The following is a 72,089-nucleotide window of genomic DNA, read 5'->3' as shown; positions in this document are numbered from 1 at the left end:
ACAAGACCGCAAAAAGGGCATGTGTCCCGGGAGTCCGTGAACCTAAACATCCTCCTATTGTAGGGGACTGCTGCATGCAACACCCTCCAACCCAGGTCCCCGATAGAAAGGGGGAGAACTCCTCCGTAGAGGCCCTCCCATCGGGGGCCTCCGCCGCCGGACGGCAACAAGGCACGCCAGGGCATGTCCGGGCGGCGGACCAGGGCGAGAAAATGGAAGGTGTGCAGCAGCAGTCCGTACAGAAAACCCCTCCGCACCGTGCCAAATGGCACGGAGGGCATGTCCCCGAGGCGGCTCATATTATTGCGGGGCACCGGCACCCGAGGGAGGGTTCGGGGCTTGGGGCCAATGTGGAATTCCGTCCGAACAGGGGAACGTTCAGCCGGAAGATCACCGCGCACCTGGGCCACCTCGAGACCTAAAATGACTTCGGGTCCGAGCACGACCGTTTTTAGGGAACTGAACTCCAGAAGTGAAACTCTTTCCAGTTATCAACAGTCACAGATTGCAACTCTTTCGAGTACAATCACAGTTCTTGGTTTCCAGGAGCGGGACATGAACACACAACCCTCTGATTCAAAGGCGAGGGTGCTATGAACTGAGCCACAGCTGACACCATGTAGTTACACAATGTGGGCATGGGTGTTAATCACTTGTACTTAATGTTGACCATTGTAACTATACTCCCAAGAATGGCTCCTTGTTATGTTGAGCAGTGTTCATGTCAATCAAATGTGAAACCTTTCTTGCTGCACAAAATGACGGCTAGTGTTGCAGTCCAAGGCCTCTACCCTTCGCAGCATGTAACCTTTTGATCACACTGAATGGCCGGCTTCAAAGTCACTCTCCAGATTAGTGATGTGTGCACCGCGATGTGGCTTTTATTTGATGCAAGAATCCCGTACGCATGATGTTCTCTGTGTGCTCTCAGCACCTTAGAGGCGGGGCTGCCCCCATCTCACCAACATCCCTGACAGGTGAAGGTGTGGTGCTGAAGGGAACAGGCTGACAAAGGATTAAGTGCTGTTAAAGTCCATGTGCCTACTGTATCTCAGCAGTGTCCTCATGATATGAGTCTCTTCACAGAGCGTATGTGTGCTGCCCTCAGCCAGACAGGCGTCAGACGTTCCCAGATGCAATGTGAAGATCTCAGGAGTGTCCTCACTGCATTCCATCATCATCCTCCCGGATCTTGTGGCAATGAGGGCCTCACGACTATGCCTGTCTGTTTGGCCAGTGCAATGGCCTCATTGCCAGAATCCTCCCCCTCCAGGACCTCATCACCCTCAGTTCCTTCGACTTCCTCCTCATTGGAGGAAACGTGCAGCTCTTGCATTTCCTTACCATCCAGGTCCTCCCCACTTTGCATCGCCAGGTTGTGTAGCACGCGGCAAGTCACCATGATGAGTGACACTCTCTGGGGAATGTACTGGAGTGCACCACCAGATTTGTCCAGGGACCAGAACCTCATTTTCAGGATGCCAATGGTGTGCTCCACCAAACTCTGGGTAGTGGCATGAGCCTCATTGTACCTTCTCTCAGCAGCAGCCTGAGGCTGCCGCATGGGCATCATCAGCCACTTCCTTTGCGGGTAGCCCTTATCCCTGACGAGCCAACACTGCAGCCTGTGTTATCCCTGGAAGATGTCAGGGATTTGAGACCTGCTGATGATGTACGAGTCATTGACGCTTCCAGGGTATCTTGCACAAACCTGCATGATCCATTTGTTATGGTTGCAGACCAGCTGAACATTGAGAATGGAAGCCTTTGCGGTTCACATACTGTTGCCACGGAGATTTAAAAGCCATGTGGGCACAGTTGATGGCACCCTGCACCTGTAGGAATCCAGAAATCTGAGCAAATCCTGGCTTGCCAGATCTCTGTCGAAGTTGGCAAAGTTGTGTAAAAAAGGGCATCCGTGACCTCCTGGACACATTTGTGGGTGGGAGTTTGGGAGATCCCGTAAAGGCCCCCAGTGGAGCCCTGGGAGGAGCCACTGCCATAGAAATTGAGCACACCGGCAACTTTAACTGCCACTGGCAGTGGATGCCCTCCAAGTCCCTGTGGTGCCAAATCTTGTAGAAGGTATCACATGCGTTGACTTGACATGCGCAGTTGTCGGCGACACTGGTTCTCACTCATCTGCAGGTGGCACATGCGCCGTCTATAGACCCTGGGTCTAGTGATGCGCCTACGAATGACGGCTCTGTGGGGTTCCTCTGTGTATGGTGGAGGCTGTACTGCCCCTTGGTCTTCAGGGTTCTGCTGTTCCCTTTGGTGATCCAGGCGCCTCTGTCACATTCTTCTCCTTCTTCTCTCCTGCCTGTAAGCAATGAGACAGACAGCGAGATCACCAGGTTCCATGTTCCTGATGGTCTCCAGGTACTGATGGTAAGAAGGAACAACAGTCATAGGAGGAAGTGGGATGTGGTAGGGTGGGAGGATAAAGATGTGTGTTTGGTGGGTGCAGGTGTCATTGGGATGGTCACGGAGGAGACAAGAAAGGTGGCACGGATAATGGGAGTGGGCAAGGTCAGGATGGACATGGACTTGGTAATGGTTCTGGGCTCCGACGGGAGGAAAGGCATGTGGAGGTGGATGGTGATAGAGTCCAGGGTAAGGGGGAGAGGTTCAAGGGTGACAGAGGGAGTAGTAAAGGTCACATTGGGTGGGCCTAGGATGATGGGAGGAAGTTGATGGGTGACAGGGGGAGGGGATTAGCTGGTGGAGCAGGTTTGGTAGGAGATGTGCACCATCACTGCAGCAGCAAGGCGGCTCACCAGCAAGGCAACACCTTCGATATCCAACTGTGATGCATCGAGGTGGGAGGGGGGTCTTCTCAGGTGGGTGGAGCTCAAGGCCAACACAATTGGCCGACTAAAGAGACACCCTTATAATCATGGGGAAACTTTATGAGAGCTATGGTCAACTGACATCCTCACTCTATGGTGAAGCCCACATGGTGGCAGGTCCAGCCCAGAGGTTTCTCATAACATCAAGATCCCTGCAACGTGTAGAGCTGCCGTTCATTCTGAGCCATTTGCCACTGGCTGCAGTCAAAGGTAGGGGTGAAGGGAGGGAGGGAAGTGGATGCCTGAAAGGGGCATGGCTGGTGAACGGCGGCCAAGTCGCAACTCCAAACCTCCATCCTCCTGGGTGAATGGTCATGCCTGACAAGGGATTATGTGGTTAGTCTTTCTATTTTGACAAGGCAAACATCTCTCTATAGAGTCTCGAGGGCAGTGGAGGCAAGCAGAATAGTGTGAGAGGAAGGCTTCTCACACATGGCTCTTATCACCCTTGTCAAAGAGCAATGTCTTCATGCGCAGGCATGTATGAGTGAGAGGAACACCCATTCCTGGACCTCCAGGATCGCCTTCACCTGCAGGGGGTGGAGTGTGCGCAATCATTAAAGCAATTGGTAGCAAGAAGGAATCCAGGAGACTTCCAAACAGTGCAAATGAACAAGTTTTTACAAGTGCCAAAGCTGTACACAACGACTGTACACCCATGCCACTAGTGTGCATTCAAAACTTTTAAATTTTTCTTATTCTACCATTACATCTGAGTGCGACCCCGACATCTGAAGCAGAGGCGCAAGCATCCTGCTGACTGCTATGCCCTGTCGTCCCAGATGACTTTGGCGAGTGTCCTCTGGAGGCCCAAGGTCTGGAGGGCCCTAGCCTGCAAAGGGTCTCCTCCTCTGGGGTAGATGTGCCCTCCTCGGCCTGATTTGGTGGAGGCAGTGGGGTCACTGGCAGAGGGGAGGTGGAGCAGCAGAGTACTCTTGGAGTGTCATGGGTGGATGGCCCCAGGGTGTCTGGCTAGCGCTCCTCCTCCCTGTAGGTGTTCAAGGGCCCCTCTCTGACTCCTTGAGAGGAAGGGGCACCTGGACGAAGGTTGACTACTGCTGAAACACACCCATGACTAAAGCAATGGAGTACAGGTCTGAGCGCAAATCTGGCAGAAACTGTGCATTCTGCTAGGCCTGGGTCTCCAAGATGGACACCACTCTTCCTTTGGAGATTCTGATGCATTCGCATGCTGGAGCAACAACATTAGACAGACGTGGACTGCCTGCTCCAACTCTTGTCCCAGTCTGTTGACCGCCTTTGACAGCTCTGCCTGATATTGCCCCGCATCTCTTTGCATCTCCAGCATGTTCCCTAGGGCTGCTTGCAGAGGGTCATCATCTGACTTGGATTTAGAACATAAGCACATAAGAATTAGGAGCAAGAGCAGGCCATTCGGCCCCTCTAGCCTGCCCTACTATTCAGTAAAATCATGGCTGATCTTCCTAGTCCTCAACTCCTCTTTTGTGCCAGCTCCTCATAGCCCTCAACTCCCGATATTTCAAAGATCCATCTACCTCCTCTTTAAACACTTTCAGTGAGCTAACCTCCACAACTCTCTGAAGTAGAAAATTCCAGACATTCACTACCCTCTGAGAGAAGAAATTTCTTTGCACCTCAGTTCTAAATGAGTGTCCCCTTATTCTGTAACTATGTCCCCTAGTTTGAGATTCCCCCATTAGTGGAAACCTCTTCTCAACATGTACCCTGTCAAGCTCCCTCAGAATCTTGTATGTTTCAATAAGATCACTTCTCATTCTTCTAAACTCTAATGAATAAAGGCCTAACCTGTTTAGCCATTCTTGATAAGTCAATCCCTTCATCCCAGGAATCAGCCTAGTGAATTTCTTTTGAACTGCCTCCAATGCCAGTATATCCTTTCTTAAATACGGGGACCAAAACTGTACACAGTACTCCAGGTGCAGCCTCACTAACGTCCTGTACAGTTGTATTCAGACTTTCCTATTTTTAAACTCCAACCCATTACCAATACAGGCCAAAATTCCATTTGCCTTCTTAATTACTTGCTGCAGCTGCATGCTAACTTTTTGTGTTTCATGCACAAGAACACCCAGATCCCTCCGTGCTGCACTTTTTTGGAGTCTCTCTCCATTTAAATAATAGTCTGCCTTTTGATTTTTCCGACCAAAGTGCATGACTTCACACTTTCCTACATTAAACTCCATCTGCAAGTTTTTGCCCACTTGCTCAACTGTCTATATCCCCTTGCAGATTCCTTATGTCCTCATCACAACATGCCCTCCCACCTACTTTTGTATCGTCGGCAAATTTGGATACATTACACTCTGCCCCCCTCCGCCAACTCATTAATACGGATAGTAAATAATTGAGGCCCTAAGACTGATCCTTGTGGCACTCCACTTGTTATGTCTTTCCAACCTGAAAAAAACCCATTAATCCCGACTCTCTGTTTTCTGTGTGTTAACCAATCCTCAATCCATGCTAATACATTACCCCAATACTGTGAGCTCTTATCTTGTGCAATAACCTTTTATGTGGCATCTTATCGAATGCCTTCTGGAGATCCAAATACACTACATCTACCGGTTCCCCTTTATCAACTCTGCTTGTTATATCCTCAAAGAGCTCTAGCAAATTTGTCAAACATGATTTCTCTTTCACAAAACCATGTTGACTCTGATTGCGTTGAGCTTTTCTAAATGTTCTGCTATTTCTTCCTTAATAATGGACTCTAGCATTTTTCCAACAACAGATGTTAGGCTGACTGGCCTATAGTTTCCTGCTTTTTGTCCCCCTCCTTTCTTGAACAGGGGCGTCACATTAGCAGTTTTCCAATCCACTGGGATCCTCCTGGACCCTCCTGGAATCCAGTGCCTCCACTATCTCTGCAGCCACTTCCTTTAAAACCCTTGGATGCAGGCCATCAAGTCCTGGCAACTTGTCTGCTTTTAGTCCCATTAGTCTTTCAAATACTTTGTCCCTAATGACAGAGACTGTTACAAGATCTTTCCTCCCATTAGTTCCTTGCTTATCTGAAATCTTTGGAATGTTTATAGCGTCCTCCACCATGAAGACTGATGCAAAATATTGGTTTAAATTATCTGCCATTTTCCTGTTCCCCATTATCAATTCTCCAGTCACATCCTCCAAGGGTCCCACACTCACTTTAGCTACTCTCTTTCTTTTTATATACCGGTAGAAGCTTTGCTGTTTATTTTTATCTTTATTGACAATTTACTTTCATAATCAATTTTCCCCCTCTTTATTAGTTTTTTAGTCATCTGCTGGTTCCTAAAAAATCCCAATCCACTGGCCTACCACTTGTTTTTGCCGCTTTGTATGCCTTAGTTTTTGATTGGATACTCTCCTTGACAACCTTTGTTAACCATGGGTGCTTCATCCTTCTCATCGAGTCCTTCTTTTTGACCGGGATAAATTTTTGCTGAGCGTTATGAAATATCTGATAAATGTCTGCCACTGCTCATTCACTGACCTTCCCATTAATCTATTTTCCCAGCCCGCTTTAGACAACTCTTTCTTCATACCTCTGTAATTGCCCTTATTTAAATTGAGGACACTGGTTTGAGATCCGAGTTTCTCGCCCTCAAACTGAATTTGAAATTCTACCATGTTGTGATGGCATCCTCCTAGAGGATCCTTAACTATGAGATCTCTTCTTAATCCCACCTCATTACACATTACTAGATCTAAAATAGCTTGTTCCCGGGTAGGTTCTGCAATGCATTGCTCTAAGAAACAATCCCAGATGCACTCTACAAATTTGTTTTCCATGTTACCCCTGCTAATCTGGTTTGTCCAGTCAATATGCAGATTAAAATCGCCCATGACAATCGTAGCCCCCTCTTGCATGCCTCCATTATTTCACGATTTATACTTGTCCTACAGTGAGGCAACTCTTCGGGGGCCTGTAGGCGGCTCTCACCCGTGACTTCTTCCCCTTGCTATTTCTTATTTCCACCCAAACTGATTCCACATCACGATCTATTGCACCTTTATAACTACTCACCACCGCACTGATACCTTCCTTTATTAACGAAGCTACCCCACCTCCTTTTCCTTTTTGCCTATTTTTCCGGAACGTCGAATACCCTTGAATATTGAGTTCCCAGTCTTGGTCACCCTGCAACCACGTCTCTGTAATAGCTATCAAGTCATATTCATTTATTTCTATTTGTGCTGCCGACTCATCTATCTTGTTACAAATGCTGAGTGCATTCACATAAAGAGCCTTAAGCTTTGACTTTTTACCATTATTCCTCACTCTGGTTCTAATTTCTGCTGCACTCTTCTGCTTATATTTTCTGCCCCTTCCTGTCACACTTTGATTATTCACCTCTTCACTACCCTGCACCTCTGCTCTCTCGTTTATTTTTGATTTTCTAAACTTCCCTTCAATTGAACCTTCCCCCCCCTCAACTACTAATTAGTTTAAAGCCCTATCTACAACCCTAGTTACATGATTTGCCAGGACACTGGTCCCAGCATGGTTCAAATGAAGCCCGCCCCAACGGAACAGCTCTCTCCTTCCCCAGTACAGGTGCCAGTGCCCCATAAATCGGAACCCATTTCTCCCACACCAATCTTTGAGCCATGCATTTACCTCTCTAATTTTATTTACCCTACGCCAATTTGCACGTGGCTCAGGTAGTAATCCAGAGATTATTACCTTTGTGGTTCTGCTTTTTAATTGAGCCCTGAGCTGCTCGTAGTCTCTCAGCAGAACCTCTTTCCTAATCCTACCAATGCCATTGGTACCTATGTGGATCATGACAACTGGATCCTACCCCTCCCACTCCAAGTTCCTCTCCAGCCTAGAAGTGATGTCCTTAACCTTGGCACCAGGTAGGCAACACAGCCTTTGGAACTCTCTGTCTTTGCTGCAGAGAACAGTAACTATCCCCCTAACTATGCTGTCCCCGTTACTACTACATTTCTCTTTTCTCCCCCCACTTGAATGGTACTCTGTTACACAGTGCAGTGGTCAGTTTGCTCATCCTCCCTGCAGCCTGTGCCCTCGTCCACTCTGGGAGCAAGAACCTTGTACCTATTGGACAAGGGCACTGGTTGAGGCTCTTCCAAAGCTAAATTCTGGATCCCCATACCTGCCTCAATCACAGTCACACCCTCCTGTCCCTGACCACGAACCAAATTTGATGTAATTAATTTAAGGGGTGTGACACTGCCTCCTGAAACACGCTGTCCAGGTAACTCTCCCTCTCCCTGATGTGTTGCAGTGTCTACAATTTGGACTCCAGCTCATCAACTCTGAGCCGAAGTTCCTCAAGCAGCCAACACTTGCTGCAGATGTCACCGCGGATCGCACCGGTGTCCTTCAGGTCCCACATACTACAGCTGCAACACATCGCCTGCCCAGCCATCTCTATTCTATTTAATTAATTAATTTGGATGTTAAATATTTTAAAAGTGAATTTCTTAACTGGATGCTACAGCTGTAATAACATCTCCTGATTTAAACCACTTGGTCAATCAAAAGAGACAGGGAAGATATACCCACCAACCTGTTTTCCTGTGACGTCACACTTTGGCGCTGACAGTTAGAAACAAGTTGAAGGGGCTCTCTGTTGCCGGTTTTTATCTCCTGCTGCTGTCCTTCTCATGCAGGTCCGCTCCCCGTGTGCTTCCGGCTTTCCTCTCACTGTTTTAAACTGAAAATCCTGGCTCTCCTCTCACTGTTTTAAACTCTGAAAATCCCGGCTCTCCTCTCGCTGTTTTAAACTGAAAATCCCGGCTCTCCTCTCACTGTTTTAAACTGAAAATCCCGGCTCTCCTCTCGCTGTTTTAAACTGAAAATCCTGGCTCTCCTCTCGCTGTTTTAAACTGAAAATCCTGGCTCTCCTCTCGCTGTTTTAAACTGAAAATCCCGGCTCTCCTCTCACTGTTTTAAACTGAAAATCCCGGCTCTCCTCTCGCTGTTTTAAACTGAAAATCCCAGCTCTCCTCTTGCTGTTTTAAACTGTTTTAAAACTGTTTTAAACTTTGCAGGCGCCTGGTCTCCAGCAGTCCTCCTAGTGCCAGAGACCTCGGCTCTCACCGCCTCCGCCTGCTGTGGATACGTGTCCGTGAAGTGACCACCAGAGAGTGACCCCGAGCCTACTCGAAATCTGTGACCCACCGATGTGGGTGTCTCTGTGCTGGTGGAGGGTGCAGGTGAATGCAGTGACGGCTCTACAGGTGAGAAAGTGTCTGCTTCCTCCTCCAAGGTGGCCTGGGGGCTGGGACTTTCTTCTGTGGAGGACACTGGCCTCCCTGCTGGTACTTGGGATGGAGAAAAGGGAGAATGAGTGACTGCCTAAGCTGCCTCAAACATTACACACGCCATTCACAGTCATTGTCTGAATGTTGTCTCTGTATAATGGATGCTTCCTCACTGGGTTGTTGGGGAAGGTCGATCTCATCCTGCCAGCTCTGCAGCCTGCTGCTCAAATTGGGTGAGGTTCCTCATCTTTCGGGTTCCACCTCCTGTCTTCTCTCTCTCCCACATGTTGTGGGCTATCTTCTGCATAAAGACAGATGGATCGAGTGTGAGCACTGTGGATGAAAGAGTAGGTCAGAGGCTGGTAATTCTGCAACTAGTAACTCACCTGCTGACTCCCGAAAGCCTGACCACCATCTACAAGTCAGGAGTGTGATGGAATACTCTCCACTTGCCTAGATGAGTGCAGATCCAACAACAATGAAGCAGCCTGACACCATCCAGGACCAAGCAGCCCGCTTGATTGGCACCCCATCCACCACCTTAAACATCAACTCCCTCCACCACCAACACACTGAGGCAGCAATGTGTACCATCCATAAGATGCACTGCAGCAACTCACCAAGGCGCCTTTGATAGCACCTTTTACACCTGCGACCTCTACCACCTAGAAGGACAAGGGTAGCAGATGCAGGGGAACACCACCACCTGCAAGTTCCCCTCCATGCCACACACCATCCTGACTTGGAACTGCTTCATCCTATCTTCACTGTTGCTGGTTCACAATCCTGGAAGTCGCTTCCTAACTGTTAGTGTACCCACACCACATGGACTGCAGCGGTTCAAGAAGGCAGCTCACCACCATCTTCTCAAGGGCAATTAAGGAGGGGCAATAAATGCTGGCCTAGCCAGCGACGACCATGTCCCATAAATGAATACAAAAAAAAATCAGTACTAAAGTCCCATCTGCTGAGAGTGTGTGACACCCCTGTGAACTCTAACCCTTAGACTTATGAGAGTGTGAGTTTGCAGTGTATAGAAGTTTGACTTACCCTAGCAGAGGGAATGAGATCATTCATCTGCTTCCTGCACTGCAGGGCAGTCCTCCTTTGAACCCCAAGGGCGCTGACCACCCTGGTGACCTCCTCCCAGGCCGCCATGGCCAGGCGGGAGGGCCTCCTTCTCCCATCTCTTGGAAAAAGGATCTCCCACCTTTCCTCGACCACCTGGAGGAGAATCTCCAGGGAGACATCGCTGAATCATGAGGCTGAAGGTTGCTGCCTTCTCCTTGACGCTCTTTCCCGGAATCCGTGGACCTGGCCTGCAGCAAGTGAATGGCTGTCTAGGTGCTGTTTAAATTTGGTGCCTGGACATGACGTCGGGATGGGCCACTTCCTGCCCATCCTGCCACAGGATTCAACGTGATCCTCGCGGCTGCATAATTAATGAGCTGAACATTGCAAGATTGTGCGTGCTCACACGGCCCCACTCTCCAGAGGAAGTCATTCCGACTTCTGCTTCCGCCACCGGACTTAATTTTCAGAGTGGAAAATTCCACCTTGATTACTCTGGTTTTATAGCAAATAACCATTTGTTCAATCTGCATCCAATGATTTTAGAGGCTTAAAATCAGGCAGAGTGAATATATCTGCAATGCAATTCACATTTCAGTTAGATAAACAATATAAATCATAAATCATTTGCAGCTCCAGCTGTAAAGTGCAGAAATCTAAGTGAACAAATAGCATGCTTTAAGAATTACAACATCCAGGTCCTCATCGACAACATTCTTATAGCATGAACTGAATTCTGGTTCAGGGTGTTTGCCCAGGAACATGCTCCTGACTCCATTTCAAGGGCAGCCTTTTTCAGAACCTGGGAGGGATTGATATTAGTTTGGTCTGGATTGTGCAAAGGAAGTGTTATGACTTGTAAAAGAGGACTATAAGGTAAAAAGAAATGCTTGTAAATGATTTTTGACACTACTATTAATTAGCAGTTGCTAATCTAATTGTTTCTGTTTTACAAAATTAAACTTTACCTTTCGAGGTAACCCATAGTGACTTATTGCAAGAAAACTGGGATTGGATAGTTTCCAAGACAATAGAAAGTGCCTATAACCCTTCTTACAAGTATAAACCTCATTGAATCTTTTCACATATGATTTGAGCTTGTTTTAAAAAGCAAATGATGGTACTCACGAGAAAGAAAATCTGTTCAGCTCTTACATGTTAAAAAAGCTTTGGCACCAAAAGCTTATTTTTCATTCCTTTGTGTATAAAAGTACTGGCTGTTCAGTTTAGGGAAAGAATCTGAACTATGGTGTTAGTTTTTTGTACCTTTAGTGAAATTCCTTGTGGTTGTAAACATCTGGGGAGGCTTTCATTTCCTGCCAGAATCTCATTTGTTCAAGGTTTCCCAGCACATAACAATGTTCATTCACTCTTTTATCAACAATGTCAGAGCAGTCCTTGTATTCGAAGCTATTACATTCCTTGTAATCTGTATCTGGATTAGTTACAAATCACTTGGGAATGCATTTTTATTCTTATATAATCCTGTTGAGTTTTTCTGGCCACCACCTTCTACATAAGTATGAGGCTCCACATTCATTTGTAGCTATTTTGATTATTTAACTCCTAAAATCTCTGAACCATGCTTGGTCCCAGTGATGGGAGCCCATATACTTTCAAAAAATGATATATTAGACTCTATGGAAAAGTTTCATGGAAAAGGGTTATTATGGATCATAGGATCCATGCTGTAGAGCACATCAAAGTAAAGTATCTTAAAGTGAAAGTGCAATGAATAAGAATTGGAAATTACAAGCCATGTCAATCCACACACCTCTAAAGTGAATAATTTGAATGTATTATAGATTTCACTATTCTAATATTGCTGCTGCAGAACTGCTGACATTTCATAAATCCTTCTATTATAATTGAAACAGTTCTTCAAGCAGGTTTATCTCTCTATGATTTATTTGGTACATTAACTGCATGGTAAAAGTGAACAAAATAGAGCAAGTATGTCTGAGGTTAGGGCCCAATCAAGAATGCAAAAGGGCACTTTTGCTACATCATGCTTGAGCTAGGGGATGTAAAGAGAAACTAGGATTCCTCTCTCGTGATTCTGCTGGAAACTGCTTATGAATGGACACTGGGTGCAAGCAATTAGCTTTGGCTGTAATCCTCTCATGCTCAAATAGTCCACCAACACTAACTGTCTAGACATGCAAAAAAGGATGATTAGAGCCTGTAGAATTATAATCCGATATGATCCAGTTCCTTCATACAGGAGAATTAATGATAGTGATAGAATCGTTATATCAAGTGAAAATCCAAATGTGATTACTGGAAATATAACGCAGATTGCACACATTAAACAGCATACATTTAACAAATACACTACTTACGTGAAGTAAATGGTGGAAGGTTATCGCTTTTGAGTGGTAATATCTAAATACATTTTCATACCTCCCTCTTAATATTGCAGTATATATCTAAACAATCATTCCTCATTGCTAGTGATATTGAAACACATAGACCCACCCATAAAAGTAATCATCCTCCTGTTAGTATAATCGAATTTACAAAATTCCACTTTAATTTCAAACTATGTATATTCTGAAAATAATAACAGATGTATTGAATTCTACAAAGCTTTGGCAACCATTATCATTTTTTCATTTTTTGAATCAATAATTGAAAAATACTGGCCAGTAGACATTTGAAGTAAATGTGTTCAAAACACCTCATGCAGTGCATTTTAGTGGTTAAACCTCAAATGCCTTCAGTAAATTTTAAAGGCCTGTGGATCTGTATTCAATGAATATCTATTACATTCCCCTGTTTCTTCCCTCTCTTCTATGAGGCAACTTATTCTGGGAGTTGATTCTGTTGGTTCAGTTATTTTCATTTACTCTGCCCAATCACTGTTCTTCACTCCTGAATCTGGGAAATAGGTATGGCTGGCGACCATTGACAGATTATCTAACCGTCAGCTCCAGGTGACAAATGCACACCTATACTTACACCATGGGTTGCAGGATAGCAGTCAAATGTGGCAACTGCGGACAACTTCTCCCCTCCAGAGACTGAAAACAGTGAATCCAATTCTGGTACCACTACTGCTGCCCTAACTGAGATGGGCTAACTTTGCACAGGGATTAAATAGAAGTAAATATGGAATAAGAAAAGGCTATTCAACTCAGCAGGCCGCTCATTCCATGAAGTACGTACCCTATCACTGACTCTACCCATGCAATCTGAAGACTAGGAAGAGGTAACAGTTTCAAATAGCTAGGGGCTACTTCTGCTGTTACCCATTAATCTTCCAACTAACATTGTGCTTTCTGAACTATTGCTGAGCAATAATATGCCACGAGGGGCACTGACAGGACCATCCCTTCTGCTGCACCTAAATTTGTAAATTTAATTCAGACCCCAAAAGCTGATAAATTAGTTAGCCAAAGGCAATTTAACTTTTAAATAGCAGCTCCTGACTTGCCAACAAACATAGCACTGAATGTTTGAATCTTAGTCTGAAAGTGTAGACAAGCTTCTCTTATACACTTACTAGAAGTGGCTGCTATGAGTAAGTGCATCCTCAGACTCTGTGTATAGCACATGGGTTCTTTACTATACCTACTGTTCCAACGGTGTTTATAATCCTAACTGGGTCACATTTTCTGAAAACGACATAAAATTACATTATGTTTATGATTCAGGCCTACATTAGTAACATAAAAAACTAAGGGTATTTTAACTCCACTACTTGTTGGAGGAATTTCCCATTGATTTGCCTGGCGTGACTCAGACATGGATGGCTGATTTTATATTTGGCTGCATAACTGGCAGATGGATAGGGTGATAGGATGGAGTAACAAGCCCAGAGAACCATGGATGACCAGAGATATTCAGGTTACGATGAGAAGGAAAAGAGAGGCTTTTAGCAGGTACAAGGGAAGCAAATCAGCAGAGGCGTTAGTGGAGTACAGACAGTGCAGGGTGGTGCTTAAGAAAGCAATTAGGAGAGCAAAGAGGGGACATGAGAAAGCTCTGGCTTGTAAAAGTAGGGAAAATCCCAAGATATTCTATCAGTATATCAATGGGAAGAGGATAACCAGGGAAAGAGTAGGGCCCATAAGGAACCAAGGGGGCAATCTGTGGGTGGAGCCAGAGGACATCGCTAGAGTGTTGAATGAATACTTCACGTCTGTCTTCACCCAAGAGAATGAGGATGAAGGTATCAAACTCGGGGAGAGAGACTGCAAGGTTCTTAAGCAAATTGATGTAGGGAGTGACAAGGTATTAGAGCTGTTGGCAGGCTTAAAGTGGACAAATCTCCAGTTCTGGATGATTTGTGTCCCAGACTGCTGAGGGAGGCAAGGGAGGAGATCGCAGGGGCTCTGACCCAAATTTTTAATTCCTCTCTGGCCAAGGGGGAAGTGCCAGAAGACTGGAGAACAGGTAATGTGGTTTCGCTATTTAAGAAGGGTTGTAGAGGTAAGCCAGGGAACTACAGGCCAGTGAGTCTCACGTCAGTGGTAGGGAAACTATTGGAGAAAGTTCTGAAGGAGAGTATCTATCTCCATTTGGAGAGGCAAGGTTTGATCAGGGATAGTCAGCATGGCTTTGTCAGAGGGAGGTCATGCCTAACAAATTTGATTGAATCTTTTGAGGTGGTGACCAGGTGTGTAGATAAGGGTAGTGTAGTTGATGTAGTTTATATGGATTTCAGCAAAGCCTTTGACAAGGTCCCACATGGGAGACTTATAAAGAAGGCAAATGCACATGGGATACAGGGTAATTTGATAAGGTGGATTCAAAATTGGCTTAGTTGTATGAGGCAGAGGGTGATGACAGAAGGATGCTTTAGTGATTGGAAGCCAGTGTCCAGTGGTGTACCACAGGGATCTGTGCTTGGTCCCCTATTATTTGTCATTTATATAAATGACATAGCTGGTAGGATTAGTAAGTTTGCGGATGACACAAAGATTGGCCGGGTGGTTAACAGTGAGGTTGAGTGTCTTGGGCTACAGGAAGATATAGACGGGTTGGTCAAATGGGCAGGTAAGTGGCAGATGGAATTTAACCCTGAAAAGTGTGAGGTGATACACTTGGAAGGAGTAATTTGATAAGGAAGTATTCAATGAACGGCATGGCAATAGGAAGTTCTGAGGAACAAAGGGACCTTGGCGTGTGTATCCATAGATCTCTGAAGGCAGAAAGGCACGTTAGTGGGGTGGTGAAAAAGGCATATGGTACACTTGTCTTTATCAATCAAGGCATAGATTACAAAAGTAGGGCGGTCATGTTAGAGTTGTATAGAACCTTAGTGAGGCCACAGCTGGAGTACTGTGAGCAGTTCTGGTCACCACATTATAGGAAGGATGTGATTGCACTGGAGGGGGTGCAGAGGAGATTCATCAGGATGTTGCCTGGAATGAAACATTTAAGTTATGAAGAGAGGTTTGATAGACTTGGGTTGTTTTCGTTGGAGCAGCGAAGACTGAGGGGCGACCTGATCGAGGTGTACAAGATTATGAGGGGCATGGACAGGGTGGATAGGGAGCAGCTGTTCCCTTTAGTTGAAGGGTCATTCACAAGGGGGCATAAGTTCAAGGTGAGGGGCAGGAGGTTTAGGGGGGATGTGAGGTAAAACGTTATTACCCATAGGGTGATGACGGTCTGGAATGCACTGCCTGGGAGGGTGGTGGAGGCAGGTTGCCTCACATCCTTTAAAAAGTACCTGGATGAGCACTTGGCACATCATAACATTCAAGGCTATGGGCCAAGTGCTGGTAAATGGGATTAGGTAGGTATGTCAGGTGTTTCTCACATGTAGGTGCAGACTCGATGGGCCGAAGGGCCTCTTCTGCACTGTGATTCTGTGATTCTGGATGGTACAGGATAACTGGATGGCTGCCTCAACCCGAGGTGAACCCAATTGAGCTTTGGGTTCATTCTCGTTTGGATTTCACGAAGCTACACGTGTAAAAAGTGATTTAGATGGACAGTTCGCTGATCTGGTAGTGGGAAATTGGGTGCTGCTGCATGTATTAAAGGCCTGCAGCAGCTTAAAGGGGCACTACACTTTTCCTAGACAAAGGGTCAGCAGGTTTGCTGACCTGATTCCCAGCAGTCAAGGCAGTGACAGAGTGCTTAGGTTTTTGGATGGGGTCCATAGATACTTTGGTGGAGTACTTTAGGGCTGGAGGAAAGCATGTCTCAATGATCTGGAGCAGAGAATTGGCCGAAGGTTTCCAACTTTGCCAATGCTATTTAGACCTGACACAATGCAGATAAAAATTTCATGACCACGTTTGATGTCTAAGAGAGAAAATACCACTCGTCTCTTTCATTCTTTCCATTTGGCATTAACCTGATACTCTGCTGCCCCCAGTTAACTTATTCCTTGGAAGCTTCCTATGGTAATCCATTAGGGAAGATGTCATTTCATCTTCTTTCTACTTTTTGGGAAATTCTGAAAAGCTATTTCAAGCTATTCTATCAACTTGATGCTTGGCATTATCCACACTTATAATCAACTTGCTAATACATTGTGGCAGGAGGAATTCATGTAGATTATAAAGACCGCCATAGGTCTATTGGGCCAAAAAGTGCACGTCTATGTCATAAAATTCTATTTCTATGTAAAATGGCACATACTGAAAACCCATTTCTAATTCTAATTGTATTCGTCTACTCTTGTAGTCCCCCCCCCACCACCTCTAACCCTGATCCAATTACCCAGGGAAACCATGCCCCCTCCCTCCAATTCCAGGCCTCCCAATTCAACTCACAAGCTGTCCCTGCCCCTCCTGAAGACCCGTGTACTTACCTGTGGAGCAAGCTTGAGCACCCATCTCATGCTGCCTCCTCTCCCAGCGCAGGTCCTCATTGTAATGAGGTCCAAGTTCCCATATCTGGGGCTCCTTGGAATTCTACACTTGTGCACTGGGTAATAATCCTGGAAGGGGGTGCCCAAACTGGAGGAAAACTACCCTTTCTTTTCCATCATTTACCTCACTCATGGATTAAATTTTTAAATTTAGCAACGCTGTGTAACTCATCCTCCAGCAGCTTATGGCTTTTTTTGCTCACTTTCTGTTATGTACATTATGAAACTAAATATTTCTTGTAATAATAGTGTTTTCCATAGAGAGTTCAAGAATGAAGTAGAATGCCTGTGAACGCACTGTAAAAATCTTTCTGCCAATCAACTTGGAACTTAATACCAGTATAAAAGAAAACTCAGTTTTATTTTCAGTATATCACCATATGTCACACCTTTCTCTCCATCACAACTTTTCCTGTCTTTTTCTACTTTGTCAGTGATCAGTACTTCTCTTTGGTTAGGGTTCCTCCTAAGCTTCGAATACATTATCCTACATGTTGAATTTCGTCCTACACCCCAACCGTGTTAAAAACAAAGGGCTGATTTCATTTTTGAGTCTCCCTGGCAAGAAGTGACACTTAGTCACTAAAATGCAGGCCCTGGACAAATATATTCTATCCATATAAAATATATGTGGTTGTCGGCCCTGATTCCCTAACCACCAAGCCCTCTAAGTGCCATTCTTTACCAGCAATGCCTGCTCAAGGAATCAGTCCTCAAGCCTCATCATACTGACCTCAACTGAAACTTTTAGCTTTTATTGTGACATCAATAGTTTGGAACTCCTAACTTTTTCCAGCCTTTCTTTTCTCTTAACGTTATGCTTTTTAAACCCAAGTGACCAGGTCACTTTCTGATTTATCTTATATTTTTTACTCTTTTCAACTTCAGTAGCGTTCTGCATTTGTATTCCTTGCTTTATCAATTTAAAATAAGTTATAAATTTGAAATATCCAAGGCATTTCACAGGACCGTTATCAAACAAAATTTGACACCAAGCTACAGTACATATAGAGATATTAGGGCAGACCAGTAAAAGGGTGGTCATAGAGGAAGGTTTTAAAGAGCTCTTTAAGGGTAATAGAGAAGCAGAGATGTTTAGGGAGGAACTTCCAGAGATTGGAGCCTGTGCACCTGAAGGCACGATGATTAATGGTGGTTAAGCAGGAGCCAATGTAGCTCACATCACTTATTGCACTTGTCACTGGCTTACTGACTAATGCTCCTTGGATGAATGTATTTGGACCATTGTTTGGCAGTGAGAGGATGAATGAAAGCATGTGCAATTTAGTGCTAGACGCCCTGAAGTGGAAGGGCCTGGCAGATACTACACTCCCTCAGTTGCTTCTTACTGTTTGTCATCAGGAGGAAGGAAGATACAGAGAACTCAGCAGGTTTCAGAGCAGTTCATGAGTTAGATGAAATGATGTGTAGTCCTAAAATAATAAAGGGAAGAGAAGCAGAATGCTGTGAAAAATTTACAACTTGCACGGGCTCTCCAACTTCCACTTTTCTGATTCCCTCCTGTTTGCTTCCCTCATTGTCTCAGGGCTGCTTCCTCATCAAAAATTAAGTGTAAGAGGATTGAGATTGGGAAGGGAGAGACCAGTCTTTCTCTGGCAATGGGAGTCATAGTCCCCTTTAATCCAAGGGCTGGATTTTTTGCCCCTGCCTGGTTTGTGATCGGAGGTGGTTGGAGCTGAAATTGAGTACTGCTGGCCAACATGCTGGTTCTCCTCCTCCATCCCACTCCTGAGTCATTTTTGTGGATGTGGGATCAGGAGCCAGCAGGGCTACCCGCCCACATAAAGTGGGAAGTCGATCAGCTTCATTAAGAGCCTAACTGAGTCTAAATAAAAGAGGCTGACCCCACTGTTGAGGCCAGGCTGCTGAATCTAGTTGTTAATATGATTATTAAAAGTTGGACAGAGGGTCCATTGAAGCACCATCTCTCTTACAATCTGCCTCAGATTGACCCTCCAGTTTTGAGAGCCTGTCTGCCATCTTTAATTTGATGACAAACCTGCCTCCAGGTCATTAATTGGTCAACCTGGGGATCACGAGTGAGTGGCAGTCCTGACGTCTGTTACTTGTCCCTCAAGGGAAAATCCAGGAACAAATGTCAGCAGGCAGCATGTCAGGCTGTGAGTAAAGGGACATTTCTAGGTGAAAGGTTGGGCGTTGTAAGTGACTCATGGAACCAATGGTAAACACTTGAAGCTCTTTGACGCAATGAACAGAAGTATATGGCAATCATGCTTATGTCAGTGCACTCTTGGAAGGTGTGCCCACTTTCTCTTGCCTAGTCTGACCTGATCCACTTAGTAAAATGTGCCTGGTACTGATCAGCCACCCAGGTAATAATGGTGGTGGTACTTACTGCCAAAGCCACCACCCCCTGCACTTTGTTATCCTTGTCTCAACCTTGCCTAACATATGCAATGCTGCCCCCAGAAAGTTCACTTGGGTCCGTACTGATCCAGTCATGTGGGTCCACTCAGGATCTCCAACCTGCCACACTTCTGCTGGCAATCACGCTGGACAAAAAGAGCTCAGTCTGATTTCTGTAGATCACCTAACTGCTAAAAGTGTACGTAAAAGTCTTGTGAACGAAGTATCGGGTGAAAAATGTTTGGTACTGAAAATAGCACTGCTGTGTCAATCTACACCGCTTCAGCGTGTTAGCAGTATTCATCTACAAGAAACTATAACAGCCTCAATCCAGGCGGTCCTTTTTTTGGTGTGACTGGGCGCTTTGCCCTCCAGTTACCTCAGCATGCGCACATAGAATTGAGCACATCAGGAAAATCATTTCCTTGGACACTTTTCAACTATTATGCGAAAATACTTTATTTTGATGGAGACAATGTTTTGCTCATCAGCAATACAACTCACTGCTCCAATATTTCAGTTCTGGAAAAGAACATTTAAATACTTAACCACAAAGTAGGAATTCTGGAGTCGCAACTCAAAGTGAACCAGCAATGTATCTCCAATGTTTTCACAATTTGGTTAAACTGTGTGCATCACTACTGGCTGTGAAACCACCGTGTGCATTTTACAAGTATATGCTCCTTTGATAAAAAAAAATTGTAGGACTGCAGGTATCATTTCCTTATTTTTCTTCAAAACATTTAGCTGGTTATTGGTTTTCTGCCTTTCGGATAAATGCCAGTGCAAATTCCTAGCATCTGGTGGCCAGCTGTTTGAATACATTTGTTTTACAAAAAGAAGAAAATGAAAAGGAAGATTAAAAGATGTTAACAACTTGAAATATTCGATGTGGAAAGCACTTGGATACATCAACAAATCCACATTTTGCAGCTTCCTTTTTGCAAGCTAACAACATTTTGCAATTGTAGACATCACAAGAGAGTAGCAGTCACACCAGATAATTCACTTTTCTACATTTTAGTGCAACAAAGTTTCACCTAATTAAACCTACGGCACCCTGAGCTGTAATTTTGTTCATATTCTAAAATGGAATAGTCTTGGGGTTGGCTTTCAGGCCAAATCTTGTCAGAAAAATCCAAGGGAGCATGAGAACGTAGAAGTCAATTTCAAATGACAGCAATCTTTTAAGTTTCTTTCAAAAATTATTTGAAGTAGCTGTTTGCATTCATAGAAAGGCATTCCTTTCATCTTTGTCCAGACCCCCAGATAAAACTGACTCAAATAAGAAAGCAAGCCTATATTTTCCAAACAGGCATGAACTGGACTTGAAATGGGACACTCCAAGAATAGCACCTTCGCAGTCATGGTGTGCAGACATTTGCATAATGGAGTAGAGCCTCTGACATGAAGCAGCGTGTGATTAGGATTAGCATGTTAGACAATGATAACAAAGCATATATTGGAAGGAATATACCATATCAGTCTTTTTATTGCAAGCTGTATGTAAAGAGTTCTCATAAGGACACTACTGTTACTTCAGTTCCTTTTATGTCTCTCTAGGAGTTCTATAGAAAACTATACCAATATGACTGAATATATTCAGTCTAGCCAACTCTCTTCTGGACAATGACACATTCTCTTTCAAAAACATTTAGCTCAGGCACATTCAAAACCAGGGGCCCAAAATCTACAGAGAGGTGGGGGTAATTCAGGGAGGGCAAAAATGGCCAGGACAGGAGACCACAGCCAGAGCCCCTTGGGGATGGTTCCCAGTGAATGGGAGAGGGAAAAGCCGAAGATCAGGGACTGAAGCGATTGTAAAATGGAGTGAACATCAGTGCTTTGTGGGTAGGTCTGTGACCATAACAGGGACAGGATAGAGAAGCTGTGACTGTCAGAGGGTAGGCTGAATGCTTCCTTGAGAAGCCAGAGGGAAGGTTCCTGTTCCTCATAGCCCACAAGGAGTCCTAGAAAAGACATTTGCTTTCTTTAGCTGGCACCATCTACCTATCCTTTACTGATGAATTTCTCAAGCTCTGGACAACCTGTGTGACAACTGTTGAATTTTACATAGGTTCCCAACTGCACTGTGCAAGCCCAATTTAAATATATTAATGGAGTATCCTGTCTCCATGGTGAGTCAATCCTACCACTGTAAAAACAGAAACAGTCATGTACACATGGGTTGGTACTGAGTCCCCCATTTTTAAATTTGGGTAAAACACAGAAGTAAACACAAACTGGTAGTGGTGGCAGCAGAGCGAGGGCTGGGCAGCTAGCTTGTGCCCCTACCTCAACAGAAAATCCTGGGGGCTTTTGAGTTCACTGGGCCTGAATCTGAAATTTTATTTCCTAAGCTTCGAAGTATTGGTGACCATGCCAAGTGACAATCTGCAGATAACATCTCAGGTGGAGGAGTAAAGCCACATTCTGCGTAGCCTTGTGTGACAGTTCTTGCAACGCTGCAGTGCACCATGGAGCACCTGGCAACTCCGGGGATGTCTGAAGCAGAATCACACCTTAAAGCCCCCTATTGCAGAAGCTGCAAGGGTAATGAAAAAAAACAAAAACAGAATTACCTGGAAAAACGCAGCAGGTCTGGCAGCATCGGTGGAGAAGAAATCAGTTAACGTTTCGAGTCTTCATGACCCTTCGGCAGAACTGAGTATAGTTAGGAGAAAGGTGAAATATAATCTGGTCTAAGGTGGGGGGGCGGGGGGAGAGAGAAGTTGAGGGTGGAATGATTGTGGAGATAAGCAAGCAGTGATAGGAGCAGATAATCAAAAGATGTCACAGACAAAAGGATCAAAGAGGTGTTGAAGGTGGTGATATTATCTAAGAAAAGTGCTAATTAAGAATGGAAGGCAGGATACTCAAGGTACAGCTCTAGTGGGGGTGGGGTGGAAAGACTATCAAAGTTTTAGTTTTAGATTTAAAAATAATGGAAATAGGTGGGAAAAGAAGAATCTATATAAATTATTGAAAAAAAGGGAGGGGGGAGAAACGGGGTGGGGATGGGGGGAGGGGGAGTTTAAGATCTAAAGTTGTTGAATTCAATATTCAGCCCGGAAGGCTGTAAAGTGCCTAGTCGGAAGATGAGGTGCTGTTCCTCCAGTTTGCGTTGGGCTTCACTGGAACAATGCAGCAAGCCAAGGACAGACATGTGGGCAAGAGAACAGGGTGGAGTGTTAAAATGGCAAGCGACAGGGAGGTTTGGGTCTTTCTTGCGGACAGACCGCAGGTGTTCTGCAAAGCGGTCGCCCAGTTTGCGTTTGGTCTCTCCAATGTAGAGGAGACCGCATTGGGAGCAATGAATGCAGTAGACTAAGTTAGGGGAAATGCAAGTGAAATGCTGCTTCACTTGAAAGGAGTGTTTGGGCCCTTGGACGGTGAGGAGAGAGGAAGTGAAGGGGCAGGTGTTGCATCTTCTGCGTGGGCATGGGGAGGTGCCATAGGTGGGGGTTGAGGAGTAGGGGGTGATGGAGGAGTGGACCAGGGTGTCCCGGAGGGAACGATCCCTACGGAATGCCGCCAGGGGGGGTGAAGGGAAGATGTGTTCGGTGGTGGCATCATGCTGGAGTTGGCGGAAATGGCGGAGGATGATCCTTTGAATGCAGAGGCTGGTGGGGTGATAAGTGAGGACAAGGGGGACCATATCATGTTTCTGGGAAGGAGGAGAAGGCGTGAGGGCGGATGCGCGGGATATGGGCCAGACACGGTTGAGGGCCCTGTCAACGACCGTGGGTGGAAAACCTCGGTTAAGGAAGAAGGAGGACATGTCAGAGGAGCTGTTTTTGAAGGTAGCGTCATTAGAACAGATGCGACGGAGGCGAAGGAACCGAGAGAATGGGATGGAGTCCTTACAGGAAGCGGGGTGTGAGGAGCTGTAGTCGAGGTAGCTGTGGGAGTCGGTAGGCTTGTAATGGATATTGATGGACAGTCTATCATCAGAAATTGAGACAGAGAGGTCAAGGAAGGGAAGAGAAGTGTCAGAGATGGACCATGTGAAAATGATGGAGGGGTGGAGATTGGAAGCAAAATTAATAAATTTTTCCAGGTCCCGACGAGAGCATGAAGCAGCACCGAAGTAATCATCGATGTACCGGAGAAAGAGTTGTGGGAGGGGGCCGGAGTAGGACTGGAACAAGGAATGTTCCACATACCCCATAAAGAGACAGGCATAGCTGGGGCCCATGCGGGTACCCATAGCCACACCTTTTATTTGGAGGAAGTGAGAGGAGTTAAAGGAGAAATTGTTCAGTGTGAGAACAAGTTCAGCCAGACGGAGAGAGTAGTGGTGGATGGGGATTGTTCGGGCCTCTGTTCAAGGAAGGTAATGAAAGCTTTTCCAATGGATGCTGTCTTAGAGGTCTGGGGTCTTAAGCTTTGATAGATTTTGAGATCAGCTTAAATTATTGTAATTAGGTCTGTTGTTGTGCCAATCAGTTTTAAGAAGCATTTTACAGGGAGGAAAGAGAAGTAGAGCGATGGAGAGGTAAAGGGAAGGATTTTGAGAGCTTAGTGCCTAGGTAGCTGCCAGTGGTGGGATGATGAACGTCAGGGGTGTGCAATAGGCCAGAATTGGAGAAGTACAGAGACTTTGGAGGGTAATAGGGTCAGAGAAGGCTCGGGGGGTTGGGGGATGGCAACGGGGGGTGGGGGGTGGCGAGGGGGGCTAGGGGATGGCAAGGGGGTGGGGGAGGTGGGGGGGATGTGGGGGGGGTGGGGGGGTGCTGCGGGGGAGTGGGGGGGGTGCTGCGGGGGGGTGGGGGAGGTGGGCGGGGTGTGGGGTGGGGTGGGGGTTGGGGGGGGGGTGGTGCGGGGGTTGGGGGGGGTGCGGGGGTGGCACTGAAGCCATGGAGGGATTTGCTGGGAGTCAGCGAGCACATGGATGATGGGCGAATGGAACTTGGTGTGAGTTATGACATCAGCAGCAGAGCTTTAGATGAGCTCGAGTTTACGGAGGGTGCAAGGTGGGAGAGCATTGGAATGTTGAGTCGAGTGTCAGAAAAAGACATAGATGAGGGTTTCAGCAAAAAGATGAGCTAAGGCAGAGTGGAAATTGCGATGTTACAGAGGTGGAATTAGATGTTTTTTGTGACAGAGAAAATGTGGGTTTGGAAACTCAGCTCAGGGTCAACAGGATACTGAGGCCGTGAATTGTCTGGTTCACCTGAATCAGTAAGTGTATAGAGGGATCAAATCCATGGCTAGGGAAGAGCCTTCTCAATCTTTAATTGGAGTAAATTTTTGTTTATTGAATACTGGATGCAGTCATTAGTAAAGGATAAAGAGCAGAGTTCTGCCTGCAGACTCATGTCTGCACCTTTCCCATTGTTTCCTGTTACCGCTTCAGCATCTGCCCCTTCAGCCTTAGCAAAGACTGCTAATGGGATAAACTACTTTACTTCTCCAAAGGCCATCACAATTTTTGACACATGATCGTTACTCCCTTTTAATTGTTCCTGCCCCCTTATATTTCACCTGCAGGCAGCTGCCTTCTTCCACTACTAGTGCACTCCCGACACTTATACAAGTCTGGTGCAATTCTGATGAACTGACCAAGGCAAACTGAATGTCAATAGCACACTCCAAATTGAATCTGTCTAAAACCTGTCAATAGCCTTTCAGGTCTAAATCATGTTAAAATCTGAAACGCTATCCCAAATTTTCCAAAGTCATGTAATATGGCAGAAGAAGTATCAGACTGAGTGAATTGTCTCGCGGTTTCCAGTGTTTAATCAGAATAAGCAAATTTTTGTGGCAGAAAAACTGGGCAGAAGTCATTTCCACTAGTTTCCTACAATTAAACCATCTCTTTATAATTTCCTCACACTTTTTGGCTCTTCCCACAATCCACCAGCAGAGTCCCGAGGCCATAATTTAAATATTTGGTTCTGGGGAACAATGATAATTCAGCCCCAAGTTTGCTACTTTTACACTTGCAAAGCACGCGGGGTAACTCAAACTGAGATTTATAAAGTGAGCTGTTCCCAAAATAGGCAGAGAAATGCAAAAATAAAGAGTTTCTCAGTCTTAAGAGTCTGAAGAGTCCGACGAGCAATTTCTGCAACTGAGAAGGACCTTTTACATTGATTTTATTTTTGCCTTTCTGCCTACATACCTGAACTTGCAACTCACTGCTTTTGAAAAAGTCAGACCACTAGCAGATAGTTGTAAACCCCTGACTCATCCATCCCCTACCTGCAATGAAAGATTTTCTGAAACATAGCATTGCCTATTGGTGTATCCTAGAGTTGCCAACTCTGGTTGGATGCATTCCTGGAGGTTTGATCACATGACATTTTGATCACATGACATCTGGCCACATGATGCCTGAAAACAATGACCTCTGATCACATGATCAAATATTTATCCCATTCCCATTGGAATGAAATTATAGTCTCTACTCCAATAGTCAAGTGCAGTGAATGATTCCATATGAATGATTCAGTTCACAAACCTTCCTTGTCCCTTCCCCTCCCTTCCCCTTTGTTTCTTCCAGTGAGAATCTGTGGTTTAATAGAATTATATAGAGCGCATAAACATATACAGCATAGAAACATGCCATTGAGCCTGGCCAGTCTATGACAGCATTTATGCTTTACCTGACACTTCTCCCATCCTTCCTCATCTAACTTATCAGTATAGTCCTCTATTCCCTTTTCCTTGACATCTTTATCTAGCCTCCCCTTAAATGCATGCATACCCTGTGGTAGTAAGTTCCATATTCTCACCACTCCCTGGGTGAAGAATTTGGCTGAGGGCAGCAAAGGCTATTGCCGTCCCTTTGGAACAGGTGATGGTTCGACATTAATAAGCTGACTAAAGCAAACCGTTTGCAAATAGCATACTCCCATTTGACTATGTCTAAAATCTACCAATGGCATTCAGGTCTAAATTATGTCAAAATCTGAAAACCTAGGCAAAAATTTTCAAAGGCACAAAACACAGTAGGGGAAGAAACAGAGAGGGTGAATTGCCTCCTTGTTATACAGTGCAGAAACAGGACGTTCAACCCTAACAGTCCAGCCTACCAATTATGATCCACTTGAGCCTTCTCCAGATCTAAGTCTGTAAGCACAACCTTCTATTCTTTTTGCCTCAATTGTGGTAATAAGTTCCATATTCTCACCATTCTCCGGGTGAAGCAGGGAATTATTCTATAAAAGATATTGAGTACATCAGGCCTATGTCCCCCAGAGTTTAAAAGTATGAGATGTGATCTCATTAAACCATGTGAAATTCTTAAGGGGACTGACAGGCTAGAAGCTGAGGGGGCGTTTCTCTAAATGGGACATCTAAAACTGGGGGGTCACAATCTCAGAATAAGGGGTCAACCATTTAAGATTGAGATGAAGATAAATTTCTTTACTCAAGGGGTTATGAAATTTTGGAATTATTTATCCTAGAGAGGCATGGATGCTCAGTTGTTGAGTATCCGCATGTCAGAGGTCAATAGATTTTTGGATACTAAAGAAATCAAGGGATATGAGGATAGTACAGAAAGGTGTAGCTGAAGTAGGAGATCAGCCATTATCTTAATAAATGGCAGAGCAAGCTCAAGGGGATAAATGGCTTGTTCCTATTTCTTATGCTCATTATTAGCAACGTGCCAATGAGTCTCAACCCTTCCAGTTTTGAATTTTTCTGGGAAATTTTATATCTTTTTTTTCATGCTTTTCTCTCTGCCTCCTTTTTCTCTCTCAATCCAGCCGTACTTTCTTTCTCTTATTGCTTTTTCTGTACTTGATCTGACACTGAATTCCCTGCCTTTAATTCACCCTCCTTCTCAGTCCTTCTGATGTTTATTTCCCAATCTCCATTACATCTCCATTTTTGGTTGTCCTGTTTGCTAAGGTCCAAGACATCCTGTGTCCCTTGCCATGCTGTTATCAGCTTGAAGTTTCAGAAACATTCTGGGCTAAGATGTTTTGAGCTGAGGGGTGCAGGGTAAGTTGAACTAACAGTAGACACTGCTTATGGAATGCAAAAAGAATGAACTATTTGTGAGGTTACACATTGCAATTTTCTTAAATTTACTTTCCAGAATTAGATTTTTAACAGTTAAAAACTTTACACTAGACTTAATCTATAAAACATTGATTAAAATTTTGCAGTATTTTATTTTATAGGCCTATTTATTTACATGCTATTATTTAACAAATGAACACAGAATCTTAAATTGCTAGTTGCAAATTACACTTTGGAAGTTTTTTTTTCAAACACACTGCAGTAAATTTGTGAAACATGATGATATATGGATGTTCCACACGGTGAACCTAGAATGGAAAAATGTTTGAGTTAGTTCTCTGTAATGCGTATAATTGGAAAATGACTGGATACGAACTGAATGTTCCTCCTCGATATCATTGTAGATAATCAGATATAGATTGGATTATTAATCTCTTGAACAGCTTTCAAATTGTACACTTTTCTAATAGTATCAGAAGGATTTAGGGCCATGCTTCTCCAGCTAAACATCACAGCCTCAAAATTACTGTTGCTGGTAATAATGTTAAAGCAATTGTCCTGCATTCCTTGCTGTTTCAGCAGAGGCATTAGCCTATTTCAAATGAACAGATTAGTGCCTTCATTAAAATAGTCATGAAAACATGGTTACACAAGGGCATGTAGGATTACGGGGAATAGGCAGGGGAATGGCACTGGGTGAAGTGTCATTAGGAGAGCTGGTGCAGACATGATGGGCCGGATGGCCTCCTACAGTGCTGCAGCATTTCTGTGATTCTGTGAAAATTTGCCTGCCAAGAATAACTTCTAGGCTCATAAAACCTGCTCAAAACACCTACATTATATGGCCTACTTTCCAATGATTGTGACATGTAAAAACAACTCGTGCATTCATCGAAATCCATGTGGATGTACAGATGTTATTGCTGATTTTTAGCAGCTTTATACAGATCTCAAAAATGGCATCGTGTGAACCTAAACATTGTTGTAATGGGCAGCAAATGATGTGAATGGCACATAAGTACCCTTCTCGCGTCAGTCTCTTCACCATGGGTGATTTTTTTAATATTGCAGAGTCTACATGTATGCTTCATTATTTTGGAAGATTTATTTTATTTTCTTCACTTGTTATTTTGAAAGTCTACAAGTTAGTCGCATGGACTGGCCACTGGAGAGCAGCTGATTCTCAAGTGGAGCTCTACAGATTAGGTCTTGCCTAAGAAAAATTGTTATAGTTAACCAAATTCAGCTATGAGCATTAAATTTCTGTTATGATTTTATATCATGGGAAGACCTGCATGCAGGAAGACAGTTGTGAAGAACAGTCATCTTGGACTCAAAACATTTGGTGGAATTTTCAGTTTTTGAGATTAAGTGCGATGGCGGGCAGGTTTCGTGGTGTGTATCCCGCTGCTCAGGATGGTGGGAAATGCACCTGGTTCCCCGCTTAGAACCTTATTAACTATGCACAGGCGAGTACCGCTCCGAATCACCTGGCTGGCTGGGAGCTTAGTCGTCTGTCCCGCCGTTACCTGGAGAGGTCTAAGGTCTGGGCGCCATATTTAAACATCGCCAGAACACATGTATCTCACTCTATCAAGCCCACCTGTCTCCAGGATACCCACAGAGATGTTGTTGAGCTAAAAGAGGAAGACTGCAAGCCTCAAGGAGGTAGCACCCTGGTTCAGCCACCAGCCCCTTGACTCCTTGATCAGAGGATGCGGAAGCATAGGAATGTCCTATATCCTAGGGATGGTTCCAGAATGCATACCAGCCTCACCTCTTTGGCCTGGGAGGCCACTGCAGGGGACGTCGATGCAGCTGGCAAGCACGCCCATAGTGCCATCCAGTGCAGGAAGAGGATGAATGATCTCATCCACTCCACCAGGGTAAGTCATCCTTCAACTCCCTCCAATACCAATCTCCCATCATGGTGCCATGTAATCAAAGGACTACTGCCAGGGTCCAGGACGTCTCTGATCGGGTACGGGACATTCTGAAAGGGGAGGGAGAACAGCCAGAGGTCGTGGTACACATTGGTACTAACGACATAGGCAGGAAGAGTGACGAGGTCCTGCAGCGGGAGTTCAGGGAGTTAGGCAGAAAGTTAAAAAACAGGACCTCAAGGGTTGTAATCTCAGGATTACTCCCTGTGCCACATGCCAGTGAGGCTAGAAATAGGAAGATAGTACAGCTAAACACGTGGCTGAACAGATGGTGTAGGAGGGAGGGTTTCTGATATCTGGATCATTGGGAGCTCTTCTGGGGCAGGTGGGACCTGTACAAGAAGGACGGGTTGCATCTAAACTGGAGGGGCACCAATATCCTGGCTGCGAGGTTTGCTGGTGTCACTCGGGAGGGTTTAAACTAGTATGGCAGGTGGGTGGTAACCAGACCAATAGGTCAGCAGGTGAAATAAATGACTGGGAACCAGTGAATATGGCCAGTAGGACTAAGAGGAAGAGTGGGCAGGGAGACATTACTGAACACAGTGGGACTGGGGGTCTGAAATGCATTTGTTTCAATGCGAGAAGTATAACAGGCAAGGCAGATGGGCTTAGAGCTGGATTAGTACTTGGGATTATGATGTTATTGTTATTACAGAGACTTGGTTGAAGGATGGACAAGATTGGCAGATAAACGTTCCAGGATTTAGATGTTTCAGGCATGATAGAGAGGGATGTAGAAGAGGTGGGGGAGTTGCACTGCTGATTAAGGGGAATATCACAGCTGTACGACAGGAAGACACCTCGGTGGGCTCATACAGCGAGGCAATATGGGTAGAGCTCCGGAATAGGAAGGGTGCAGTCACAATGTTGGGGGTTTACTATAGGCCTCCCAATTGCCGGCAGGAGATTGAAGAACAGTTATATAGGCAGATTTTGGAAAGATGTAAAAGCAATAGGGTTGTTGTGGTGGGTGATTTTAACTTTCCCGATATTGACTGGGAATCACTTAGTGCTAGGGGTTTGGATGGTGCAGAATTTGTAAGGTGCATCCAGGAGGGCTTCCTGAGACAATATGTAGATAGTCAAACTAGGGAAGGGGCAATACTGGACCTGGTATTAGGGAATGAACCCGGCCAGGAGGTCGAAGTTTTAGTAGGGGAGCATTTCGGGAAAAGTGACCATAATTCAGTAAGTTTCAAGGTACTGGTGAATAAGGATAACAGGAGTCCTTGGGTTAAAGTGCTTAATTGGGGGAAGGCTAATTATAACAATATTAGGCAGGAACTGAGGAATCTAGACTGGAGGCGGATGTTTGAGGGCAAATCAACAACTGACATATGGGGGGCTTTCAAACGTCAGTTGATAAGAATTCAGGACCGGCATGTTCCTGCTAGGATGAAGGATAAGCATGGCAAGTTTCAGGAACCTTGGATAACGAAGGATACTGTGAGATTAGTCAAAAAAAGGAAACATTCGTAAGGGTTAGAAGGCTGGGAACAGATGAAGGCCGTGGATAATATAAAGTAAGTAGGAAGAAACTTAAGCAAGGAGTCAGGAGGGCTAAAAGGGGCCATGAAAAGTCACTGGCAACCAGGTTTAAGGAAAATCCCAAGGCCTTTTATACATATGTAAAAAGCAAGAGGGTAGCCAGGGAAAGGGTAGGCCCACTCAGGAACAGAGGTGGGAATCTGTGTGTGGAGCCAGAAGAAATGGGAGAGATACTAAATGAATACTTCTCATCAGTATTCACCAAAGAGAAGGACTTAGCGGTTGATTTGTCTAGGTAAGAGTGTGTAGATAGCCTGGATTATGTTGAGATCAAAAAAGAGGAGGTGTTAGGCGTCTTGAAGAATATTAAGGTGGATAAGTCCCCAGGGCTAGATGGGATCTACCCCAGAGTACTGAGGGAGGCAAGGGAGGAGATTTCTGGCTACGGGTGAGGTCCCAGAGGACTGGAGAAAGGCCAATCTTGTTCCATTGTTTAAGAAGGGTAGCAGGGATAATCCAAGAAATTACAGGCCAGTGAGCTTTACGTCAGTGGTAGGGAAACTATTGGAGAAGATTCTTCGTGACAGGATTTACTACCATTTGGAAGCAAATGGGCGTATTAGTGAGAGGCATCATGGTTTTGTGAAGGGGAGGTCGTGTCTCACTAACTTGATCGAGTTTTTCGAGGAAGTGACAAAGATGATCGATGATGGAAGGGCAGTGGATGTTATATACATGGATTTCAGTAAGGCCTTTGACAAGGTCCCTCATGGCAGACTGGTACAGAAGGTAAAGTCGCACGGGATCAGAGGTGAGCTGGCAAGATGGATACAGAATTGGCTTGGTCATAGAAGACAGAGGGTAGCAGTGGAAGGGTGCTTTTCTGAATGGAGAGCTGTGACTAGTGGAGTTCCGCAGGTATCAGTGCTGGGACCTTTACTGTTTGTGGTATACATAAATGATTTGGAGGAAAATGTAACTGGACTAATTAGTAAGTTTGCAGATGATACTAAGGTTGGAGGAGTTGCAGATAGTGAAGAGGATTGTCAAAGGATACAACGGGATATAGGTCGGTTGGAGACTTGGGCGGAGAAATGGCAGATGGAGTTTAATCCGGACAAATGCGAGGTAATGCATTTTGGAAGGTCTAATACAGGCAGGAATTATACAGTAAATGGTAGAACCCTTAAGTGCATTGACGGGCAGAGGGATCTGGGTGTACAGGTCCACAAGTCACTGAAAGTGGCAACGCAGGTGGATAAGGTAGTCAGGAAGGCAAATGGCATGCATGCCTTCATTGGCAGGGGTATTGAGTATAAAAGCTGGGAAGTCATGCTGCAGCTGTATAGAACCTTGGTTAGGCCACACTTGGAATATTGCGTGCAATTCTGGTCGCCACATTACCAGAAGGATATAGAGGCATTGGAGAGGGTGCAGAGGAGGTTTACCAGGATGCTGCCTGGTCTGGAGGTTATTAGTTATGAGGAGAGGTTGGAGAAATTCGGATTGTTCTCACTAGAGCGACGGAGATTGAGGGGCGATTTGATTGAAGTTTACAAAATTATGAGTGGCATGGACAGAGTAGATAGTCAGAAGCTTTTTCCCAGGGTGGAAGAGTCAATTACTAGGGGACATAGAGTTAAGGTGAGAGGAGAAAACTATAGAGGAGATGTGCGGGGCAAGTTTTTTTACACAGAGGGTAGTGAGTGTCTGGAATTCGCTGCCAGAGGAGGTGGTGGAAGCAGGTACGATAGTGGTGTTTAAGAGGCAGCTTGACAAATACATGAATAGGATGCGAATAGAGGGATACAGACCCCGGAAGTGCAAAATGTTTTAGTTGACGGGCAATATGATCGGCGCAGGCTTGGAGGGCCGAAGGGCCTGTTCCTATGCTGTACTTTTCTTTGTTCTTTGTTCTAACTTCAGAGATCTCACACAACAATTAGCAGGGGACACATATCATCACTGATTGTCTCATGGAAACTTTCACATAACCACCATCCCATCTACCATACTGCGCACTCTCCATCCTCAGACCTCCTGGGGAGGGATCCCTGCACACAGAGGCATGCATCTTTCCCAGCCTATGCTCCATCCCTTTTCATCACATGCCTTTTTTTTGTCTTCAATCAGGGCAAACTTGCCCCACAACAGAAGGGAAAGATCCCAGACCAGGGGAGGGACAGCTGACATCCTTGCCCTCAGTGAGATCGAGGAGGCTGCGGCTGAGATCGCTGGGGAGCACAGGGACCGCTCCTGTGTGGAAGAGGAGATTGGATTATTCCAGCATCCTAGTACAGATCACACCTCCATCAGTTCATCACAACCTGGCAATCACAGTGAGTGACAGGCAGTCTTACAATCCTCTTGCTCATCAACTAAAACTCAATTCTCTATCTTAGGCATCGGCAGATCAAGGCCCACAATGCAGTCCACCCAGACCACGTCAAAAGAGGAAGCTGAGGAAGACCCATCACAGCGCTCACCCACACCCTCCACCAGCGCAGAGACACACACCTTGGTGGGCCATAGCTCTGGATTAGGCCCAGGCTCACCTACTGGAGAACACCTCACTGACACATTTCTGCAACAGTCGGAGGCGGGGACAGCCCTGGTCTCCGACACTCGGAGGGCTGCTGGAGGCCAGCCACCCGCTCAGTCCAAGTCAGACGATGAGCCTCTGCGAGCGGCTGCAAACTCAATGCTGGAGATACAACAACAGGCAGAGGTTCAGCAGTCATTCAGCAGACTAGAGCATAGGATGGAGGAGTCTGTTCACATTCTCTCTGATGTAGTAGCCCCAACAAGTGAGTGCCTCGAGGTCACCATGGGAAGGCTGGTGACCACCTTGGTCCAGCAGACCTTGCCGGATTTGTGCTTGGCCCTGGACTCCATGGCCACACACCCTGGTGGGCACCATCAAAATGCAGATGAGAGGGGGACATGGCACCTTGACCTCCCTCCAGGTGCGTCATCTCCTCAAAGAGTCAGGGCAGGGCCCTCGGGCACCCACAGGGAAGATGAGCGTCATCCAGATACCCCGGGAGCCCCCTCTCAGAATACTCCAAGGGTGTCCAGCCGCTCAGAGTCCACTCTGCCTGTGACCCCATCCACTCCAGCTGCTCAGGCTGAGGAGGGTGCATCTGACTCTGAGCAGGAAACCCTTATAAGACTGGGGCCCTCCAGGTCTCGGGCCACCAGAGGACGTCCGCCAAGGTCATCGCAGACATCGGGACGTAGCAGTCAGCAGGCTGCCTCCACCTCTGCTGTGGATGTCGGGGCTGCACCCAGGTGTAGTGGTACAGTTAGGAAGTATTGAATTCACTTTTGGGTCACAGGTGTGCAACCACTGTGAAAATGTTGCATTTTTGTAAATATGTTTGATATTTATATGAATGACTTGCTCAACTGAAGGCGTTGTGATTATATATGTTTGAAATCTCTTATTTCGAGGTTCAGCCATTCTCCCACTTGGTAGTAATCTCCCTCTGTAAGATTCACATTCATGTGAGGTCAACCTCACTAAAGGGAGTTTCTGCATCCTTGTGTGATGTCAGGGAGATGTGTTAAAATCTTTTTTGGTAGTGTGTGATTTATGCACTTGTAACCCTTCTTCACGATACACCATTGTGTGAGGGCAACCCAGCGGTTTTGAGTGATTGGCAGCAGTTGTGTCTCTTCAGCAGCAGTGCCAAAGGACAAGGCATGGACGGGAGGAGGAGATCCCCAGCCATGTCCTCATCTCACTGGACACTGTTGTTTCTTATTAATGTGGCTTCAAGTAAGAACTGCTTCAAGTAAGTTTTCACATCGCTCTTGTTGTTGAGTGGACTCTCATTTCTCAGGGCGAGTGCATATAGAGAACACCGCTGACCTGCTTAAAGATAATGGCCTGGTGAATCATGAGGCTAGAAGGTGCAAGTATGAATGTTGGATTAGTTCTCGATTGGTTGGGCATCCCTTGAGATGGAATGGAATTGCACTGAGGGCCAGGTGAACTGTGACCATCTCACCATACCTTCACTTCACTCCTCCTGGAATCTGGCAGCGATCAAAGTATTGTGGTAATGTCTCCCTTATCATGCTTCCTCTACGACGCTGTCACATACAAACTGACCCTCATCACCCACTTGAGGTTCTGGGCCTCCTGATCTTCAACCTCCAAAGAGCTCTCATCATCCTCAATTTCACCCTCTGGGAAGGGATCACCTCTTTGCAGTGCCGGGTTGTGAAGGATGCACCACACAGCGATGATGTGTGAAACCTTATTGGGAGGGTACTGTAGTGCGCCACTTGAGCAGTCCAAATATCTTAAGCATGTCTTCAGAATCCCGATGGTCTGCTCTATAAGGAAGCATGTGGAGCTGTGAGCAGTGTTGTACCACTCCTCGGAACGACTCTGAGGCGACGTACCGGTGTCATCAGCCAGTGTTTCAGCCTGTAGACGCTCAGGCCCTTCAAAAGTCTCAGGCACCTGGGAGTGACTCAGGATGTAGGAGTGACGGCAACTCCCAGGGTACCTGGCACAAACGTACATAATTTGCTTCTGATGATCACACACCAGTTGATCATTCTTGGAATGATAGCTTTTGCAGTTTATAAACAGTACTGACTGCTGCCATGGAGCCCTTAAAGCAACATATATACAGTCGATTGCACCCTGCACTCTTGGGAAGCCTGAGGTAGCTGTGAAGCCGGTGAATCTCGCAGCCTGGATATCTGCGCCCAGAGTAAACCTCACATGGTGTGTATCTTCCTGTAAAGGGCCTCTATGACCTCCTTTATACATCTATATGTTGCGGACTGCGATTTGATGCACAGGTCCCCTGTGGATCCCTGGAATGGCCCACAGGCAAAGAAATTGAGTGCGGCGGTCACCTTTAAAGCCACTGGCAGGGGATAGCCTCCAACTCCACGTGGCACCAGGTCTTCACAAAGAATGTGGCAGATGTGATGTACCAGAGCTCAGGGCAAGTGTAGACATGTGCGGCACTGTCTCTCACTCATTTGTAAATAGGAGAGTCTTCTTCAGTACTCTTGGTCTGGCGAGTTACCTGTTGTCTGGGTCTGTCCTGACCCTTGTGTTCATGCTTTGGCTCCCCTTGACCCTGGACCTCAGGCTGGGCCTCCTCCTAGAGCTGTGCTCGACGTTGCTTCTACCCCCTTCACCTCTTCTATTGCATTAGGACCCTGAAAAATGTAGCATTGAGCCCTGGATCCATTTATGCTTTTATCTTCTCTCTGAAATGAAAAATTTAAGACATTACTTAAACAAGATAGTGAGGCTCACAATCTGTTACCTATAGCAACTGTAATGGTCTACTTGCATTGTCGCTGATGCATCCTTGTCTCTGAGGTGCTAGCACAGACACTGAGGTGGCCAAGATGCCATCCCAGAAACGTCACATCTGAATCCCTCAGTGGTATTAGAAGGTTTCAATGACATGCGTGACCTAACATAGCTCAGTGCTTCAATCTCTGATCTGGTGTACTAATTAACAATAAATTGCTCATGATTAATGACTGGATACCCTTTGGCCCATTATGAATGCCAATGCTGGAGAACATTATGTTGGCCTCCATTAATGGAATGCCATATATGCTGCACCTGTGCTTCCTTAACAATTCCCAAAATTTACATTCCTTTGTTAATTTTGAGATGCAGTGGATGGGATGTTTGAGTGTTACGACCGGGATGGGAGGAGTGTGCGTATTATCTAGCCCCACTATTCCGCAGGCCGGATAATTAATTTAAAAGCTTAATTTTCTCACTAAAATGGTCAATTGTTTACCTTCACTATTGGTACCCAGAATAAAAGAGACTTTAACCTGGCTCCTTCAATAAACAGAACAATTGTTTATTATAAAACAAAACTTCTTGCTAACAAGTTGCAAATACTGGTTGACACACAATTGTAATCTGGAAGTATAACAATCTATCTCTTCCAAAAAAAATTCCCCCAGCAGACACACAGGCAAGCAGATAGAGTCTCTCTGTGGAGGATAGGCGTTATAAAATAAAGGATAAAATTCGAAGGGTCTCGATCTGCAGTTCCCTTGTATGACGATGGGCCACTAGTCCCAGTGGACATCTGGAAGTCCTCACCAAGGACACCTTGGCATGGAGGAGAATATATATATATATGGCTAGATCAATTCTTCCTGTCTCAGTTTTGCTGGTCCAAAATGCAGACAAGTTACCCTCAGATGAGGATTCTCTGGCAACAGGTTGATAGCCAGACACAATTTCAGGCCAGGCAAAGAGAGAGAGCCAGTTAGGATAGCTCTCCTTTCTCAGCTTATTCCCCAACAAGGCTGACTTCAAAACCAGTAGCTTCAAACTTAAGTTTTTTTCCTCTCTGCCATGTGGATGTCCAGCAAGCTATGAGCCTTTGCCTTTCTTCAGTTCTTTTCCCCATCAATTAAAGTGATTGCAGTTCAATACAAACAGATTGTCCTCAAGTACAATGCTTGTCAGGTGATTTCTTGGAAGAGGTCTGCTTGTTCACAGTTCTAAGGTAAGGTCAGCATCCAAATGTCCAGATAATGCCATGTCCTTCCATATTTTTAAAGAAAAATTCAGCCTTGAATTCTGAGTATCCCTGTTACAGTGCTGATAAAGGCATTGGTTTCCAATGGCTTTCATCGCAAGGAGGTCTTCCTCCTTTCTCTCTAATCAGACTCCAGTTTACTCTTGCGGCATCAACAAGTTTAAGGGTGCTCCTCCCACACAGTCTCTGGCCCCTCCCGTTCAGATTCGCTTCCAATTTTGATTTATAACTGCACCATAATTCTGATACAGCAAGATGGTGGCTCTGCACTACTATTTCAAAATGAACTTTGCCATTTCCTCTCTTACTATCTGTGTCCCAGAAATCTACCCGAAACCTCACGATGAGAAGGTAGAGCTCTCTACTGTTATTCTCTAGCCTCCCCAATAATGCTGGATCCTGTATTTGTTGTGGCTGACATTCCTACCCTCCCCCCTGAGTCTATCATGTCCCACACAGACCTCTACCATCCCCATCTAGAGGCTGTGTGCACAGTGACTTACCGAGGTGATCCCACCCCCCCCCCCCCACCCCCAGGAAAGCTTCATATACCCCTCCCCCCACTTTATTATGTGCTTCCCAAATACAGGCTGCAGATGTCTCTCATAACCATCACCATTCCACTTGCAGCCCAGTACAGAGACAGACAAGCCCATGGACAGCGACTGTGAGACAGCCCTGCACACCAAGTTGTGCATTATACCAATTGAGCACACAGCCCTTGCCCCTCCCTGGAGCTGGAATACACCATGTTCCTAATAAAGGTTCCTGCAGCATGCCCACTTGCGCCCCATGGCTATCTCCAATCTCTGACTTTTGGCTATGAAGTCCACGGAGCCTAGGAGTGTCTGTACTCTCTGACTCCTGACTGCAAGCCCCAGGCCAAGGACTTTGACTTTCACAGAGTTCCCCATTGCCCTCATGACTGAAGACTACACTGTCTCCCTTCCCAAACCCCTCCCCCCTTATGAGTTTCCCTGTGAACCATCCCTCATGCCACAGTAGCAACCCCCACCACGACTTTCCTATTCCAGAGTCTCTGTGCATCCCCCCCCCCATTCATACATGTGGTACCCCTTTTACCCCCTTGTTTGTCAGCAATTCAGTTCCTCTTGATGGCTCCAGCATCCCAACCCTCAGTCTACCCTCTGCCTCCCATCATTCTCCCTCCTCCTCTGCCTCCTTGCAAAGCCCTCTTGCCCCTCTGCCTTCCATCGTGTCACCTTCCTCATAAACCCTTTCTTCCACGTTGCTCCCCATGTGTTCCCCTTTCCCCCAAACCCTTGGAAAGCCTTCTTTCCCCATTGCCCCCCATGTGTTTTCCGTTCCCTACCCTCCCCCACCTCCCCATCAACCCCACCCTGGTCGAAATGCTGGTTTCTGAATGCTCAGCCCTGTATGAGTACCGCTGCACAGTGGTGTCCTTCTGGACAACGGTGGCACCCGCCAGTAGCAGACCAGCCTTACACCTTCCCCCTGGTCGCAATACTGGTCAGTGTCTGCAAGTTGAGCCCTACCTGAGTATCGCTGCAACGTGGTGTCCTTATGACTATGGAGGCAGCCACTGGGAGCAGACCAAACCTACAGCAGTTTGGCATTCCACTGGCATCATAACGAGTCCAACGCAGCGCTATGGAAGGTAGGCTACGTATGTTACACTCATCTTGAAGTCGCGAGTGAAGTGAGGTCCAACCTATGCACACCACTCTTTTTTCAAACAAGATTAAGGCCGACGTGATTTCCACTGGTGAGACGCAAAATTGGAAGGCAGCACATGATTCTGGCAAGAAGCTAATTTAATAAGCATTCATGAGGTGGTAATGAATGCAAATGGAGTTCATGCCACCAGTCAGTGGGATACACGACCCACCATTAGCCCACAATCAGGAAAATCGCAAATTATTTTTATGCCGGCAGGTTTCCGATTTTTTGCTTCCTGCTAGATTCTTCCTGGTTCCCCAAGCAAGCATAATGACCCATGCTTTGTTTGTCGCCATGCCAGAATGTCCCAGAAGACAATAGGGAGCCAGGCGTTGAGTGTGCCTTGATTCAGTGACCAAGGACAGAATTTTTCATCCCGCAGGCGGGTGCGCGCCCGACCCCAATGAGAGTGAAATAGTGCGTGATGTCATTACGCACTCTCGCGATCTTTCAGTCAGCAGGCGGGTGTGTGAGGTGGCAGCACACCCGCCGACAATTAAGAGGCCTATTGAGGCCTTTAAACTGCTAACTAAATTTAATTTTGCGCTGCCCGTCCAACCATTCGGTTGGCGGGCAGACAAATAGGTCAGGCGGCCTTTGCATTTTTAACAAAACCTCACCCACAGGCAGAATGAGGTTTCAAAAACTGACTAAGAACCAATAAAATTTTTTAACCTCCTTTTTTACATGTCCCTCTGCATGTGACACAGTCACATGTGGGGACATGGCTTCCTTATTTTTGAAATTTTTATTTTGCAGGTTAAAAATCGTCAGCTCCCTGAGGCAGCTCTGTGCCTTCAGGGAGCTTTCACTGAGATCGCCCCTGCGCATACACACACTTCAGCGCTTGCGCTCCTCCTGCCTCCATTCTGACAGCGCTGAGGTTTTTAGCATGCCTTTCACGCTGCCTGGCTGTTAATTCGCCAGCCAGTGTGAAATCGTGGTCTGAGTCCGATTGTGGGCGGCAGTCGGTCTCATGGCCATTCCTGGGCTTGCCCGCCATGCCCGCCCGATGAAGTGAGTGGCAAACAGGATGGATAAAGGGAAACCAGTAGATGTAGTGTATTTGGATTTCCTAGAGGCATTTGGTAAGATGCCACACAAAAGGTTACTGCACAAGATAACAGCTCATGGTGTTGGGGCTGATATATTAGCATGGATAGAGGCTTAGCTAAAGTACAGGAGAGTGTGGATAAATGGGTCATTTTCAGGTTCGCAAACTGTAACTAATGGAGTGCCACAGGGATTAGTGCTGAGGCCTCAACTATTTATGATCTACAACAATGACTTGAATGCAGGGACAGACTATATAGTAGCCAGACATGTCGATGATTCAAAGGTGCATAAGAAAACATGTTGTGAGGAGGATATAAAGAACCTGAAAAGGGATATAGATAAATAAGTTGAGCGGCCAAAAAATTGGCAGATGGAGCATAATGTGGGAAAAGGCGAAGTTGTCCACTTTGGCTGGCAGGATAGAAAAGCAGAGTATTATTTAAATGGAGAAGGGACTGCAGAATGCTGCACTACAGAGGGATTTGGGTGTCTTTGTACAGGAATCACAAAAAGTCAGCATGCAAGTACAGCAAGTAATTTGGAAGGCAAATGGAATGTTGGTTTTTATTGCAAAGGGGATGGAGTATAAAAGTAGGGCAGTCTTTCTACATCTTTACAGGGCGTTGGTGAGACTGCACCTAGAGTACTGTGCACAGTTTTGGTCCCCTTACTTAAGGAGGGATAAACTTGTGCTGGAAGCACATTCAGAGAGTTGTCTTGTGTGGAGAGGATAAGCAGATTGGCACTATACTCTTAGGAGTTTATAAGAATGAAAGGCAATTTTATTGAAACATATAAGATTCTGAAGAGGCTTGATAGGGTAGGTGGTGGGAGGGATGCTTCCTCTTTTGGAGGAATTTAGAACAGTTTAAAAATAAGGGGTATCCCATTTAAGACAGAGATAGAGGAGAAATTTCTTCTCTCAGAGGGTTGTTAGCCTTTGAAATTCTTTTCCGCAGGGAGCAGTGGAGGCTCAGTCATTGAAAATATTCAAGGTTAAGTTAGATGGATTTTTGATTGACAAGGGAGTTAAGGATTATGGGGGAAAAGCAGGAGAGTGGAGTTAAGGCTATAATCAGATCAGCTAAGATCATATCGAATGGCATAGCAGGCTCAATGCACCATATGGTCCACTCCTGCTCCTATTTTTTTGGATTTTATGACATTACTAATTAACCTTGTCTCATTGCACAATACTAGATCTAAAATAGCTTTCTTCCTAATTAGCTCTACAACATATTGCCCCAGGAAACTGTCATGAAAGCATTTCACAAACTGATCTTCCAGACTACCTTTGCCAATTTGATTGGATCGGTGCATATGATTAAAGTCTACCACAACTATTATATTGCCTTTGTTACAAGCTCCAAAAGTTTCATGTTTAATGCTTGTCCAATAGTATAACAACTGTTAGACAGCCTATAAAATATTCCCACCAGAGTTTTCAGACCCTTGTTATTCCTAATCTTTACCCATACTAATTCTACTTTCTGATTTTCTGAGCCAAGATTCTTTCTCACTAATGTGCTTATGCTACCCTTTATTATCAGGGCTACCCCATCACTATTTCCTCTAGTGGCTTACTTCGTTAATTCACTTCCCAGAATGATCCCCAGTGAAAAAAACTTGAAATGTCTCAGGTTTGATTCATAGTTTGCTTTAAAATATATAAGGCTAGGAATTCAATTGATCTGAAAACAGGCACACAGGAGCTGCAACATGCAAATGCCTGTTTTCCCAATTAATTCCCAATAATTGTGCTGCCTCCCAATTAACATGACTCAGGCATGCAGCCAGCACTACCTGGGCTATTCATTGCCTGAATGCCTGTTTTGATGGATTGGATATAAGGTGTCTCTTTCATCACTTATAGGCAGCCCACATCTCTTGATTCTGCATACATTAGGAAAAACCTGGAAATAAGAGAAATAACTAAGGAATAAGAGGAGAAATAATAAGGGTGATTTATGATTATTTCTGTTCATTATTACTACAGATGAAATCGAGTTGTTTGATGTACAAATTGCATTTATATAGCACCTTTACTCCCCAAGTCACTTCACAGACAAAAACTGATGTTGAACCAAAGAAGCTGACATTTGGACAGGCAAGCAAAAGCTTGGTAAAAGAGGGTTTTTAGTAGCATTTGGAAGGGGGAGAGGTGAAGATGCTAAGTTTAGGGATGGAATTCCGGAACCAGGGCCTGGACAGCTGAAGGCACAGCCACCAACGGTGCTGCAAAGGAAGTCAGAGAAATACAAGGCCAGAATTGGAGGAACACAGATTTCTGGAAGGGTTGTAGGGATGGAGGATGTTAAAGAGATGGAGGGAGTAAGGCCATGGAAGGATTTGAATGCAAGAATGAGAATTTTAAATTTAAAGCTGATGGACCGGGACCCTACGCGAGCCAACAAGCATGGGGTGATGGGTGAACAGGACTTGGTGCAATCTGGGATATGGACAGCAAAGTTTTGGATGAACTTAAGTTTATGAAGGATGTGTTACGATCTCCATGGAGGCTGATAACTTAAAAAAAAGATTCAAACTTCCAGTTAATAGCTGGAATTTCTCTGAATATTTTGATGGCTGCTAATAACTAATGACTAATAGCTGAAAGAATGACATAACAAGATTTCACATTTTAAACTTATACTATAACAAATGACTAAAAAGAAACTATTGACTAACTCCATTTTCTTTTTGTAGACAACTTATACTTCTAACCACAGAAAGGAACATTCCTCTTTTATACTTAATACACATCACACTCTCCACAGAATTATGGCGTTAGAGCAAACAGTTCACAGTTGCTCTCAGCTTCCAATGGGTTCGCATTTTTTTGTTTCACCAAGTAGTAACATATGACCCCCTCCTTTTTACCTTGAAGTAAAGACACAGTTCCAGAACATAACAATCTTATAAACCTCATCATTGTAACAGGTGGAAGATTGGATGCTGGCGAGGAGAGCATCAAAATAGTTTAGTCTAGAGGCAGCAGGTGGACTGAGGCAGAGGGGGAAACTTGTCATATTACAGTTACAGGAAGCTCACATGGGCTGCAGTGGTTTGAGAAGGCAACTCACCACCACCTTCTCAAGGGCAATTAGAGATGGGACAATAAATGCTGACCTTGCCAATAACATGCCTATCCCATGAATGAATAAAAAAAAAATTGACCCTCACTCTCTTTGGAAGTACCACCCTAGGGATTGGCTCTGCTGTTCCTCTCTAAGGATTTTTGTTGGATCTACATGTGTGCTGTTGAGGGGTGTTGGGTGCAGGGTGGGAAGGGTGCTACCCTGGGTGCTGATCCATGCACTCTGGCTGGCTCCTTCAATTCACATGTCAAGGCTAGATACTGCCGATGGGAGGTCCACTCTTCAATGACCTTGTCCTTGCCCAGGTGGCACTGCAGAGAGAGCATGAGAGGATCCACCATTACACTGCGAGTGTGTGTTTGGGACACTTGTACAGTAATATTATTTGATTTTGTTGAAGCTAGACTTATGTTTAAACTATTCTATTTTGTTGTGCATCCTGAATATAAGGGGTCACTTGCAGCATTTTCCTTCAGCTGGTGGTCACTGTTATTGGTCAAACATGGGCAACAATCATTAGTGTGATCCTGGATATTCAGTAAATGTAATTCATTGTACGGAACGCTTATCAATCGATTTGCAGTCAAATGCAAGTTGCAAGTGACGTATCCAGTGAGAATGCTGTATTTTCTAACAACCAGGAGACCAGGAGGATTTAGGGAAACAACGCAACTTTCTATTTGGCTCCTTAACTGTTATTCAATAACTAATTGGACCTCATGTTAGCGAATGTCAAAATGTCAAATGGCATCCGGAATTAGGACAAGGTTGGTGGTGTTCCAGAGTTGTCTCTGTTTGCCGTCCAGTCTGCCATTAACGTCACTGCTGCCTATAAATACCAACTCGCAAGAGTCTGCAAAGTTTAAAACAAGCAGCTTTGCAGAAATTCCACATTGCTGCTTCGAGCAGACAGCATAGAAACACCATGAGGAGTCTCTGGGCAGATAGCTCGTTAACGTTTTATATCCTGTGCATTGCATACAAGGTGAGAAAACCAATTTGTAGTCCTGTTTTGCACGTTTGTAGATATACTTAAGCAGGTACATTATTAAAGAGAACGTAACTATTTAAGCTATTGCCCCACGCGAACAGATTCTCAGTGAAGTAAATGCAATCGTTTTACTTATGGTAGATGTCAAAGATTTGTATTTTTTCAAGGGGCCGTATCCAGCGGAATTATGCATTTTTACAATAACAGTGACTTCTAGCGCAACAAAGGAAAATTCATATATCAATCTGGTTTACTGAATTGGCTTTAATTTCATTTTTTTCGCCTGTTTCCCTGATTTACATTGTAATTCAGGCTACAATCATGAAATACACAATTTCGGGAAATATGGATCTGAAATAGGAACAAGACGTGCTCCATTCTCCCCATTTTCTCACTTTGACACTCTGGCTTTTGCTCACCTCACAACTGTACTACCTGTATGTGTTTTCCAATTGTCCGCCGTTTTTAGTGTCCATGACACGTGCTTCCTCGGTGATAATATTTTGATGACTGCCATCTTCTCCCTCAGGTTGGTGCCCAGCTCTGCCCTTACCCCTGTCGCTGTCCCCCGACTGTACCCCGCTGCGCTCCGGGAGCCCCTCTGGTTGTGGATGCTTGCGGCTGCTGCCGGGTCTGTGCTAAGCAGTTGGGAGAATATTGCACCGAGCTGGACGTGTGTGATCCCCAGCAGCTACTGTTCTGTGATCACAGCATCAGCTACTCTGGGAGCAGAGGGATATGTACCTGTAAGTTTACTTACCAATTAAAGGTGTGTATATATGGGATAACACATAAGGTTTTGGAAGAAGGCCCTTCGGCCCATTGCATGATATGCTTCAAGAATACCTGCCCCGTGGTCATTCCACACTATGTCCATCTGTTTCTTACACCAACTCAGGCTAATTCTGCAGTGTTTAATAGCGATATATTTGCATTGTACAATACTTAAAATACCTTGCGACCTTTTCATGTCAGTCAGGTGTTTTCAGTCACATTTAATGATGGTGTTGGTGCTTTGAGATCCACCAGTAGACACAGTTTAGTCTTTTTATATCACCCATCCATCAAATTGATTTGAGCAACAAGTGTGAGGAGGTGTGTCTCTTTGGGTTGAAGCGGCTCCAAGAGGACATTCCTGGCAATGGGAGATCAGAAACATGCCAACTCTCTGTGGTTGATTCAGTCATCCTGTCTTGGGTGGAGGAAGGGATTGGCAGCTGGTGGATGGGTTGGAATGGGAAATGCAGCCGGTGAAGAGATTGAGTGTAATCCATGTTTTACTGCACATTGGAGGGATGCCTGGTTCCGGAACAGGGAGAAAAAGAGTTCAAATAATGGACCAAATTTTCACAACCCTGTGGAGGTGGGAATGGGGTTGCAGGGGGAGTTGGGGGAACAGGAAAATAGCAGTGAGCTATGCTGGGACAACTCTCTGAAATGTCCCCATCTCGGGGATGCACCTGGGGGTGGGGGGGAAGAAAGTTAGCCGCCCACTACCAAAGTGGTGGTCAGCTCATTACACCACCTGAGGGCCCAATCAGGGGCATTTTTTGATGGAAAGGGATCTTCCCTCTGTTGGGACTGCCTTCCCCCCACCCCCCACCCTGTGTGCCAGCTCTCTAGAGGTGACCTCCCGGCAGAAGGCCGTGGATGTGGAGCCTCCATGTCCCAATAAACTGACCAAATGCTGCTACTGTGGCCAAAAGAAGTTCTGTGGATTCTCCTCCACACTGATGGCCCAGCCTGCTGTGGGCTTTCTCAGTGTAACACTTGCAGAAGGCATCAGAGAGCACATCCACATTGATGTGTACTCACACTTCCCTACCTGCCTCAGCAGCACCCAACTCTCCTGGTGGGGCTGCCATTTGGAAATCTATACAAGCCCTATGATTGGGCTTCCTGCTTCCCTTTCCACCGACCTTATTGTATAGGGCTCTTGGAGATGGCTTTCTAATTGGCCACCTCTGCGAAGATCGCTCCCAATGTCCTACCATGGCCACTTCCAGGTCCCTAACCCGGAATTGAGACAAACATCAGGATCATGGCTCAACCGGGAAAATCCAGCCCAATGTGTCATAGGTCATGATCACATTTCTGAAGAGAATAAAGAAATTTGTTAAAATTGTCACCCAATCTGTGCTTGGCTTTTCCAATATGGGCTGCAACACAAAGCACATTAAGACAAATGTTGAATATGTTTGTTTACTAACGTGTACACAGGTAGGATAATTCTCTAGGATAACAAACAATTACTGTCAGTACTTGGCATGATTGAAAAAGACAATGGCTGCAAAATTGGACTCTGTATCACCATTGGTGCTGATGATGCAGAAGGTCCGAAGGCTGAATGTGGCACGGGGCCATGCTTTTAGTCACTTACAGTGGGGAGCGGAGCCCGGGGGTATCGGGGGTAGGGTGAGGAGTGTCAGAGGGGTTGTGTTGGGGGAAGCAGTGTGGGTGCAGGGGTGACCTAAATAAATCAGTGCAAATGCCAGTGTTAAGTACAGGGCGATCAACCCAAGTTTACACACTGTCTGGTCCTGGGAGGACCATAATGTGGGCTTCCCTGAAGCCCATTCTGGTGAACCACAACTTCAGAATTTGAGTGCAAGTTGGCTCCCCGGAAAATGTGGTTCTGTCATGGTCCTCAGCAGCGGCAAACATCTCAGCGTTCACCGCTTTTGGGACCACAAGATCCAATGTCAGTGAGCCTGCATGGCAACACACATGGATCTCACAACCTCTGTCTGAGCTTCCCCTGCAGCACTGAGACTTTGGGTGGATTCTGCCTGTCCAGCAATAGAAGCTGAGACAGCAGCCATCAGATGCTGTATCACATCTGGGCCCAAAAGTGCTGCCATGGAATTGGCCACTGCGTCACACTGGAAAGGATGGGCTCCAAGTTCTGTGCAATGCCCAGTCCCCTGTGGAAGCTGGATTCCTCTATACTCCTTGACAGTGACGAGTGGCTGCCTGGCAGGTCTGCCAATATACCCAAGCATCTTGGTATGTTTGCTCATCAATTTTATTCTATATGCTGCCCCATTGGCGTGCTCATCTGAGTTACCTGCAACAGAACTTGCCTGTGACCTTGACCTCCAGGGAGCTGGCAGATGAGCCACCCTTTCTGTTTGGCGTGCCACCAGCCAACTTATGCCCAATGACTCACTGTGAGCAGATCCTGACTCTATACAAGCCTCTAAAGTTTGCACAGTGCCTGCATCTGAGCTGTTGGCTTTGAGCGTCAGGCCAAGTGACTTCTTTCTCCCCATAGCTCTGGTACTTTCTCTTTGGCTGGGATTTTTCGACCCCACCATGGCAGGACCTGCCTCTGGAAGTTCAGCAGTCCAGCCAAAAGTCCATTGACTTTCGACGGGAGCGGATGGTCCCGGTGGCAGGTGGAGCCAGAAAGTCCCACCCTTTCTCTTTCTCTTCCTCATGAGGTTACTGTGACTGACCAGGTGGCAACTCCTGTATATCCAAAAGCATAAAATCAGAATAGAAGGTTGGGGTGAGGGAAGGTGAGGTGTAAAGCAAGAGCTCCATAGTCAGAGCAGCTGCATCTTGCAACTCATGCCATATAGCGGAATGTGAGTGAGACGGGAGTTAAGATGGGGCTTAAGGCAGTAACGTAACACCATCCTGAATGCTTTTGGCCATACCACATGTTACAACAACTTATTACATTAATGGTGCTCTACAAGTGTAACATGTCCCAAGGTACTTCATAGAGCACAATAAAACAAAATATGACACCAAGCCACATAAGGAGATATTAGGTTATATGGCCAAAAGCTTGGTCAAAAAGTTAGATTTTAAAGAGTGTCTTAAAGGAGGAAAGTGAAGTAGAGAGGCAGAGAGGTGTAGGGAAGGTGCTTCAAAGCTTAGGGCCTAGGCAATTGAAGGCACGGTCACCACTGGTCCAGCAATTACAGTCAGGAATGCTCAAGAGGCCAGAATTAGATAAGAGCAGATATCTCAGAAGGTTGTAGGTGCTGGAAGAGATTACAGAGATAGGGAGGGGTAAGACCATGGAGGGATTTGAAAACAAAGATGGTAATTTTAAAATCAAGGTGTTGCTTGATCAGGTTTCAATATAGGTCAGCAAGCACAGGGGTGATAGGTGAATGGAACTTTGTGCGAGTTAGAACATGGGCAGCAGAGTTTTGAATGACCTCAAGTTTATGGAGGGTAAAGAAAGTAAGACTTTTATATAGTGCCTTCAAGATCACTGGCTGTCTCAAAGTGCTTTACAACTTATGAAGCACTTTTGAAGTGTGGTCACTGTTGTTATATAGGAAACACGGCAGCTAATTTGCACACAGCAAACTTATACAATGAGTAATGTGATAAGGATCAGATAATCTGTTTTTGGGTATTGATTGAAGGATAAATATTGACCAGGACACTGGAGATAACTCAGCTGGTCTTCTCCAAAATAATTTTGTGAGATCTTTTACGCTCACCTGAGAGGGCAGACAGGGCCTCGGTTTTAATGTCTTATCTAAACAATGGCACGTCTGCCATTGCAGTATTCCCTCAGTCCTACATCATGATAGCAGCCCTGATACCTATGTTCAAGTCTTGAAGTGGGGTTTGAACCCACAACTCTCTGACTCAGGTGAGAGTGGAACTAACTAAGCCTCTAACATGGGCAACCAGCTAGTAGTGCGTTGGGAGAGCCAAGTGTTGAGGTAACAAAGGCAGGAAGACGGTTTCAGGAGCATATGAGCTGAGACAGGGGAGGAGTTGGGCAATGTTACAGAGATAGAATTAAGTGGTCTTTGTGATGATGTGGATATGTGGTCAGAAAATTATCTTAGGATCAAATATGACACCAATGTTGTGAGCAGCCTGGTTTAGTCTCAGACAGTTGTTAGGATTGACTTTGTGCAGCTGATCCCATGATGTGGAGCTCAGGGGGATGAAGGCATGTCTGGCCACGGTGGGTTTTCTGCTGCTCCCTTGCATTTCTTGCTATCCTGTTCTGCAATAGTTATGGAAAAATATTAGTGATTGTGTTGCACTGTGTTTGGGTGATCTGCCTGCCAATGATGAATAGCTGGAGGTATTTGGAGGCAACGAGTGGTGGATATGAGGCTGACATCATTGGAAGATATGCGAGGATGAGGTGAAGTATCTAAGTATTAAAGTGTGAGTCCTGAGTGCTAGGGACTGCTGCTGGGTGAATGATAGGGATGTGGTGCATTGAGTAGAGTGAGAGATTGGTGCAGTGGTGGATATGGGATGTCTTGTGAAGATACATTCATCGAATTTAATCATGCACATCAGGTCATTAAGTGTCTTCTGGCACTGCTGCCATTGACCTCTCTGGCCACCTGCTCCCATTTCCTTCATATTGTAGTCCATTTGGGTCTCATTGGTCCCCTGCAGAAACATGACATTTCTGCTCTACGACTAAGGCCTCTAGTCATGTATCTGTGAACCGTGTTATCTTCTATATTCCCAGACGCTCCATTTCCATTCTCTCGAATTGCAGCAGTGCCTGTCAGCAGTAGCTTTCCTGTAAGAGAGCTGGAGGCTATATAGAACACGTGTGCTAGTATTGCACTCTGTTAAACCTCCCTGTCATGTGTGCGGGTGGCCATCAGCACAAGAAAACATGGAATTGAGGAGGCAGCTGACTTAACAGGAGCAAACATGGACAAAATATGAATTGTACCCCCCCTCCCCCACTGGCCTGAAAATGGGCCTGAATGAATTTTTTTTAGGTCAATTGGATTTTAAATGTTCATCTACTTATCTAATCCGAGATCAGCCTTCATACATTGTGGTGTCTGTCTCAATCCACCAACAGCCTTCACTGTCTGACCCAACCAAATATTCACTGAGTTTACAATTCAGTGCTGGATTTTACATCAGTCTTTTCTCATTTAGAAGAATTTTTAATTAAAAAATCACTTTATTCTCGGAGAATCTTGCTGCCTATTTTTTAAAACACAAGGTAAGGTTTACTATTTTTCTGACTGCATGGGTATTTGATCTGGAATTTCCATGAAATACCAGAATCATCATGGATCTGGAAATACTACAATTTTTCATTCATAAACCTGGTGTAAGAATTAAGGCTTTGTTTCATTGTCAGTGAACTTATTTAAATCAGCTCTCCCACCATAATTCTGTTTGCTTCTGTGTGCACTGATACATAGCAACAAAAGTTCAAATTACCATCAGAACGTTATTAATTTGTTTAGTGCATGTTTTAATTATAGTGCAGCTATTTTTAACTAAACCTCTCTACACATGACACTTTACAAAAACAGTTGGTATTTATTTTGCATCTTTAACATAATAACATGTCCCAGGGCACTTTGCATTAGTGTATCAATCAAAATTTTACACCAAACCACATAAGGAAATTTTAAGGGAGTTAACCAAAAGCTTTGTCAAAGAGATAGGTTTTAAGGAGCATTTTAAGTGGCGGGGGGGACATAATTTGGGCGGGGTGGGGGGGGGCGGTGGGGGGGCTGCGGGCCTTGGCATCTAAAGGAACAGCCACCAATGACTGTGAAGCAGTTTGGAATGTCCAGAGATCATGAAAAACGCTATAAAAATGCAAATTTTTTCTTTCTGGTACAAAAGCACTATGATTATGCACAAAATTGAATCATCAGTGCATTCTTCTGTGCACAAATTTACAGATATGCAAGCATTAAATGAGGGTTTTGCCCTTGCTATGGCCCAGGTTCTGTGGTCAGTGGAGAACAAGCGACTCTTTCCATTCATTTTAAGTGGTAACTTATGGTCATCAAATGTAAAACAGCGTGGTTCCCTCTGCAGGAGATGCGGGACCCGGTAAACAAGGCAACCAACAACGTGTCTTCTCAACCAATCAAAATAAAGAATCCTCACTGTGACACATAGGCCTGATTTTAGGTAATTCAAAATCCACCTACTTGCAGAGAGTTAAAATGGGCCCACAGAATCTGAACCAAGAAGTATAGGTGAGAATATTTAATTAATGTCAAATAATCCGCAGAATGTAAAAAGAGAGAACGAATGATGGGATTAAGAGAGAGAGAGAAAAAGACAGAAAGAAAAAGCAAAAAGAATTATTTTATTTTAAATTTTTTTTAATCTCCAAAAATAATTAAGATCTGAAGGAATGAAGCTGCACACTTATAGAAGTAAATTTTCAGTGCTAAGAGGTTGTTTGTCAATAATTACTTAACAAGCTGTTAAAATACACTTGGGGTAAGATTTTTCAGTCGGCATGCAGGGGTGGGCCCGAAACGCCGACACGTAAAATCACGCGCGATGACATTGAGCGTGCGTCCCGTCATCATCGTGCAGTCCCACGATATTTCATTCAGCGGGTGTGTGCCAATATGTAAATGGCCTATTAAGAAAGTAATTAATGTAATTGTTAATGCTGCCCGTCCAACCTTAAAGTTCGACAGGCAGGTGAAAAGGCCAAGTGACCTTCGCGTTTTTTAGGAAACCTCATCCACGAGCGGGATGAGGTTTCCTAAAGCTTTTATTAAATAAATAAAAAAAATTTCCTAAATATAAAAACATGTCCCACCTCATGTGACACAGTCACATGAGGAGACATGTTTAAATAAATTTTAAACCATTTATTTAATTATTTCAATATCGATTCAATCTCCCTGAGGCAGCTCCCTGCCTCGGGGAGATTGAAATGCTTTTTTGCACGCATGCATGAAAGAACGCTGGCCCCGATTCTCCCTCCTTCCCCCGCCCACACAGGTAGCGCCGAGTGCTACGGCTCGCGTATTATGCTGGGCGGGCCTTAATTGGCCCGCCCTCGTAGAATGGCGGCACGGAGTTGATCGTGGGCGGTGATCGGCTCTGCAACCACCCCGCCTGCTCCCTCTGAACCCGCCTGCTGCCTGAAAAATTCAGGCCTTGCACATGAATGGATAGGCCCTGGCTTTTTGGGCATGCGTAATGGATATCCAGTGGGTAAGTACTATAAATTCATGTCCTTTCATTTATTTTAATGCCAAATCTCTCGGCAAGATACCAATATATGAAGCTTCTGGAGAAGCAGAGAAATCTGACAGCAATTTTCAGATTTCTGCTTTTCATTGCTCATGTGCAGGTGCCAGAAGTTGCTGTCTTAGTTACTCCATGATGACAAGGAACACTGACGGTCTCACTGTTTTCTTGCTGCAAAATCCAGACCAATATCCTGTCAAAAACAATTAAGAAATATAATGGCCCTGGTTCTACAGTAAGTATAATTTTGTAGCTATCAACACCACAGTTATTAAAGAGTAATTTAGACAGCAGTTAACAGAAAACACATCTGGAAAGCTGTTCTCTTTGTTGGCCTGTTCCTCCAGAAACTCTTTCGAGTTATCAACAGTCACAGATTGCAACTCTTTCAAGTACAATCACAGTTCTTGGTTTCCAGGAGTGGGACATGAACCCACAACCCTTTGATTCAAAGGCGAGGGTGCTATGGACTGAGCCACAGCTGACACCTCCTGTTCCTCCAGAAGCTGCAGGTCTAATTGTACCTTACCAAGAGGCTCGTTATTAAAACACAGGGATTGCACAAAGTTGCATTAGCTACCCACTAGATCCTCAGTAAACCCACCAAAAAAAAAGGGTTTTTTTCATTTGAGTGTTAATTGAAATTTAATGGCATGATAGGTTTTCATCATTACCAAACAATCTCTCTGGCACTGAAGGCTAATTTTCACAACTGTGTCGTCTCATTCCTTCAGGTCTTAATTACTGTTGAAGATCTTTTAAAAATTATGTTTTAAAAAACTTTTTATTTCAGTATCTTTTTATCTCCCTCTCTCTTCATCCCTCTATTTCACTTTTCATATATGATTTATCATTGAGTCAAATAGTCTAACATCCACTTCTTGGTTGAACTCTTCCTGCATGTCTCAATCTGATTTGTTGAGTAATCTTCAATTGATTGGTTAATGAAATACATGGTGCTTGTCTTGTTCACACCGGTTGCAGGTCTTCTTTAAATGGTGCTGCACTATTTTGACTCCCTAATCAGTGCAAGTGCAAAAACCTATTCAAGCTCTGTAGGCAAGCGTATGTGTAATGGACATCATTGGTGACCACAAATTCCTTGCCATTATGTATTCAATTATAATATAACTTAGTAATACGGACCACATATTATTATATTTTTGAACATATTGAACTGTATTATGGTGAAGTTCAATGTAAATGAGATATGAATTATGAACATCTTTAAATTGTGTCTAGCACTTGAAGCTGGAACATGCGAATTCAATGGCCTGATCTATAAGGATGGTGATGTATTCCAGCCCAGTTGTAAATATCATTGTCGGTGCTCAGATGGAGGAATTGGTTGCATCCCTCGCTGTAGTGAAGATGTCCGTCTGCCTGGTCCAGACTGCCCTTACCCAAAACGTGTCGAGATCCCAGGGGAATGCTGTCCTCGATGGATATGTGAGAAGCAAGACAGTGGTATCTTTGGCAATACCTTGGCAGGTAATTATTCAGAGTTCTTCAGCAAATAATATCCTTGGTTTACATTTCAACCCTCATGTGTTACAGGAACAGTGGAAGCGGGTTACAGTGATTGATTTGATTGGCAGCCCAAATGATCAGTATAGGCATGCTTTATGTGTTCTGAACTGCTGAGTTTGAAACCATACTTAGCTAGTTCAGTATATCATTTAAGTATCTTTATAATACAAAATAATCAAATGGATAGCCTTGAATGATAGCCAATATTTTACCCATCTTTAACATGTAGAGCAAGATGAAACCATTTTGATTGAATTAGGATTGATACTAATCTACATAATTGATAATAAAGGCAAATGCCTGTCCAGGTTTGCAGCGGATGTACTACCCCTTCCTTGTTTATTAAATATTTAGTTGCTGATTCTTCCATATAGCACAAACATTATAGTAACAACCTTCACTTATATAGCAATTCTTAATAAAAAGAAGCAGAGCAAGGAGTTTCATATCGGCGTAATCAGACAAAAATGAATATTGAACCCAAGTAGGAGCTATTTGGAAGTGTGCTCAAAAATTTGGCTACAGCTTCTAAAGGGGGCCTTAGAAGATTAGGTGCTCAGGATTTATGGCTTTAAGGAGAAAATTAGAATGTTGTACTTAAACATCTCCAAGCAGCAAAAAGGGAGGGAGTTAATATACAGAGAAACAAAAGGTTTTAGGGGTAGAGCGGAGGTGAACGTAAGGTTGGAGGAAGTTAGGGGATAGATATGCTGGCAGATGATTTTGCCAAGAAGTAGCGTGTAGATGTGGAAGATGAGGAGACCAAGGACACATTCTTCGTGGATTTGAGGTAACGACTCAAGGGCAGGAAGAGAAGCCATGGTCTGGCTGTAATCGGAAAGGGGTAAATGGGACTGAATTAAATCATCAGCACATTGGAAACCCATATCCCTTTGTCAGGGGGCTAAGACCTCACTCTATATTTTTATAAAATATGTATATATCATCATGGCTGATCCATAAAATTTTAAAAACTGAACAAAGGCTTTAAAAAATGATTGAAGCCATGGCTGGCTATGACTCAAACAAAAGGGATGTGAACATTGCTGGCAAGGCCAACATTTGTTGCCCATCCCGAATTGCCCTTGAACTGAGTGGCTTGCTAGGCCATTTCATAGGGCAGTTAAGAGTCAACCACATTGCTGAGGGTCTGGAGTCACATGTAGGTCAGACCGAGTAAAGATGGCAGATTTCCCTCCCTAAAGGACATTAGTGAACCAGGTGGGTTTTTACAACAATCAATAATAGTTTCATGATCACCATTACTGAGACTAGCTTTCAATTCTAGATTTAATAATTGAATTTAAATTCCACCAGCTGCCTTGGAGCCCCTGTCCTTAGAACATTAACCTGGGCCTCTGGTGACTAGTTCAGTGACATTACCACTACACCACCATCTCCCCCATTGAGAGAAGCTGAAACCTGATTATCTCTGAAAAAGATAATGAATGACACCTGTGACTGCAGACAGAGATTAAATTCGAAGGGAATAATACAAGGGCCATCTACATTTTCTAGGCCAGGCCTGGCCAATGGATGCAACCAATCTGATAGGACATAGGATCCTGAAATCTCTTTTGAAATTCTTAATGATTGGAACATTAACAATCTCAAGAATCCAGACAAAAGAATATACATCCTTTTCCAAGCCAAAGTGGAGAAGTGGGAGTCATGTCACATGACCCCTCCTAGCTGGGAGAACCAGTTACCCTGTCTTGCTGTGCTGCCAATCAGTCTGCCATCTTCCATCTAGTAAGCAGCAGTTCAGAACCAGAGCTCTGTCCAGGTTTAAATGCCTGGCTCCACCTATGCTGTTTCTGCTAGAACTTCTGAACTTCTGTACCAGTGCTTACAAGACTAATTCATCTGTACGTGTCCATCTTATTATGGAAGTCATCTGTACTGGAAAAGTGGCGTATCCAGCATCAGTCTTCAACCTGCTGACTCTGTGAAAGAATACACCATTGGACTTTGGATTCTGGATTCTAGACTCATGTGAAACAATAATTCTTTATTCTGTGGTTTATGCCCTGTAAATCATTTTCTTTCTCAATTCCCCCCTTTTATTCTATGAGTGAAAAAGGACCCCGCCTCTTGTGTTTGAGTGTGTATGAATAAACTACCTCTCTGAAATTACACTACCTTGAGTTTGCTGTGGTGTTGTTCATGGAAATTGATCATACCAAAATTGAGGGGTTGGGAAAATACGCCATAATTTATAAAGGGGGAAATCTTTCTGTTTACGGATGGGTGGTGAGAAGAGAATTCAGGGCTATTTAGATTAACACCCCCAACTCCTGTTAACAAGTTCTACCTGTAGCATACCCAAAGGTGACCACTTACACTATGGTAGACAGCAGGCTGTCGGACATGCTGGAATGGAACTGCTGTATTGTCTTGGACATGCTGTGGCAACTCCCAGGCTGGCTTTTCAGTTCTGTTGACAACTCCTTGGTGCAGGCCAAAGACTCTTCTACAGTAGGCTGTGCCTCTGAGATTTGTATCTTGATCTTCTAGAGCAGTGCTAGGACCTGGGTTTGCCCTCTGCAAAGCCAGGTCCTGGGCTTCCCTTTCGAGCGTTTCCTGCTCCTGAGAAAAGAAATTTGATAAAGTGCCGCACAACAGACTTCTGAGTAAAGTAAGAGCTCATGGAATAGTAGCAACATGGATACAAAATTGGCCGGGTGACAGCTAACAGAGAGTGGTAGTTAACGGTTGTTTTTCAGACTGGAGGAAGGTTTAAAGTGGAGTTCCGCAGGGTTCAGTGTTAGAACCCCTGCTGCCCCTGGTATATATTAATGACCTATATCTTGGTGTACAGGGCACAACTTTAAAGTTTGTGGACGATACAAAACTTGGAAGTATGCCTTTATTGCGAACTATGAGAAGGATGATGTAGAAGTCGAAAAGGACATAAACAGGTTGGCGGAATGGGCAGACAAGTGGCAGATGAAATTTAATGCAGAGAAGTGTGAAGTGATTCATTTTGGGAGAAAGGATGTGGAGAGGCAATATAAAATAAAGGGTACAATTCTAAAGGGAGTGCAGAAACAGTGAGACTTGTTGTATATGTGCATAAATCATTGAAGGTGACAGGACAGGTAAGGGAGTGATTAATAAAGAAAACAACATCCTAGACTTTATGAATAGGGGCATAGAATACAAAAGCAAGGACATTATGTTAAACCTGTATAAAACACTGGTCCGGCCTCAACTAGAGTATTGCATCCAGTTCGGGGTACCATACTTCAGGAAGGATGTGAAGGCATTAGAGAGGGTGCAGAAAAGATTCACGAGAATGGCTCCAGAGGTGAGAAACTTCAGTTATGTGGATAGATTGAAGAAGTTGGGACTGTTTTCTTTGGAGAAGGGAATGTTGAGAAGAGATTTGATAGAGGTATTCAAAATCATGAGGGGTCTGGACAAAATAGATAGTGAGAAACTGTTTCCAATGATAAAAGGATCAAGAACCAGAGGGCACAAATTTAAGGTAATTGACAAAAGAAGCAATGGCGACACGAGGAAAATCTTTTTTATGAAGCGTGTGGTTAGGGTTTGGAATGCGCTGCCTGACAATGTGGCGGAGGCAGGGTAAATCGAGGCTTTCAAGACCGAATTGGATTATTATCTGAAAAAGAAGAATGTGCAGGGTTACGCGGAGAAGGCAGGGGAGTGGCTCTAGGTGAATTGCCCCTTCAGAGAGCCAGCACTGACATGATGGGTGAATGCCCATCATTTGTGCTGTAACCATCCTATAATTCTGTGATTATTAGTGTTGTACGAATCATCCTGTGCATCTGCCTCTACCCAACTCTCAATTCCAACTGAGGTGCCATTCTCTCCGAGTTGGAGAAGATTGCGCAAGTAACAGTACTTCTTTGGGAGGATTGTTTTTCTCCAAATCTTGAGCTTTCTGTTGTGTAGAATGAAGAGAACATGTAGATAGGGAAAAGGAGCAAGGGTTACTGTAGGTTGATAATCTTCAACAGCTTTGTGAACTATCAATACTGAAGTGCCACACAATTTACATTCAGGATTATGAGAGGAAATAGAGTGATGGCATTAAGAAAGGCAGGTACCTTGTATGGGCTTGTGTCATCGTTGCCTTCATCAATGCATTTATCAGCTCATTAGCCCAATGCTACATAGCTTTCTCCTGCATCTGACTTAGTATGTGCCTGGGTGCAGGCAATAATCTCTTCCCCTAATTCTCTTCAGATCCTCTCCCTATTACACATCATCCTGCATCTGCTTTTGCAATAGAGTTGAAGAAAATGAGTATTTTTTGATACCTGTTATCCAGCTGTGTGTGCATTCATCACTTTCATCTGGAGGACATGCAGAGAAGGGGAAGCAACAAGATTGTAAAAGCTGAGGGGTGACTCCAATAAGAAAAGATAGCAACAAGAATGAAAGACCTTCAAGTGAATTCAGGACTACTCTTTGTGACTGTTGAGGGCATATGCAGCAGATGAGTGGATATATGTAAGAAGAAGGTTGTAGCCTTGACCAACTGTCATTGGAGAAAAAACAGTCGGAGTAAAGAGAAAGAAGAGTGAAGTGTTTGTATGTGGAGAGGGCGGGAGGGTGAGTTAGGATGGCCAAAGACCACCATGGAAAGTTGTAACCTCAGGTTGAAAAATTGAACATGACATGCTATTAGTAAAGAAAAGTGAGAGAGGGAAACAAGTGAATCATAGACCAGTTAGCCTAACATCTGTTGTCAGGAAATTGCCAGAGTCTACAATTAAGGACAGGGTGACTGAATATCTTGAAAATTTCAGTTGATCAGAGAGAGTCAGCATGAATTTGTAAAGGGTAGGTCATGCCTGACAAACCTGATGGAATGTTTTGAAATGGTAACTAAAGTAATGGACAGGGGAGTTTTTTATTCATTCATGGGATGTGATCGTTGCTGGCAAGGCAAGCATTTATTGCCATACCGAATTGCCCTTGAGAAGATGTTGATGAGCTCATGGATGTTATTTATTTGGACTTCCAGAAGACATTTGATAATGCCTCTCATAAGAGATTGTTAGCTAATATTGAATTAATATCAGCAGAGAAAAAGTGTTGAAGAAACATAAGGGACTAAAATTCGGCAAATCCACAGGACCTGATGGTCTATAACCCTTGGGTTCTAAAAGAGGTAGTGGCAGAGATACTGGATGAGCTGGTTATGGTTTTCCTAAGTTCCCCAGATTCTAAGATGGTGCTAGTGGATTGGAAGTTGGCAAATGTAACATCACTATTTAAGAAAGAAGGGAGAGAGAAAATGAGGAACCACAGGCCACTCAGCATGACAACAGTCGTCGGGAAAATGCTGAAATCTATTACTGAGGAAGTCTTAATAATGTACTTAGAAAATCAAAGCATGATAAACCCAAACTCAACCTAAAACTGGTTTTATGAAAGGGAAATCATGTTTGACAATTTTGGTTTTTTTGAGTGCGTAACTAGGAGGGTAGATAAAGGAGAACCAGTAGATGTAGCATACTTGGATTTCCAAAGGTTTTCAAGATAAGGGTCATAGGGTTGGGGCAATATATTAGCATGGATAGAGGATTGGTTAATTGACAGGAAGCAGAGAGTAGGGATAAACATGGCATTTTTAAGTTGGCAGGCACTTTCTAGTAGAGTGCTGCAAGGAACAGTGCTGGGGCCTCAGCTATTTACAATCTATATTCATGACTTAGACCAAGAGACAGAGAGTAATGTATCTAAGTTTGTTGATGATACAGAGTCAGGTTGGAATGTAAGTTGGGAGGAGGACACAAAGCGCCTGCAAAGAAATATAGGCAGGTTAAGTGGACAAGGTGGCAGATAGAGTATAATGTGGGGAAGTCTGAGGTTATTCACCTTGGCCATAAGAATAGAAAAGCAGAAAGTTTTTTAAAAGGCTTGAAACTTGTAAATGTTGATGTTCAGAGAAACTTGGGTGTACTCATACAAAGAACACAGAAAGTTAGTACGCAGGTGCAACAAACAATTGGGAAGACAAATGGTATATTGGCCTTCATTGCATAGGGTTTGGAGTACAAGAATAAGGAAGCTTCTGTACACTTGTACATGGCTTTGGTAAGACCAGATCATGTGCAGCTTTGGTCTCTATTTTCCAGGAAGGATATACTTGTATTGGAGACGGTACAGCGAAGGCTCACTAGATTGGTACCTGGGATGAGAGGGTTGTGTTATGATGACAGGCTGAGTAATTTGGACCTAAACTCTCTGGAGGTTAGAAGAATGTGAGGTAATCTCAGTGAAATATACAAGATTCTGAAGGGGCTTGACAGGGTAGACACTGGGAGATTGTTTCCCCTGATAGGGGCACAGTCTCAGGATTTGGGGCCGATCATGAAGAGAAATTTCTCCACTCAAAGGGTTGTGAATCTTTGGAATTCTCTATCCCAGAGGGTTGTGGATGCTCTATCATTGAATGTGTTTAATGCTGGGATAGACAGATTTTTGCTTGCTCAAGGAATCAATGGATATGGGGAGCAAGTGGGGAAGTGGAGTTACAGCTGGAGACCAGCCACAATGGCAGAGCAGGCTTGAGGGGCAGCATGTGATCTATTTCTGCTCCTATTTCTTAAGTTCATAAAGGGTAGTTATGAGTTGCATATTGGTCAGATCTGGTAAGGACAGCAGATTTCCATCCGTCAAGGACATTAGCAAATCAGATTTGTCTTTTTATGACAATTCAGAAGCTTTATGGCCACCATTACCCTGGATTTTTATTCACAATTTATTTAATTAACTGAATTTAGATTCCCAGCTACCATGGTGGGATTTGAACTCATGGGCAGAATTTTTCAGTTGGCTTGCGGGGGCGGGCCCGACACGCCGATGTGTAAAATGACGCACGATGACGTTGGGTGTGCATCCTGACGTCATTGCACAGTCCCGCAATATTTCATTCGGCGGGCGCAGGCTGGAGTCGGCTCTGTGCCCGCCGATATATAAACGGCCTATTATGGCCATTAAGAAAGTAACTCGTCATTAGTAACACTGCCCGTCCAACCTTAAGGTTGGCGGGCAGGCGAAAAACCCAAGCAGCCTTCGTGTTCCTTAGGAAGCCTCATCCACGAGCAGATGAGGTTTCCTAAAGCTTTTATTAAATAGATAAAAAAGTTTTCATAAAAATAAAAACATGTCCCATCTCATGTGGCACAGATATTAAAATAATTAAATAATTTAAAAGTTTATTTAAGCATGTCCCCTCATGCTCCGTGCCTCAGGGAGATTGTTGCGCTCTTTTGCTCACATGAAAGAGCGCTGGCCCCGATCCTCCCTCCTCCCCCCACCCCCCGTACGCACAGGTAGCACTGAGCTGGTCATGTATTACGCTGGACGGGCCTTAATTGGTCCGGCCGTGTAAAATGGCGGCACAGAGCCAACTGCGGGCGGCGATCGGCTCTGCGCCCGCCCCCGCCTGTTCCCGCCCAGTCCACCCACCATATGAAAAATTCTGCCCCATGTCTCTGAATCATTAACCCAGTAACGTAACTACTATGTTACCTCACCCATATCTTAGGAGCATTCACCTTTAAATATTGGAGGTCTTGGATCTGGCCTGCAGGCGGCGGAGGTTGAACAGGTTGCCACTTGTTCTGTAGTTCAGCTCCACTCCAGCGGGGAGCTTGCTGAGGGTGAGATGGAGCAATGCGGAAAGGAAGATTGAGAAGAGCGCTGGTGCCTTGCTTGACCCCAGTCCGAATGTGGATTGGGTCTGTGGTGGATGCTTGCATGTCACCGTGGAGCAGGCAGAGGATGGTGGCAAACGTTTGGGGGCAGCTTTTGCAGTTGACAGTGTTGAAGGCTTTTGTGAGGTCACAGAAGGCCACGTACAAGGGCTGGTGCTGTTCCCTGCATTTCTCTTGCAGTTGCTGCGCGGTGAAGATCATGTCCATAGTGCCCCTTAGTGGGCGGAATCCACACTGCAGCTCTGGGAGGAACTCTTCAGCCACAGGGAGAAGACGATTGAGGAGGATTCTTGCGATGACCTTCCCTGTGGCCGACAGGAGGGAGATTCCTCTATAGCCACCGCAGTCGGACTTGTCACCTTTCTTGAAGATGGTCACGATTATGGCGTCTCTGAGATCTCCTGGCATGCTCTCCTCCTTCCAAATATGGGAGATAAGGCCATGTATCTGTGCCAATAGTGCTTCTCCGCTGTGCTTTAGTGCTTCAGCGGAGATTCCATCTAATCCTGATGCCTTGTTGCTCTTTAGCTGTCAAATGGCCTTTTTTACCTCATGCCGGGCTGGGTTTGTGCTGGTGGGTAGTATGCTATAGGATGGAGTCGAGGACACTCGCATTGAAGACAGAGTTGATGTTCAGAAGATCTTCGAAGTGCTCCTTCCAGCGGGTGCTGACTGTCTCTCTGTCCTTGATGAGCACCCCTCCGTTCTTGGCCAGCAGTGGAGTGGGGCCTTGGGCCATAGGTGGTCTTGACTGAGCTAAAGAAACCTTGCATGTCATGGCTGTCGGCTAACTGTTGTATTTCCTGTGCTTTCTCCATCCACCATCTTCCTTAGGTCGCGGGTTTTTTGCTGGACCTCAGCCTTCAGCCATCTGTATAGCTGCTTACAGATCCAAGGTCATCCGGTCCCACATCATTGATCTACAGTGTGCAGGCAATGCCTGTGTCTGTGCACACCCGGAGGCCAAGCTCCAAGTCATCATCAACACCTTCATTGAGGCGTATGAGAGCATGGGCCTTACACTAAACACCCGTAAGACAAAGGTCCTCTACCAACCCGCCTCCTCCATACTGCTCTGCACCGCCCCCCCTGCCCCCGGGTATCAAAATTCACAATGAGGCTTTGGACAACATGGACCACTTTCCATGCCTTGGAAGCCTACTGTCAAAAAGGGCAGATATTGACAATGTGGTTCAACACCGCCTTCAGTGTGCCAGCGCAGTCTTCAGCTGCCTGAGGGAGAGAGTGTTTGAAGACCAGAGCCTCAAACCCGGCACCAAGCTCATTGTCTATGCCCTCCTATATGACTCCGAGACATGGACTATGTACAGCAGGCACCTGAAAACTCTGGAGAAGTACCAGCAGGGCTGCCTCCGCAAGATCCTGCAAATCCATTGGCAAGATAGGCACACCAACATCAGTGTTCTTGCTCAGGCCAACATCCCCAGCATTGAAGCATTGATCACGCTCAATCAGTTCCGCTGGGCGGGTCACATCGTCCGCATACCTGACTCGAAACAAGCGCTCTACTTGAAGCTTCGACATGGCAAGTGAGCCCCAGGAGGGCAGAGGAAATGCTTCAAGGGCACCCTCAAAGCCTCCTTGAAAAAGTGCAACATCCCCAAAGACATCTGGGAATCCCTGGCCCAAGACTGCCTGAAGTGGAGGGAAAGCATCCAGGAAGGAGTTGAACACCTCAAGCCTCATCACCAAGGACTAGCTGAAGCCAGGTGTCAACAGCAAAAGGAGCGCATGGCAACCTGGGCACCCCACCCACCCATTCCCCCTACCACCGTCTGCCCCACCTGTGACAGGGACTGTAGGTCACGCATTGGACTCTTCAGTCAACTGAGAACTAATTTTTAGTGTGGAAGCAAGTCATCCTCGACCCCAAGGGACAGCCTAAGAAGAAGAATTGGAGGTCTGAGTTGAAAATCTCTCCTCTCAATTCTGTTGATATTTCCAATGCTTGGACAGCTAATCACTGATATGCAAGTAAGGCCCAATCATCAAAATTAACCACAAACACTTATTATTTTAGCTTGAACTATATTGTTCATTCACGTGCTGTGGGCATGTCCATGTGAGTTGCTTATCATAGTGAGCATAAATGAAGACAGCCTAAAATAGAACTTTTTTTTGTGTGTAGCTATCATTTAGCCAGTAACACTTAGCAAGTAACATTCCCAGTGCATCAGTGCCAGGAAATGACCATCTCCAATAAGAGAAAGTCTAACCACATTCCCTTGACATTCAATGCCATTTCCATTGTTAAATGCCACACCATCAACATCCTGGGGATCACCATGACCAGAAACTTAACTGAAGCAGCCACATAATTGCTGTGGCTCCAAGAGGAGGTCTGAAGCTGGGTATTTTGTGGTGTGTAACTCAGCTGCTGACTTTCCAAAGCCTCTGCACCACCTACAAAGCACATGTCAGCAGTGTGAGGAATACTCTGCACTTGCCTGGATGAGTGCAGCTCCAACAACACTCAACAAGCCCAACACCCTTCAGGATAAAGCAGCCCACTTTATTGGCGCCTCATCTGCCACCTTAAACAATCACTCCCTCTCAGCTTCACAGCAGCAACTCGCCAAGGCATCTTCAGTAGCACTTTCAAAGATCACAGCCCCTATGACACAGAAGGAATAGGACAGCAGGCACATGGGAACACCAACACCTGTAAGTTCCCCACCAAGTCATACACCATCCTGACTTAGAACTATATCGTCATTCCTTCATTGTGGCTGGGTCAAAATCTTGGAACTCCCTCCATAACCGCACCGTAGGTGTACCTTCAGCACACGGACTGCAGCAGCTGAAGAAGGCAGCTTGCTATCACCTTCCCAAGGGCAATTAGGGATGGATAATAAATGCTGACTTGCCAATGATGCCCACGTACCATGAATGAATAATAAAAAAAATTGCTAGCGTTAAAAATTCCGAACAGCATTTTTAATTTATATCCTACAGTGATAATATAATGGGTCCTTAAAGTATTAGACTTAAATATACAGTATTTTTGTTTTTGACAGCCTAAATAAATGAGTTGTTTTTTTCCATTTTATGACTAATTTTGAAAATTATTTTATCTTCAGCATTCAGATCAGAAGTATTCCATGGAGGATATCCCTCTAGTGTGCCTTACAACTGCCCAGAGCAAAGCAGTGAGTGGAGTGCCTGTTCCAGGAGCTGTGGGATAGGGTTGTCTACCCGGATTTCCAACAAGAATCACCATTGTATTTTGGAGACACAAAGCCAACTTTGTATAGTGAGACCATGCCAACAGGACCATGCAAAACAACCTCACATGGTGAATAATAGTAAATCTTTCACTAGCTAGTAATTTATATAGCAAGTTGTTTTTGATGAAACACACTATGATAAGATTAAAAAAGCAAAATTGTATAACCTAAATAAGGGCTATACACTACATTTGTAGTTAAGAGTTTGAATTATTGCTATAATACTCCATGTAAACTGCTTATATGCATTGAATGAGAACCCTTATACCGAAAGAGAGGGAAAATAGAAAGCTGAGTATTTGCTACATAAACAAAGGGTTCAGCCAAAAACATAAACAGGAGTTTATGTAGTTATTGGAAACTACAAGATATGTGTTTGTGTGAGTATCAAATGAAGTACACTGGCTCATCTGTGATAGCCCTATTCCAGTATTCCAATTCCCTATTCCTGCGTTTTATGGTAAAAATAATGGAGAGGTTATCAGAGCCCACCATTATTAAATAGCAAACCAGAAAGCAACTTTTCGGAACTGCACATGGTGCAGTTAAACCAGAAAATCAGGATGTTGTTGTCTCAATTGCCCTTCTCCTCCAGAAGCTGTGCAATAACAAGATCTGACTGAGAGACTTGGCATTGAAATACATGGAAGGGCATGAAGTTGCTGTATATTATGTCCCAGAAAAGTTAAGGCTTGTCCATTTCAGTCCAAGTGAAATTTTAATGGTGTGGTAGGTTTTAATTGCTGACAAACAACCTCTCTGGCATTGAAAATTTTACAAGTGCTAGGTCTCATTTTTAATTTTTTAATTATTGTTGAGGATTTAAAAGAATTTTTAAAAAATGTTTCCTTGATGCCTCTTTTACCTCTCTCGCAGTCCCATCTTTGTTTCCCTCTCTTTATTTCCCATTCTGCACCTGATTTGACATTGAATTCATTATTCTAACTTCCACTTCCTGGTTAAGACTCTGTAAATCTCAAAAAGATTCCTCAATCTGATTGGTTAAGGGCATACACTGTTGCTTGCCCTGTTCAGATAGGTCCCAGATCCTCTAGAGGGCACGTGCTGTTTTGGATTTCTAATTACTGCAAGTTCCAACATCGACACAACTATTTATGTTTATATGGCACCTTTAGTGTAATAAAACAATTTAAGGCATTTCAAACGAACATTAAAAAGCAAAATTAGACACATGGCCAAAAGCTTGGTCAAAGCAGTAGGTTTTAAGGGGCACCTTAAGGGAAGAAAGAGAAACGGAGAGGTGTAGGGAGGGAATTCCAGAGCTTGGGGTCTAGACAGCTGAAGACACTGCCACCAATGGTGGAACAATTAAAATTGGGGATGCTCAACAGACTAGGATTGGAGGAGTGCAGATGTCTGAGAGTGTTGTTGGGTTAGAAGAGATTACAGAGATGGGGAGGGGCAAGTCCATGGAGGGATTTAAAAAGAAGGATGAGAATTTTAAAATCAAGCCATTGCTAGATCTAGAGCCAATGTAGGTCAGCAAGCACAGGGATGACTAGATTTGAGCAAGGGGCAACAAAGTTTTGGATGATCTCAAGTTTACCGGGGGTAGAATGTGGGAGACCAGCCAGGAGTGCATTGGAATAGTCAAGTCTAGAGGTAACAGAGGCACGAATTAGGGTTTCAGTAGCAGATGAGTTGAGGTTGGGACGAAGTCAAGCAATGTTACAGAGATGGAAATAGATTGGTCTTAGTGATGGCATGGATATACGGTAGGAAACTCATCTCGGGGTCAAATGTGAAACCAAGGTTGCAAATAGTTTATAAAGGCAAAATACTGTGGATGCTGGAAATCTGAAACAAAAACAAAAATTGCTGGAAAAACTCAGCAGGCCTGACAACCTCTGTGGAGAGAAAGTCAGAATTAACGTTTCGAGCCCAAAAACGTTAACTCTGTCTTTTTTTCCACAGATGCTGTCAGACCTGCTGAGATTTTCCAGCATTTTTTGTTTTTGTTGCAAATAGTTTAACTTCAGACTGTTGTCAGGGAGAGGAATGGAGTCGATAGCTCAGGAGTTTGAGTGGGGACCAATGATTTATGTCTTCCTAATATTTAATTGGAAGAAGTTCCTGTTTATCAGGTTGTATGTCCAATAAGCAGTCTGATAATTTAGCAACAATAAAGAAGTCAAAAGAGGTGGTGGTGAGGTGGTGCTGCGCTTTTGGATGATGTCACTGAGGGGCAGCATGCAGAAGATAAATAGGAGGAAGCTAAGTATAGATCCTTGGGGAATAACAAGAGGTGCGGAAGTGGGAAGCCATTGCAAATGAAACACTGGCTACAATTAGATAGATAAGATCAAAACTTGGAGGTGCCATTTCAGAAGCCCATAGAAAACCTGTAATCGTAATGAGTGGCTAGCCCCTTTCATTTGCTGATGACTGTAAAATCCAGGCCTGTATAGCAGTTGGATTGATTTTGTGAAGCTCTGCAGTTTCTCCATTATGTGGAAGATGTTTCGCAGTTATGATCAGTCTCAGTTAAAGTCAATTATAATGATAATTTTGCTGCTTTGAAATTGAGGAAATTACATATATTGGACAAATAATGAACTAAACAAACAAGTGAGATGTATTTTCAAGCCAGCTAATTGCTTTTCACGGCTTATTTTTGTGTTCTGTTTATATCATACGACATGCGTCCTTTTTTCAGAGAAGGAAGATTTGCAGGCCAACAACAAGGGCACCTCAACCAATTCAATTTGAATACAACAACTGCATAAGTGTTGAGGCTTACAGACCCAGATACTGTGGCTCATGCTCTGACGGACGCTGCTGCACTCCACATAAAACCAGAACAGAACTCGTGGAGTTCAAGTGTAAGCATGGCAGAGTTGTGAAACAGCAAATGATGTTCATCATCTCCTGTGCTTGTCATTATAACTGCTCGCATGATTACAAATAAGCTGGAACCCTCTAAGATGCTGCAACACTAAGAGCAGATTATTTCCATACGAGATTGTACAGCGTAAAAAAAAGTGTTGCTAGACTAAAGACTTAAACATGCCAATATTTCTAAATAATTTAGATGGAAACGTCAGGTATGCAACTACTCCTTTTAATATTTGGAGCACCCCTTTAATATTGAGTTTCCAGCACTAAGTAGTATAATCTCACAGCAAAAATAATCAAAGTGAACACTTTCACTAACTACATAGCAGCCACGAATTGCTTTGCAGAAACATTAAAAGTCTATGCCACTAGATTTTGAAGCTACACTGCTCATTGCTGCTGTAATGCATGAAACATATATTGAACCTTCATGAACACCTTGGGTGTTTAACTGACGACCTCAGTTAGACCAATTGAGGATTTAAAGTCCCCACCCTAATAATCATTTTTTGGGCTATAAGCTCCCTCTACAGGATGACAAGGGCTGCACTGTTTGCACAACGTGGGAGATTACAGAAACACTGCCCAGATCTTTAATATAGCAGAATGTGAGTGTAAACACTAGGAAGCATCACAATAGAAGAGACACCAGCTGCAGCATAGTTGAAGATTAGACTATTTATCACAACTCAATCAATAGCAATACAATAATTTATATTTTTAATTAAAAGTGAATACTACTTGCATGACTGTATACCAGCAAAGTTGTAAGAGAATGTATTTTCTCAATCTTTTTGCTTGAGAAATGTATTTTTTATAAATTTCTGTATATATCAGTACACATTAATTAAAAAAACGTGTCACTGTAATAACATGCCTAACAAGTGGTAGGGATTGTTTTAACTTTGTAAATAAAAAGATGTGTACTCATTTATCTATTTTCATCGTTTTACATACATACTAATATTCTGAATAACTAGGTCGATTTTTTCTTTACTTACACAATTTTTAAATGAGGCTATTTATTTCTTTAATTTTTCTCATTGTTCAAGAGCAAAAAATCCCATGATTTCCACCTATTCCTTGGCTTTACAGGACTGCACAGCAATTTCTGGCATCCGCACAGGCACAGTTAAACACAGTTGCTATTTGAGTTGCTCTGCTCCTCCACAAACTATGCTCTAATCTGGTAGATTTAGCATTGAAATATATGAAGAGCATAACACTGAGAAGTTTATGTGATAGATACTCATTAAACCAGGGAAATTTATGGCTTGCCCATTCAAGTACAAATGATTCTTTTAAATGATGTGATAAATCTTAGTTGCTGGAACTGAAAAGTTACTTTTAAAAGCGTCTCAGTAAAGATTCTTCAGTATGATGGCTAAGAGGATACACAGTTACTTGCAATGTTTCCATTGGTCTGAAATCTCCTGTAGAGGTCACCGCAGTGTTTTGATTCTCATTACAAGTCGGAGTGCAAAAGCCTACAAAAACTCTGTGGACAAGTGTAAGTGATAAAGGCCAGTGACTGCAAAGTTCAAGGCAATGTGATGTTGGTGTAATGTGAGTAAAGCTTCCTTCCCAGTAAGACCTGAGTTTGTTCCTCAGTAATCATATTAGGGATGTAATTTTAACTTTGCCTAATAGTGTAAAATGGGTGATGTTGAATTGACTGCCCATTGCACACCTCACACAATTCAGCCTTCTGTGGCTTTCAGTGGAAGCCAGGTGGGGTGTAAAATGGATGTTGCTGAATTCACAGCAGGAATCAAAATTAAAATTACTCCCCAGGAGTTCTTGATAAGAAATGTATTGAAGTTTTAAAAATTAAGTGTGAAGAGGGGAATATTATTTCCTTTAGTAAGAGTGCCTTATGGACAGAATTTTACGTTGGGCATGCAGGCATGTGCCTGACACGCCCGACCATAATATGGTGCACAATGACGTTGGGTGTGCATCCTGATGTCACTGTGCACCCTTGTGATATTTCGCTAGGCAGGCACACGATGAAAACGGAGGAGTGCCTGCCATTAACTAACGGGGCAGTTAAGGCCCTTGAGACACCAATTGTCTCGGAGTTAACATAGCCTGTGCGATTTTCAGTGCATCGCACGGGCTCGATGGGCAGGCGGGTAGGCCACATTTTCAAAAACCTCATCCACGGGCGGGATAAGAGGGGCGAGTGGGCTTGCTAATGCGAGTTGTTTGTACTTTAGCTTATAAGTTGCTGTTGCTTGCTTGTGTGAACAGGACATCTTCATTTCGCTTCAGAGCTGCTTTGACAGAAATAAGAGGCTTCAGTTCAGGACTCCGGAGGAGTCACACCACTTGGGGCCACCCAAGTATCAGACAGCCATCCCTTACCCAGGGAATGGGGATTGTGGCCTCCTCTGGAGGCACCTCCTCTGAGGAGGAAGAGAAGGCCAAAAGGGGGAGGAGGCCAGGTGTCCCTATTCAGCCTCCAGGGGTGTGGGAGGACAGGCGCAGGCACACAGGGTACAGGGCCAACAGAAAGTCCAAGGCAGAAGGAGCTGCAGAAGACACCACTATCCTGCTGCCAGGGTTTACAGGCAGCAATGCAGCTACCTCAATATGTCTGAGGTACAATGCTGAAGGAGGCTCCACCTCTCAAGGGAGACAGTGACATCGATCTGTCAGATGGTCGGTCCTGAGATCAGCTTCAACTGTCTGGGTGAACACCCCATGCCAATGGTGCTGAAGGTCACAGTGGCCCTCAACTTCTATGCCTCCGGCTCTTTCCAGGGGTCGGTGGGTGATCTTTGTGGAGTCTCCCAATCAGCTGTCCACAGTTGTGTCAAGCTGGTGACAGACGTTCTATTCAGGCGGGCACTGACTTTCATTCGCTACCACAAGGACGAGGCCAGTCAGGCACAGCGAGCCAGAGGCTTTGCAGCAATTGCTGGGTTCCCCCGTGTTCAGGGTGCCATCGACTGCACACATGTGGCCATCAAGGCGCCAGTGGGTGAGCCGGGTGCCTTCGTCAACAGGAAGGGCTTCCACTCCATGAACGATTCTGCAAGTCTGTGCAAGGTACCCAGGCAGCTCCCATGACGCTTACATCCTGAGACACTCCCAGGTGCCGGGTCTCTTCAGTGCTCCAGCCTGGCTGGATGGATGGCTGCTGGGTGACAAGCGCTATCCCCTCAAAAGGTGGCTCAGGACGCCTCTCCGCCATCCAAGAACAAAGGCCGAACAGCAACACAATAGGAAACATGCCTCCACAAGGGCAGTGGTAGAGAAAACCATCGGTCTTCTCAAGATGCGCTTCTGATGCCTGGACTGTTCAGGGGGGAAATGCAATACCTCCCAGATCGTGTGTCACTGATAGTGGTTGCGTGCTGCGCTCTCCACAATCCGGCGCTGCAAAGGGGGGATGCAGTGGAGGAAGAAGATGTTGACACAGCTGCTCTGGCAACAGACGATGAGTCCAGTAGTGAGTCTGAGGACGAGCACGGTCAGGAGAATGCCGAGGGGATAGACGCTGACCTGGGCAACCTCCAGGGAGGCAGGGAAACCTGGGAGCCTTTGATCCAACGCTCCTTCAGAACCACCACCACATGCCAGGGCTGCAGGCTCCATACTCAATACCTGACAGGAATATTTGCTTGGTGAACAACATGCACCATGTGCCATTTCAATATAGTTCAATGACAAACAAGTCACTCATAACATCATGAATTACCCTGCACCTGCAGAACTAATGAAGCACCCAGAGGCTTGTTGAACAGAAACATATTTAATGCTGTGGTGCCTGGCATACATAATACAAATTAAATTGAAAGATGTTATCCATCACACCAAATAACATTTAACGTAAAACTGGGCGAAAAAAATATCACCAGTGATAAGCCCATGTTGTGCTTAAAGTGCTTTAAGTTTTTGCTTGCGGGTGCTACGTCTAGGCACTCCCCCCTCGCTGGCACTGGCATTGGAGACAGCCTGCTCACTCTGCTGTCCTGTTGGCCTTGGTGACCCTGGCGGGAATCCTCTGGCCAGTGGAGCCTGTGCTGGCCCCACCTGGGAGGGAGCGGCCAGTTCCACAGCTGGCATTTCTCCAGTTGCCACAGCCTCATCGGATGCCATGGATACTGGCAGAGGGGCGGAGGAGCTGCTGCCGTCATCTGGAGCGCCCTGAGAGGAGCCCGCAGAGACAACAGGCAGCTCGTGTGCCAACGTGAGGTCGCTTTGGACCTCCCTGCTCACCATTGATGGATGGGCGCCGAGCTGGGATACTGGGTGCCCAATCCATCTCCCACACTGACACTGACCACCTAAGGTCATTGCTGGTGTGAGGGCTTGCAGGTCCGAGTGCATCCCCAAGGACCTCTGATTGAGCTCCTGGAGGGGCTTCTCCATGAGAGTCGTCACTCTCTCTATGGAGGAAGCAGTGAGCTCGGTCATGAGTGTCCTTGCATTGCTCATGCTCTGCAAGGACTCCTCCACAATGGAGACCATGACACGCATTCCCTCATGTATCTCCGTCAGATCCTCCCGCACACCCTGCTGGACTTCCAGCATCTTCTGCCTCAGGGACGACTCCAGAGGCACATCATCAGCCACCGACTGAGCAGGTTC

The 72,089-nt window shown here is 44.9% G+C and overlaps 1 protein-coding gene across 1 annotated transcript; it reads left to right on the top strand.

Annotated features, from left to right (window-relative positions):
* Positions 1-44,040: 44,040 nt before the first annotated feature.
* On the top strand, positions 44,041-68,422 carry LOC144688556 (CCN family member 2-like). The gene is made up of 5 exons (XM_078555283.1): positions 44,041-44,164; positions 44,700-44,916; positions 53,396-53,644; positions 64,488-64,702; positions 67,312-68,422. The coding sequence occupies exons 1-5, from the start codon at positions 44,105-44,107 to the stop codon at positions 67,561-67,563; spliced, it is 993 nt and encodes a 330-aa protein (XP_078411409.1). The 5' UTR covers positions 44,041-44,104; the 3' UTR covers positions 67,564-68,422.
* Positions 68,423-72,089: the final 3,667 nt, after the last annotated feature.

This window comes from Cetorhinus maximus, chromosome 13 (genome assembly GCF_964194155.1).
Source record: "Cetorhinus maximus chromosome 13, sCetMax3.hap1.1, whole genome shotgun sequence".
NCBI classification, from domain to species: domain Eukaryota; kingdom Metazoa; phylum Chordata; class Chondrichthyes; order Lamniformes; family Cetorhinidae; genus Cetorhinus; species Cetorhinus maximus.
Note: the sequence above shows the minus strand (reverse complement) of the source record. Positions and strands in the feature narration are given on the sequence as shown.

Bases quoted from the DNA above. Each gene is read 5' to 3' on its own strand.
- LOC144688556 (XM_078555283.1), top strand. From the start codon at position 44,105: ATGAGGAGTCTCTGGGCAGATAGCTCGTTAACGTTTTATATCCTGTGC. The intron at 44,165-44,699 runs GTGAGAAAACCA...CTTCTCCCTCAG, and splicing joins TCCTGTGCATTGCATACAAG to GTTGGTGCCCAGCTCTGCCC. The intron at 64,703-67,311 runs GTGAATAATAGT...TCCTTTTTTCAG, and splicing joins ATGCAAAACAACCTCACATG to AGAAGGAAGATTTGCAGGCC.